This window comes from Lygodium microphyllum, chromosome 2, assembly GCF_053477565.2.
Source record: "Lygodium microphyllum isolate KBCC chromosome 2, Lygodium_microphyllum_v1.1.10, whole genome shotgun sequence".
NCBI classification, from domain to species: Eukaryota; Viridiplantae; Streptophyta; class Polypodiopsida; order Schizaeales; family Lygodiaceae; genus Lygodium; species Lygodium microphyllum.
Window position 1 is genome coordinate 116,834,985 of NC_141136.1, and position 72,089 is coordinate 116,907,073.

The 72,089-nt window shown below is 42.1% G+C and overlaps 2 protein-coding genes and 1 pseudogene across 2 annotated transcripts in view; 1 reads left to right on the plus strand and 2 right to left on the minus strand.

Moving 5' to 3' along the window:
• The window catches only part of LOC148040220 (phytochrome 1-like), a 7,819-nt gene extending 435 nt beyond the window's left edge, over positions 1-7,384 (minus strand). The window contains exons 1-4 of the mRNA XM_087697715.1: positions 4,904-7,384; positions 3,629-4,430; positions 305-598; positions 1-108 (exon numbers count right to left, since the gene is read on the minus strand). The exon at positions 1-108 is cut by the window's left edge and continues 435 nt beyond it. Coding sequence (XP_087553841.1) covers positions 1-108; positions 305-598; positions 3,629-4,430; positions 4,904-6,959 — 3,260 coding nt within the window. The 5' untranslated portion in view covers positions 6,960-7,384. The remainder of the gene's footprint in view (positions 109-304; positions 599-3,628; positions 4,431-4,903) is intronic.
• A 16,338-nt stretch (positions 7,385-23,722) lies between these two features.
• LOC148040221 (uncharacterized) lies at positions 23,723-24,340 on the minus strand (annotated as a pseudogene).
• A 17,869-nt stretch (positions 24,341-42,209) lies between these two features.
• LOC148040222 (pentatricopeptide repeat-containing protein At2g39620-like) lies at positions 42,210-46,985 on the plus strand. Its single transcript, XM_087697729.1, has one exon. It carries the CDS (start codon positions 42,854-42,856, stop codon positions 45,056-45,058), a length of 2,205 nt encoding a protein of 734 aa, XP_087553855.1. The 5' UTR covers positions 42,210-42,853; the 3' UTR covers positions 45,059-46,985.
• Positions 46,986-72,089: the final 25,104 nt, after the last annotated feature.

Below are 72,089 nucleotides of genomic sequence, written 5' to 3' on the forward strand. Positions count from 1 at the left end.
AGGTGGCGGCTGGTCGACAGGGACAAGCCTTCGACAGTCCATGGATGCGCGTCATCGAGCATCTCTTGGATGAGCATCTCTGGAAGGCCGGGTCCCGGGTGAGAGATCCTGGCCAAAGACAATCATGATAACAATACCCTCAATGGATACTCTGAGCTTGCATGCTTTAACAAACAGTGTCCTTAATGTCATGATAACAATACCATCAATGAATACTCTCAGCTTGCATGCTTTAACAGACAGTGTACTTAAGCACTAACCCAACACCAAACTGCAGTACTTAAATTATAATAAACCCACATACCGGAACTGCAACCTCATCATATGCACTTGGTCGTCGAGTTTCCTCCTGTCGGTCCTTAAATCAAGCCTTACCCACCCGCTCGGAGGGTCTGTATGAGAAATTGAGGCGCACAGCAAGCTCACTAAGGCTTGCTGCAGCCTCGTCGGGTCCCCAAACAGTTGCAGGTTTTTCATGTTATTGGGTATCTCGCATATGACAGGGATCTCTCTTTCTTGAGAAGCCCCCATAGCTTGGCTTAGAGCTGCATCTAAAACAGAACGCAGGACAAACTCGGATGTTTCCAGCTCCAAGTATCTGCAACAAAGTTGTGAAATTTAATCCATGTAGCATGAAATAGTGACTCGAGAATCACACATCTTTACACAAACAATACAAGCATACATCCATACATGGATACATATATGTATGCATGTATGTATAATATATATACCCTTCCAAATTCCAAAAGATATAGACCAGAAGTACTTACAAGTGCTACTCCATCAACTTACACTTCAAAATAAGATTCACTAGGGATTTAGACCATGCACCCTCCATATATGTCATTCTTTGTGTACTAGTAGGTTGTGGTATTCGGGTAAACTAGAAGGGACAGATAATCAGGGATTTTCTTGGAGTCTCATAATTATCACCACTAATTCTCTTACTCCCCTCATTCCATTGATATTCATCAAACATGAGGATATTATAGAATTTAAAGTCACTTCTAAGAGTTACCAATAGTGAAGTCTTTGTCCCTGTATGATGCAAAACAAGGACTAGTGTAAAAACCATGGCAAATTTCTAAAATGTGTTCTCTTAATATTTGGGACATGTGGCCTCCCACATTTGATGACACAAAACTTAAAGCACTTGAGGTGCATGTTGGCTACAATCTACTCCAAAGTTGATGTTGAATAAGCCAATAAATATTTATTCATAGCCTACACAAATGGGCTTTATGGTTAACATGTATCATGTGGCCACAAAATATTTCTCATCTAGAATAAACTATGCATTCCTCTTTGTGGGAAGGTTCGTGTTCAATACCATTACCAATATTCACTTAGACAATAGCAGGGACATGGAGGTGTTTGCTTTCTAAATGCTAATTCAAGAACTTGTATTGCTCTAATGAATCATACATAGTTGAACTACCTACTATGTTGTCAACCTCGTGCTTTTCCCTTACATCATGGTTAGCTTTGAGAGGCTATGAGATTATTCCTTCAAATCATCATCAACATAGCACAACCATAATTCATTGCCTCCATCTAGTGAAGTTGTTCCTCCTAGTTGGAAGCCTCTCCTATTTGAGGTCACTACACTTCTTTGAGGTAGATTATAGAAATGAAAGTGGTGCAAAGGTGATAAGAGGATTGCAATAAGCTAATAGGAAAGCTCACACTATAAGATTATGTTTAAAGTATAAGAAAGAAAAGGAATGAGGTAACTGTAGGTGCCCTTGCAATTCAAAGGTATTGCAGTTCTTGAGATAGATTAGAGGAATGAAAGGGAAGGAATGCTAATAACTTGATGGAAAAGCTCACACTAAAAGAATATGTTAAGAATAGAAGAATGAAAAGGAATGAGGTAAAAGGCAGGTGCCTTTGCAATTCAAGGTCACTACAGTTCTTGAGGTAGATTAGAGGAATGCAAGAGAAGAGGAGTGTTAGTAAGGTAATAGGTAGGCTTACACTATAATAATATGTTAAAGTAGAAGAAAGAAAAGAAATGATCAAGTAAAGGTAGGCCAACAAGCTAGGGGGTGCATGCTAATAAGAAACCTCATGTGCAACATGTTCTCAACTGGTATTTAAAACCCCTTATACAAGTGTTGTTCATGACTAACATGATCCTCTTTATTTTAAGATTCAAGTCTTCATTTGAGATTGAACAGACTACTCATCTTAGTAATGTAATATTTTTCAATCTTGGAGACTCCTCCTATCTAAGTCACTTGGTATATTAACATGACTATTAGGTGCATCACCTCTCCCCTTCTCCCATAACTCTTTATTGTTTTAGCAATGATATTGAACCCTCAATGGGTTTCAACATCAACCATTTCTCATCTACCTTCTAGCTTCGAATGGGCCGTCAAGTTTGTGCTGAACTAGATTTCTCCAGTGAGAATTAGGACGGCATATCTCTTGATGAGGTTCTAATTGGCATGTCATTTGGATTGAGTGGATTTTAGATCCAAGGCCAATGTTATGGGTTAGCTGTCCACAATTTCTGGCTTTTCATGAACTCATCCATGTAGAGTTGTGAACTTGGAGTTTTGTTATAACCAAGGGTCTCTAGAGACAACCCAAGTTTGGGTGGACAATAGAGTATCCTAGACTCCTATTGGGCATATGGGATATCCATGTGTTAAGAGAACTAAGTTTGGATGGAGACTAGAGTATCTTAGCCTCCTATTTATGGGCATGGGACATTTCTCTTATAGTCCTAATTTGTGTTCGAGATCTTGTCCCTAGCTCATCCCTAGCTGGTGTCTTCACCCATTAAGTAGGAGTTCTTTGAGATTCGGGCGTCTTCAAGATCCAATTAATGTAGCATGTATAAGGCACTCCATGTCCTCATCTCAAGAGTGCATATGTACCTAGTGTATCAACGAGGGGTAACCTAATTGGTTGAGAGAGTGTGGAAGTTATAAGAGATCCAAGGTTCAAAACCTACAATAAGGCAGCTTCAATATGGTGCTACACCTTTGAGAGAAAGTTGGGTGTTAACCATCAATAAATAAATACTCTCAAGCTCATGCGGGTGCTACATCCTTCTTGTTTGCCGTAGATGGCATACACCTGCAGACAAGCAACACTTATTCTGTTGAGGTGTAGGTGTAGGCAAGAATGACTACAATATCTAGACGTTTGAGGCGGATTGGAAAGCTTGAAATAGGACTCGAACTAATGCACCCATGCTAGGGTATGGGAGCCAGTGGATTGCCACTCAAAGTAGGCCCTGTCACGCAAAGGCTTAGTGACGAGCCATCTCTCTTTTTTCTTTTGCAGTGAGCCTCGCAAGGCATAGGCAAGCTGAGAATTCGCTTTCATCTCAATTGATGGCCTGTTGATGAGGGATTCTTCAGAGAAAAATTATGTGACAGTCGAGGGCGAGGAGGATGACATATTCCACGACATTTTGAACTCTAATATCGGCCGCTGTACCCTACTTGACCCACGCCCGAACCACTACGCCAGAACCGTGTTGGCTACTTACTTTAATGAATATTAAGACCTAATTGGTTTTAAAAACATTATGCAGGTGAAATTGAAAAGTAAGAAAAACCAACGTAGCCTTAATATGTATAATATTATGGGACCGGGCGCCGCGTACCCTTCTTCAATATTAGCGATGTCATCGTCCAATATCAGGCGTAGCTGCTTCTCGCACTGAGCGCATGTCTCAACCAGGTGCCTTTGAGTCACAGAAAGGTTTGTATTGTGCAGAAGGGCTGTGCTAAACATAATTCCCTGCAAGGGCTTTCCCAATTCTTGCCTGAGATAATGCAGCTCTTTATCCACTTTCTCTTTTGCTCTTTGCATCACTAAAGCCTGTAGCAGCTCCGGGCTAGCAGTATGAAGGAAGCAAAACACTCCAGTAATCCTCCCATCAGCGTCGGTCCTTTTGCTTGCAATAAGCAAGGCTTCAACATGTCTCTCTTGTCGATCATGAAAAATGAGAGGGAATTTGTCACACTCCTGGTCATTCATGGCATCATTAAGGACTATCATCAGCTTTGTCACTGCATCCTGTCCATTCAGACGGCAGCAGACCATATCCAGCCCAAATATCTCACCAACAAGCATTTTCCCTAGGACCTCCTCCCTTGCCCAGCTGGACAATTTCTCCATTGCTGGGTTCCATTCTGAGCAAAACCCATATTCATCTGCCCCAAATATTGGTGGAATCAGTGGATTTGGGCTTTGGACTATTGCCTTGTAATCACCTTGTATGCGAATGAACCTGTCTAGTACCATCTTCTGTCTTGTGACATCTTGTCCAATGAAGCAAACTCCAACCACATTGTTGGATACATCTCTGCTGCAACATGCATTGACAATCAGAATGACAGAACCAGTTTCCTGATTATCTTCGTACTTCCTTAAGTGTATCTCAACATCCTGCTCTTCTTCCCCTGGAAAATGCAGAGTCCCGGACAAGTACACAAGCAAGTGGTTAATGATGCTAACTAATTCCTGATCACTTACAAATTCTAGTTAGACAAGTGCAAAAGTAAGCTCAAACCTCTAGAAGTAAATAGGTATTTTGAGAGTAAATATGAGTTTAAAAATACACAAAAATATGTCCTAATCACAATAAGTTTTTGACATTTTCCCTTATTTTTCCCCTAGTGTTCAACATCATGAGCTTCTGTGTGGGAAACACCGCATAACTAGCTAGGCACGATTGGCGGCCCCGAGAATTATAGTGGGAATTCGTCTGAAACTTCTTGTGTAACAGCTAATAGAATGTGCAATTCTATTGCTGATATTACGACTTTGTGAAGAAAGAAAAAAGCATAAGCATTTCATCGTGCACTTCTATTGGTGATATTACGACTTTGTGAAGAAAGGAAAAACCATAAGCATTTCATCGTGCAATATTCACCTTCTAATGCCAGCTGCAAAACTCGTTCTATGGTGTCAACTGAGTCTGCCTGTGCAATCTCTTTAGCTAAAGATCTACCAATGGCAGCTTCAAATCTAAGGCCAGTTAGCTCAGCTACTTTCCCATTCCAGCCATTGATGAAACCACGAGAATCAATTGCCAGAATAGGCACCGTGGCAGTTTCAATGAGCCTCACCATCTCGTTTGCAACAGTGCTTAGTTCATCCAGGCCTTTAAGCTTAAGCTCATTCATGCAAGCATGTATGAGTGTCTTTCTGTCACTGTCATCTATGTCACGGAAGGAGCCACGAAGGATGAGCTGCAGTGAGTGTATGGCATCCATCTCTACATCATCCCAGGGCAAGCTCCTGCGCTTAACTACCTCAAGGAAAGCTTGGAATGAAGAGCGGGGATGCATCCTGCGGCCATCATCCTTGTCACCAGGATCATGCTTGGCTCCTCCCCATTTGATCTGTTTTGCAGTATGTGATCGGAACCAGAATAGATAGTCGCTTGATGTTATCATGGCGGCAGCTAGCCCGCAGACAGCATCCCCTAGGCTGGCTGCACCAGGGTATCCTGCCTCTGCGAGGCTGTCTGTGCTGAGGCCTGTGGAGTCTCTGTGATTGTGCAGGAGCCATTCAGCTATGTCTGCAATCTGACTCTCTGTCGGTGTCACTCCCAGAAGCCAGCACTTCTTCCCATAATAAAGAGCCGCACCATCACATTTCACAAGATCCATTATGTTGGGCGATTCAGACACAATGCCTATCGGAGCATCTCTCAGAAGCATGTCGCATAAGAGCGTCTGAGTCTGAAGAATGTGCTTCTCTTTCACTTGAGCAGCTAATTCCACCTCCATATTCAGTTGCAGACTGAAGACCTGCATCAGAAACTCGCAAGCAGACCTGAGAGGGAAAGGGACATATCTTGCACCAGTGTGGTGGCACACAACCAGACCCCATAACTTGGTCTTATGCCCTCTACCATGGATATCTGGATCACTCTCGTTAACCAAGACAGCCATGACCAAGGATGCAATGGAACCCATGTTAGCCATGTACTGTGTATGGCAGCCATGGGGGGCTCGCAATGTGGAGCCAGCCAGGCTGAGGGGCTGAGAGAGGCTCTTGTCTTGAGTGACTGGCACGGGGGGCAATCTGCAGTCATAGATGAGGCGTACTCTATTCTTCATGAAGAGGAACCGGGCAGCCTGGGGTATGTCAGTGGCCGGGTAATGGAGCCCTAAGTAGGGTTCGAGGTCTGAGCGTCTAATCTCTGCGACCACCTCTCCATGCTCGTCTTCATGGAACTTGTAAGCCATCACTCTGTCAAAGCCTGTGAGCTCCCGGACCTCCTCCACTACAGTGTCACACAGCAAGCCGATATCGCCTCCGGGCAAGGACTGCAGGTGGGAGATGGCCTTAGCGGCGAGCTTGTGAGACTGCAAGGCGCCGCCGGCTATGGTGGCCTGGTCGGTATGTGTAATCGGCTCGAAATCGATCACGAGACCGACGTCGTTCCGATGCAGGATGGCGTAGAATGGCTTCCGCGAGTTCCTGCTCTGCACAGTGATGGGGTTGAACATACAGACGTCGGCAACCCCGACGGCTCGCTCGAGAGCGGCGGCACTGGAGGGCAGGACGAGAGTGCGAGCGTCCGTCCCGATGGACAGGCTGCCATGGCCGCCGTGCTCGTACAGGTCAGTAGCAGCGGTTGGGACGGCCTGAATCTCGAGGCCGAACATCTCAGGCGTGTTGTCGCTGTAGGCAATGACCTTGAAGGTGGGCTCGTCGACGGCGACCATGCAGCCGAAGCGCTGCACGAGGCCGCCGCGCTGCATGCGCAGAAGGTAGGCCGTGACCTCGGAGGTGGAGAGGCCCTCCATGCCGGCTCTGATGGACTGGCTGTAGTCGAATGACTCTCCGGAGGTGTTCGACTTCTCGAAGGCGGCGTACAGCTTGGCGTCGGCGGTGGTTTGGGCGAGGCGCTGGCGGCGCCTCGACTTGTTGGAGCCAGTGGACGACTGAGCCTTCGATCTCATATTGCTAGACATATAGTAACGGCTAACCGTCTGGGCTCAGTATGATAAGAGATACTATGTAATAGTTACCTCCTAGCTACCCCTCCCCAACCCTAATTTGAAAACGAAGCTGCAGCTACGGCCAGTAGCACTGCTGCTGCATCTCCTATAAGCTAGATTCTGATAGTATAACTTCAGACAGTACACTCTATACTACTGCAGCTCGGGTGTTCCCCGGGTTTCCATCCTGCTTCTAATCTGATCTAAATTGTAACTTTGATGATGATGATGATAGTATCAGAGTACGCTACATATTAGTGCAGCTCGACTATGCCCGACGAGGGTTCCATCCTGCTTCTAATCTGATCTAAATTCTAATTCCAATCTAATTCTAATTAGTAAGCCTTGATCTTCTACACAAATCTTTCTTCTCTTTGCTCTGGTGCAGCTTGAGATTGGAAGGCTGGCAGCTGCTCCAAGGGGGATGAATCATGATGGATATATAGTAGCGCTGTATCAGCGGTATCTATCCACGTGAACCATCGCCCACTGATCCACCAACTCAAAACCGGCGTAGAAAGTTGTCATCCTCTCACCGTACGAGCAGGAGGACAGCCAGAGAGAGAAGTGAGATTCTGGGGGCCGGGCTCGACGCAAGAGAAGAGACATGCGGGACGGCGGACCGTGCTTGATATTACCACGTCACGAGGATTTTTCAGAAATTAGCAATATCCCCGGCGCCGCCGCATCAAAAACGCGTTGGCTACGCCTCTGGTCGACACCTGGCTGCCTTCGTTTGGTCAGTTTGGTTGCGCCGCACTTGCATTCACGTGCAAATAGCGTGCCTACTCCTGACCTCCCGAGAAAGCGTTTGTTAATCACATTGACAGAGTCTCTTTTGATATCTTTGTCTGCAGTCCACGTAGCCTAATTGGCAAGTGCATGGGAAAGCTTGGATAATATTTTCCTTTTTGTTAGATAGAAGCCTGAAAATCTATACTATCTCTTAGGCTAAGTCGAACTTTACAAACCCCATGTGGTGCGCATTCCAAGAGTCATCCAATAAAATTTGTACCTTTATCTATAACTATACTATCTCTTATTTTCACATTTGTGGAGGCTAAAGCCAAACTTGACACATACGATCTCTTATTTTTACATTTCTCGAGGCTAAGCCAAACCCAACAAATCCTATGTGGCATCCATTTAAAGAGTCTTTATCCAATTGGCACATGGTTTTCCAAATTCTCTCATTGACATCATAACTACCATCCTTTGCCTTGCATTATGTGCAACCTCTCTAGAATCTACCAAAGGTGGCAGTCTCTCTCTATCCAAAGTTCACTTTGTTATAACTCCCTCATCAATCTCCAACTTTTCCCTGCCTTGTATGTCTTATATTTACTTCTTCCCTCCCTACTCACAAGGTTACACATTTCTTACTCCTCCCCACAACATTGCTCACCCCTTTCCCTCTACTCCCTCTTTCACTCATCTCCTCCTATGAGAGCAAGCAAGCCATGGAGGTCAATGAGGCTGCTAACTACTACAACTAGTTTGTCGCAAGCAGACACAAGGGGGAGAACCAAATAATACTACACTTGGTCAAACACAACGAACACGCACAAGCACTAGAGTGCCTTGTTACTACTATGGGTGGAGCTAGGAATGCTAGGGGAAGAACTCCCAGCCACACACATTGGGGTTAGAACTGGGGCGTGCAACATGGAATGTATTCAACTTATTAAAATAAGGTATTCAACTACTTGCTATTTTAAGCATGACAAGTATGAAATTTGGAGCAACATAGGTGATTCTATATTAGTTCCTAGATTATGGGAATCTAGATTTACTCACCTTTCATTTTGATCCATCTTTACTTCGTTTGGATCAATTTTCAAAGAGAGATACTATTTTTACTGAGATTTAGTCATTGTGGACAGCACTGGGACAACTTGATAGGGTCCAATTTCACCTAATGTTTGTAACCCAACTTTCAAAGCTATAAAATCTACCTTACCCTTATATCATATGCTTCTTTTAAGGCTGTTACCCACATTGGTTGAAGTTCAAATAGGGGAGATATTGTTAGTTTATTAGCAAGTAGCCTAGACATTGTATATTAGTACTCATCATGGCATACAAGGCAACTTGCATAGGGATGAGGGTATTGGATCTTTCGGTCCAAATGGTTGCCGTTAGTTGTCTCATTAACTTCTCATGAATGACACTACTAGCCACAACTATGCATAGCGAGGGAGTAAAAAAATCGGATGTCGCTTAAGCGATGACAGGTGTCGTCGCTTAAGCGACGAAACCGTCCTTCAAGTGATGGCATTTGAATTTTTAAATGTTGCCCTCACTTACACAAAGGAAAACGTCGCTAAGGGTCCTTGCTAAGGTCCTCATTAAAGCAATGCTCAAAAGCGACGAGTTGAGCGATGCTGGCAAATTGCAATTCATCGCTTAAGTGACGAAGTGTCATACAGAGCCCCGGGCCACCCGGGGTTTCTCTTCACAATGCGCACTTTTCATTAATCAAAGGGAGCCCAGGGTTTCTCTTCATAGTGCGTGATTTTCATTAATTGAAGGGAGAACGAGGAAGGGAGATACTCGAAGCGACGAAGATCCATTAGGTAAGCATGATGAGTAAAAGTGTAGATACTCGAAGCAACGAAGTGTTATTTTGATAGAAGCGCAAACCTAGGGTTTCTCTTCATAGTGCATGCTTTTCATTAATCGAGAGCGACGAAGGGAGATACTCAAAGCAACAAAGATCCACTAGGTAAGCATGATGAGCAAAAGGCATAGAGACTACTCTCGATTAGACCAATCACCCCCTCTAGTTTTGGTCTTCAATGTCCTTCGGGCTATTGCCTTCGTTACTCTCTTTTTCTTTTGTTTGCTTTGCCGGATGAAAGGAAAGAGGAGGAAGAAAATAAAAGCTAAAATTTTGTTTTAGATGAAATGGATGAAGAAGAGGCATCAATATCTGAAATTGATTTCAAACTTGGGCATTTGTACAGATGGAGTGTGAGGTGTTTCCGTGGGTGAAAGAGGTATTGGGAAACTTGGATAATTTTCAAACTTGAAATTGGAAGAAATGCTTTAATGTGAATCTTGCAATGGAGACAAATGCTATTGGAGCTATTTTAATGCAAAAAGGGAAGGTTTCTCAATATATCAAGTCGGTCTCTTTTGCAAGCATATATAGTGATGAGAAAGGTAGAGTTTTCAAGATTAGGAAGGTAGAGTTTTCAAGATCAAGTGCATAGTACCTATCAATTGAACCACCAACCTTGCGCTTGTGTTTAAAAACTCATTTAGTGCCAATAGCCTTCTTTCTAGTCAGTAACAACCATCTCAAGACTGTTTTGTTTGCATTTATAACATCCCTTTCTTGCTCAACTACTTAGTCCACTACTGGAGGCAAAACATGATCAACCAAGGGCTGATCTGGGGCATGTGCAGCAGTAACAACTTGCTATAATACATCTATTTATACATTTACAGTAGGCTCGGATCCCAATACAAGTGGCAAAAGACCTCGAAGGCATCAGTAGACTCATAGGTGGCTAGCATCTCAAACTGATCCTAAGAACAAGCAGTAGTTTCAGCAAAAATGCCATCTCCATTGACATAAATATCTCCAGTAGGAGGATCGTACTAACAACAGCATTTGCTCTCCGAACTATATACAATAAATATACAATTAAGTGCTTTATTGATGCCAGGAGGCATATTTCACGGTGGATTCCGTAAACTTTGATGACCGGGGCTCATACACAAAGTGGATTCTTTGTGCGAGAAGTTGATGGGGACACCTGTCCTTTTCGGGCGTTTCATTAATTTAGTGTGTACATGGGTGATTCCATAGTGGGTGATTCCGCAAAATGCATATTAAATTAATAAACATTTATGAGTTTAGAGTGTGCACCCGTAATAAATTAAGGTTAGGATTTATTTCTAACCAGTTGATTTATTTATGTAGCTGAAGACTGCTAGGTATTCACTTTTGTCGGTTTAATTGTATTATTTTACTAACGATTGTGAATGCTTCAGTTGATGTGTAGAGATAGTAGCAGTGGCGGAGGAAAGCATTGGAGTTTAGCGAGTATTCGATCTATGGATTATATTTTGATAGGCGCCACGCCTATATTTTGTCATGTCTATTAAGGCATCGATTATTTATTATTATTTTATATGCGCCTATGTGCACGGATATGTTATTTCTATTTGGACATTGTATTGGGCGTGCCAGACTCTTTGGGCACTGTCCATTAGCTTTATTTCTATTTTTGTAAAAGCAAACTCAAAAGCTAAAAGCTTGATATATTTTTGTAAATTGGGCTATTATTGAGCATGAAGAAGAAATATACATGAAATACATGCTTTGTGAAGTGCTCACAGAAGGCATGGGGGGAGATTGAACCCAATTGGTCTCTTGCTCTTGTCGTTCATGCTTTTTACCTTGTAACTTGTGCAAAAAGTAGAGTTCATTGTTCTTGGGGACCTTCCGGGATTCACTACGTGAGCATACAGCGACCGATCTGCGCACCAGTGGTATCAGAGCGGAGCTGAGATCAAGGGCTTCCAATCGCTACCCATCTCGTGCAAAGGCGGAGCTCCTGGAACGATCGGGCTCCACAGTCAATCTCGTCGCGAACTGTCGATACAGGCAGACTTCTGGCGATTAAGAACCCCTGTTTCTGTCATTAGATCGCGAAGGACTGGGCTGTACAGGCGGAGGACCACTCCTTCATCTCCATCAACAAGTCATGGATAAACAGAGTAATTCCTTTTCATTAAGCTTCAAAGCTTAAGATTAATAGTTAATAAGCTTGATTAGAAGCTTAAGGAAGCTTCAATCATCAAATCGTTGACAAGCGGCTTCATCCCGAAAATCACGGCGGAAAAAACAGCCCCCCCTAACGAATCTGCGCCGTTTTTTCATAAGCCCCCCCACTAAGCTTAAGCAATTAAGCTTAGTCTACTTAACAAAAATCAACTCTGCAAGTCATCTTTGGTCAACAACTCCAGGTCCCACACCAAAGAAATCAAGTTCTGCAAGTAATCTGTGATCAAGTTCTGCAAGTTCATTAAGTCGGCTAAGTTCTGCAAGTTTGCAACTCTGCAACTCTGCAAGTCAGACTAGTCAACTGGAGTCAGAACTGACTTGTGCTCAAAACTCCTAGAAGGACTGTTCCTGCGCAGAAACTCCAAACTGCAAAGTTGTTCATTGGAATGTATTTTACCCATACGCAGGTTTGCTGAAGCAATTTCAACATATGAAGAAGGAAAAATCGTAGAATTTCTGAAGATTGAGAACGAAATATCCAAAAACACATAAGCCTTGTATCCCCGAACTTGAGCTACGCTCATCCCGCTAACCTGATTTTGAGTGAGAAAGGTCTTTTGAGTTTTTCAGGATGACGGAACCACATATGGATGATCTTATGGCTGAAGACGACCTACCTGAGCCTATGATGGAGCAAAAGCTGGACTTAATTATGATGCAATTGGAAGAAGAACGGAGGGCTAGGCAAGCATTGCAAGCGCAATTGGCAAAATTACAAAGAGCGTCTACCGACAAAGAAGAACCTCAAGCTGAAGATTTGATTCGACGTACCATCGACGCCACTCTTGAAGCTCAAACCATTTGCAAGGAATCAAAGATAAGTAAACAAAGTTTCAAATTTCGTACTTTCAATGGCATACGAGAAGGAAAGACTGTTCTAGCATTCATTAGTCAGTTTGATGACTATTTCCATGAGGAAACCTATGCAGAAAAAGATAAAATCAAGTGTGTTACTAATCATTTGGTAGACAGAGCATCACTTTGGTGGACTGTAGTACGCAAGAGCATAGATTGTCCTGCTACTTGGGAAGATTTCAAGAAGAAGTTCATGCAGAATTTCCTTCCACCGCAATTTCATGAGAAAGCTATCAAGCAATGGGATCTACTCTAGCAACGGGATCGTAAACCTATACCTCAGTATACAGAGCATTTTTGGAATGCACTCCTCCAGCTACGCATGCTTGAAGACGTACAGAGGCGACACATAAGCGGAAGTATATGTCTGGACTCCTTGGGCATTACTACGCTGAAGTTAACATGTTCAAGCCTGCTACTCTTGAAGACGCCATTTCACTAGCTCACGACACTGAAGATAAGCTACGCAGTAGAGACATACGACCACAGCAATTCCAAACCAATGGTAATTATGGATCTAAACAATTCAATTTCAATTTTAGAAGATTTAATCCAGGTCGTTTCTCTTCATCATCTTTCCGCAAGAATTGGGCAAAACCACCTGCATTACCATCCAATGTCAATCCAAATCCTAAGTCTATTTCACAGCCAGATCCAAATGTACCTAGACTTCCCGCCATTGCAAATAATGTAACCAAAGCCAAGCCAATAGTATGCTATAAATGCCACCAGCCTGGACATCTAGCAGCAAATTGTCATTCAAAGAAGCCACCAGCTCATATCAACTACCTTGGAGTCATAGATGAAGATGAACATGAGGATATTCCTGATTTCACTGAAGATGAGGACGACACTACTACTACTTCCGATACTTTACCAGGTATGCCTACTCCACATTCTTTATTGACTATGAAATGTTTGGTGCATGGAAAGGAAAAGACTATTTTGCATGATGACGGTAGTACTCATGATTTTATTTCAGCAAAATTGGTAAAGGAATTGAAATTACAGACTGTACCTATGCATTATCGCATCAAAGCTGCATTTTTAGGCACTAGGTATAATGGTACACAGGAAGTGCAAGATTTAGAGATTCAAATTGGTTCATACACTGAAAGAAGAAATTTCTTAGTTGTTCCATTATAGTCGAGTGACATTATTTTAGGTATGCCTTGGCGACACCAGCATAATCTAGATATAGATTATTCCACACACACAATGAATATTAATTTTCAAGGAAAATCTATTATATTATATGGTCTGCATGCATCTAATGTTTTTCCACTGCTTTCACATACTCAAGCTAAATGTGCATTACGCAAGAGTAGTAAATCCTATCTCATTTGGGTGAATGAATTGCAAGTAAAGGAAAATCATATGCACCCTAGGCATAAGGAATTTCTTGCATATTTTAAGGAGTGTTTTGTAGAAGACCTACCACCAGGTTTACCTCCTTCACGTCCAGAAGACCATAAGATAGATTTGATCCCTGGCACACAACCACCTTGCAAAGCACCAGATAGAGCAAAAAGAAATCCAGAGTCAAGTTGAGGAATTACTAAATAGAGGTTTGATTCGACCTAGCAGTTCTCCATTTGGTGCACCTGTATTGTTAGTCAAGAAAAATAATAATACCTATCGTATGTGCATTGACTATTGAGCTTTAAATAAGATCACTGTAAAGAATAGGTATCCTATTCCTAGAGTTGATGACCATATGGACAAACTGCAAGGATCTACTATATTTAGTAAAATTGACCTTAAGTCTGGTTATCATCAGATGAGGCTAGATAAGTTTGACATATTCAAGACTGCATTTAGAACACAGTTTGGTCATTACGAATTTTTGGTCATGCCATTTGGATTGACTAATGCACCTGCTACCTTTAGTAGAATGATGAACCGTATCTTTTTGAAATATCAGTATTGTGTAATTGTTTTCTTTGATGATATTTTGGTGTTTAGTCAAAATGAGAAAGAACATTATGAGCATTTGTCATTGGTTTTTCAGTTATTGAAAGAAAATCAACTGTATGCAAATCTTGAAAAGAGTGAATTCTTTAAAACGGAAATTGAATATTTAGGTCATATTGTATCATCTGATGGAATTAAAGTTGATCCTAAGAAAATTGATGCAATATTGAATTGGCTTGTTCCTAAAAACATGCATGAGTTACGCTCATTCCTTGGTCTTGCTAGTTTCTATAGGAAGTTTGTACGTAATTTTTCATTACTTGCTTTACCATTAACCAAACTTCTAAAGAAAGGAATTGTTTATCAATGGACCGAAAATCAACAGAAATCCTTTGACTTACTGAAACATGCATTAACCAATGCCCCTGTTCTACAGTTGCCTGACTTTAATAGACCATTCTTTCTAGTAGTGACCGATGCTAGTGGATCAGGAATAGGAGCCGTACTTATGCAAGACAATCATCCTATAGCATATTCTAGTTGTAAGTTGAAACCTTCTGAGCTAAAATATTCCACATATGACAAAGAACTATTAGCAGTTGTACAAGCATTAAGACAGTGGAAACACTACTTAATGGGTTCAAAATTTATGATAAAGACCGATCAGCAAAGTATTAGACATTTACTTAGCCAACCTCAAATCTCTGACCGTCATATCAAATGGGCTTCCTTTATTCAAAGTTTTCATCCTATCATTCAATACCAACCCGGAAAAGAAAATGTAGTGGCTGATGCATTGAGTAGAAGACCTGCAATTCATAATATTTCTGTCATATCTTTTGATTCTTTGATTGCTATGAAAGATACATATCACCAGGATATTACTTTTCATTCTGATTGGAATAAATTAGTTCAAAATAATTTCATTCTTGTTGATTCATTGTCATATAATGATGGATTTATGTTTTATGAAAAGAGATTGTGTGTTACAATTCCATTCCGATCTTTTGTATTAAATGAAATTCATTGTCCCCCATATCAAGGTCATAGAGGTATCATATCTACCTTACGTATGTTAACTGAAGATTTTTATTGGCCACATATGGATGCTAATGTATCTAACTTTGTTTCTGAATGTTTGATTTGTCAAAGAGTTAAGAGACATCATGGTAAACAGTATGGATTACTTATGCCTTTGTCTATTCCATCTAAACCTTGGGAACAAATTTCTATGGATTTCATTACTGGTTTACCTAATACTAAATCTAACCATGATATGATTTGGACAGTTGTAGATAGATTTAGTAAACAAGCATATTTCATTCCATGTAAGAAAACTTTAACAGCATCACAAGCAGCACAATTGTTTTTGAAAACTGTTTTTACTAACCATGGATTGCCAAAAGTTATTATTTCAGATCATGATTCTAGATTTTGTAACAACTTTTGGATTACTCTGTTTGCTAACCTAGGCACAAAGATTGATTTTTCATCTGCATTTCATCCAGAAACTAATGGACAAACAGAAGCCACAAACAGCACCATTTTAGATCTTTTATGCGCATATACTATTTCTAAACCTCAGACATGGGACACTCATTTGCATTTATTACAGTTTGCATATAACAATACACCGCACACATCTACAAAGAAAGCACCGTTTGAAGTCATTTATGGATATAGATTATCTACACCTGTTGCATCTTTGTCTAATAGAATTCAGAGTGCTGATGATATTGCTAGTATGCATAACATTATATTTGATGAAGTTAGAGATATGGTTGCTAAAGCCCAGCAATCATATACCAAACAAGCCAACAAGAAAAGACAAGCCATGAATTTCAAAGTTGATGATTATGTTTGGCTGAGAATAGAAAAACGTAGACTGCAAAGTGTAGATAGACATCCAGTTGTCAAACTAGCTCCTAGATTCTATGGACCATTTAGAATCATTCATAAAATTAATGACAATGCATTCAAGTTAGAATTACCTCCTCATTGGAAAATTCACAACACATTTCACATTAGTTTATTGAGACCATTTAGAGGCCAATTACCGGTACACCCTGTTTATGAAAACCCATCTTTATTAGAGGAAGAGACTAAAATACTTGAACCAGAAGCTATTATAGACACTGACTTTATGACCACTAGAACTGGCCGAAGATATTCTAGATATCTAGTTAAATTTAAGAACCATCCTGTAGAAGAAGCACAATGGATGCACGCTAGAGACTTAAATGCTTTCCCCACTCTGTTAGCTCCACATTGAGCTAATAGCAATTGAGGTCAATTGCTATCCCACCCCGGGGGTATGATGCCAGGAGGCATATTTCACGGTGGATTCCGTGCCATGGTGGATTCCGTGAGGTTTTACGGTGGATTCTGTAAACTTTGATGACCGGGGCTCATACACAAAGTGGATTCTTTGTGCGAGAAGTTGATGGGGATGCCTGTCCTTTTCGGGCGTTTCATTAATTTAGTGTGTACATGGGTGATTCCATAGTGGGTGATTCCGCAAAATGCATATTAAATTAATAAACGTTTATGAGTTTAGAGTGCGCACTCGTAATAAATTAAGGTTAGGATTTATTTCTAACCAGTTGATTTATTTATGTAGCTGAAGACTGCTAGGTATTCACTTTTGTCGGTTTAATTGTATTATTTTACTAACGATTGTGAATGCTTCAGTTGATGTGTAGAGATAGCAGCAGTGGCGGAGGAAAGCATTGGAGTTTAGCGAGTATTCGATCTATGGATTATATTTTGATAGGCGCCACACCTATATTTTGTCATGTCTATTGAGGCATCGATTATTTATTATTATTTTGTATGCGCCTATGCGCACGGATATGTTATTTCTATTTGGACATTGTATTGGGCGTGCCAGACTCTTTGGGCACCGTCCATTAGCTTTATTTCTATTTTTGTAAAAGCAAACTCAAAAGGTAAAAGCTTGATATATTTTTGTAAATTGGGCTATTATTGAGCATGAAGAAGAAATATACATGAAATACATGCTTTGTGAAGCGATCACAGAAGGCATGGGGGGAGATTGAACCCAATTGGTCTCTTGCTCTTGTCGTTCATGCTTTTTACCTTGTAACTTGTGCAAAAAGTAGAGTTCATTGTTCTTGGGGACCTTCCGGGATTCACTACGTGAGCATACAACGACCGATCTGCGCACCATTTATACATTAAATACCAATGTAGCATCCAAACTAGTTGAGAAGCATCAAGTAGCCATAGGCATATACTTGAGTGGATAAATAAGTGAGCAACATAACTTAGAAAGCAATTCCAAGCAAGGACCAAACAGTTATCAATATGTTAGCATCAAATCAATATCAGATAAGCATATCAGATGAGTAATAAGCACTCAATACAAGTGTTTCCCTATAGTATCCAGCATGCTATCACATAGTATATTATTAATTTTAATGGAAGAGAGCAATGTATTTTATTTTTTATTAATGGTTGGTTTAATATGCAAGCACTATGAGTGATCGTGGCCGTAGAGCGAGGCTAGTGCTGGTGACCATAAAGACCATGCTACGAGCTGGTGGACTGTCACGTGATGATCTGCACGTGGCCATTCGGACTACGAGGAGTTGTCCGATGGAGTGTTGGACACTGCAATTGAGTTACTAGGGAGGACATTGCAGCCCGTGCGGCCTGGGGAGGGCACATCATCTCAGCCACCTACTATGGGAGGAGGCACCTCTTCAGCTAGAAAGGCATCACCAAAGTGTATTGGTAAGCATCTCAAATAATAAAAATAGTAATCTAAAAATCTTAATGTCTCCTTGATGTCTGTGTATACATTAGGTCTCCTATACCTTTTCCAGGACCATCAAGCTAGCTCCTGATGCACCTCCTATTACTCAGGAGACACACATGTATATCCTTTACAACGACAACACATCAAATTAAGTGCGTTATTTAATAATTAGGAATTCACTATCTTATTTTTCTATTGCATGTAGGCGTCGACAGAGCAGCACACTGCATGATCGCTTGATAGGCAACGACGAAGCTTGGTAGTCTCAACCATCACTATCTGTAGCTAGAGTCCTGTTGCGCCCTTGTATCGGCACCCTAAGTGTTACTTGCTAAATTGTGCCCGATGGTTCCATTGAATACTCAAGAGCAGGCATTGCCTTTCGACCTCAAATGGGAGAGCTATGCTACTCCTATATGCCACACGTCCACATTTCGTGGGGGTGAGTATTAATTAACATAAAAATGATAAATTGTGTTTATTTAAAACTACTAATGGGCCTTGTTTTTCAATGTAGTGATTAGTGGGAGGATGACAAGAAATATGTCATCAGCGTACTAGAGAAGGAGTATGGGATAGGATGGAGCCATAAGTGGCTTTGTGGGGCAATGTCTATTCTTATGGGCCATCGACATGACCGTGCATGGTGAGAAGCTTTGATATGAATGTGTGAGAGAGAGAGAAAGAAAGAAAGAACAAAGAAAGTTATATTAACATCTACAAAAGGCCAAGTTGGCCTATGAGATCAAAAAGCTACATATAAAATGTATGGAAAGTTACATATAGAACAAAAAGTTACATATAGAATAAAATGCACCGAACCGTGGTGGTAACTGGGATAGCAATGTTATCACCATGTTTTCAGAAGTGATCACCTTCCTCGCATTCTTCACTTGCATCTTGAGCTGCGTCAACTTGTTGACGTGCTCCTGCATTGAAGATGACTTGTTCGGACTCAAAGTCCGCATCTGAACCTCCAACAAAACCCTCTTCATGATGGTCATCTGGTTGTACATTTGATCCAACTCCAACCATATCTCCCTAGCCACTGTCAAGTGCTCTATGTGGGCAATCACAGCTGTAGTACATGATCGAAAGAGAAAGGAACGGATACGGGCACTAAGCTTATCCCATATGAGAGTCTGAGGGGAATTGAACCCCAACGGTAGCCATATGTGGCTATCACCACTAGACTCCCTGCCCACCCTCCCTTGTTAGTAAGAATACAATGGAAAAAAAAACAATGACCACATAATGAAATATTAAGAGCTCAATACATTACCAAGTGTTGGAAATAATAAGCATCCCTTGAAACTGGTTGATTTGTAGGTTTTTTGGCTAATGCTAGTAATCCTTGTTGTCATCTCCAAGTTTTATTGTCAATAAAATCTCATCTTCATTATCCTCGTTGACTTCTTCAATCTCCTCTGTTGTTAAACCTGTATTGATGTTCATTTCCACCATAGGCTCGGCGTCCATTGTTTCCTCCTCTTTGGTGTCTGTAGTGTTGGAGTGTGGATCATTGTCATTCTGAACGTCAATAAGGTCATCGTGACCGGAAAAAAGAACTCTATGATTGTCCAATGTTGATGCATTTTGATCGGAAGGAGAAATCGATTCATCCCGATCATTAGCCACTATGTCAGCGCTATCAAACAACCATCGACCTCTACGTTGGGCATGCACAACTTGCCACCATTGATGAGCATCTGCATTCTTGTAGAAGAATGCCTCTTCAACATGAGCTAGCAAAATATATGGCTCCTTTGAAGCCAATATTAACTTGGAGGAATTGACAGACCAAAATCCGGATGGCTCTTGTCTCATTCTAACATTACTTCCTTTGTACTCTACTTGAAACCAATCCACCTTCAAAACCACCTATTAAAATGCGTGAATTGAAGCTTTAGAATTATGTATAAATTCAAGAAGTATAGATGTCACGATTACACAATTCAAGAGAGTTTTTTTATTTATCTACTTGAAGACACGATACGATACTTCATAAATGCCTACTATGGTTCCCACGTAGACAAGTTCACTATCGACAAGATTTGTGTCTCTTGAACTTGCACATGGTACTTGCTTGAAAGAGGCAACAATGTAGGAATCTTGAGTGAGACGTAAGTCGTCAATATTCTTCACCCTTAGATGTTGTCCATAAGCCCACATGTTTGTATACATGCATCCCTAAACAAACAAATAAACCATAAAAAAGTAACTGATATAAAATCCACTTGTTTAGTTTAGAGTTGTCAAAACTTTTTAAAAAAAAGGTTACCTATCTTTCACACCCAATCATAAACTCTCTCTGTTCATATGAGATAGGCTCATGATTTCTAATTACTCGTTGCATATGGGTGTATATCCAATCCTCGAAAGAAGGCATGTCCTAGTCTTCATTTACATCGGCTTGACATCCTGATCTCCTCTTTCTACATCTGCCAACTCATCTGCTTGCAAGTTCTACATCATACTCATCAACGAACTATTGCATGCATTTGCTATTGTAGCCTATGAAAGCAGATATCTCCAATTTGTCTTGGACCTTGAGGCGGAAAGGGACTCCCTGACCAAACAATACCTTGTCTAACATGGTAGAAGAAGACTTAGTTGTCCATGCACGTGGAGCCTCCTCATCAGTTGACTCTAGGTTTTCAGAGTCGCAATACATGCATTCCTTGAGTGCCCATTCCTTAGCCATGGAACCCTTTGGTTTTGCCCTCTGGCGTACATAATTTCTTAAAACTCCCATAAACCTCTTGACCCAGAACATCCATTGAGTCCTCACAACACCGACGATCTCTATCTCATCCACTACATGGATCAAGACATGAACCTGGATATCAAAAAAGGATGTTGGAAGCTCCTTTTCCATTAAAACGAGAAGCTCTATGCATTCGTGCTTCTTTTGTGGAATGGACCCTTTGTCAATTTCTTTATATGTAATCCATCTGTAGAGGAAAAAAAATATATTAGACATATTTTTTTATTTTTTTGTAATACAAATTAATGAGCAAATGAATACCTTGCAAGTGACCCAAGATGGAAAACAATATCTCAGATGCCTCTTGTAGTGCATCCATCAATAACAAGGTCGATGAACAAAATAAGGAAGGTATTCAAAATTACTTTCAAAGATCAGGAGAGATTTGCCTTCAAATAATTATGCCAATCATGTGTTTTTAGGCCAGACAAGCTCCTGTCATCTACTATGAACATGTTTTGACAAGACACGCCATACCCTATAGGCGTACGAATAGATTGAATTCATTGGTTGAGAGTTTGCATCTCTTTCTTATGTGAGCACCCATGGGGCGGGCTCATAAGTTTTCTTGCCTGTAGTTTCATCAAATTGTGGCCATAGATTGGGGTTCGAGTTTTGGTTAATTAAGTCATTTTTTGCTGCAATTGTGTCTTTCAAACCAATGAGGTGTTGCCATAAGGAATGACCAATGTTCTTGATTATATGCATAGGATCAAGAAGATGACAAATCTTCAAATCCTTCCAATATTCTAAAGCATACCATATCGAGGGACTTAACACCAAAGAATGTTTTCCTCTAGCTTACATCTAGAGGTCATTGTTCTCATCACCACTTATGATTTCAGACTCCAGTTCGATAGCGGGTCCAGTAGTCCACTTTTGATACCAATCCATTGGTGTCATTCACATGGGACATCTCCCATTCTCCACCTTTCCATTAAAATGCTTGGCTTGTCACCTGCTTCGTAAATGATGATTTGCAGGCAAAAATAGTCTATGCCAAAGATAGATATTTTTGTTGAGACTTTCGATCTCAACCAATCACCATCCAGAGGATAAGCTTTATAACCCTTGGTAGATATCCTTGCAACTTTTTTAAAAAAATTGAACGACATGCTCTTGAATAATATCATAAAAACGCACGAGACAATGTGTATATGTTGAACCGCATACTTGAGCAAAAACCATATCCTGGAAAGTCGTGGATAGTCCATTGCAAACAATGAATTTTCATTGACCACTACTTTTGGACATATCCATGACATCAATCCCTCTCCATAGATCTTGAAGATCATCAATGAGAGGGGCCAAATAAACATTAAGGTCTTTAACTTCATGTTTTCCCAGAATTAAGAGGGAGAGCATTAAATGCCCCTTCTTAATACTGAGATAGGGGGTAGATTATAGTTAATAAATACCACCGGCCAAGTAAACCATTTACTTGATCTCATGGAGAATGGATTCACACCATCCAATCCTATGCCCATCTTAATATTGCGTGGTTGTTTTGCAAAATTTGGCAAGTGTAAATCAATGTGCTTAAATGTAGGACTATCGGATGGAATTCACATTACTCCATCTTTGCTCTTATGCTCCGCTCCCCCAGACATAAGCTTAGCTAGTTTTGGACTTTGAAACATATGTTTTATACGTGGAGCCAAGGGAAAATGCCTTAATACCTTTCTAGGAACCTTACCCTCACCTTTATAATGAGACGTTCAACATTTTGGGCACGTCACATCATCCTTTTATTGACCTCTATACAAGATACAGTCGTTGGGGCATGCATGTATAGGTTTATAGTCAAGTCCAATACTATTTATCATTTTTTTTTACCACATCATGCAATGCAAGGAGGGCATTGCTTGAAGGTAGGAACTTCTCAGAGAGTAGCCTGTAAGTCAAATACACAAGCTATCAAGCATAGGAAATAATAAAAAGCATAATCACACAACAATGAAATGGAATTTGCTAAAAAAAAGTATGTCACATACTTCAATAGCATCGTAATAGATACATTGCTCCATCCAAATCGATTTTGAAGATTGAGAATAAGTAATCTTGCACTTAGACGTGTCAATTGGCTTCCTGTATAGATATACTTTAGAGCTTCTTCTCAAAGATATTTCTCATTGTCGGGAATATCACTCACACCATCATTTTGATACCAATCATCAACAAAATCAGTCATGCCGTCATCATCATCAAAGATGCTATCACATGGATCAAACTCCTTGGAATATTATTCTTTTAGTCTTGCATACATGTTAGGATCACTCCTACGTAGGATCCTCATGCACTCTACTGATATACGTGATGTGCCATGTGAAGGTTGATTTATGATATCATCAATGCCATGATCCGGATGCTACATATTTGAAGGCAACGAAGCCATACATCAATGACATGCTTTGGCCATAAAAGGAGAGAGAGACACACACGCAAGCACACATAGTTCAATGGCTGCAACTTTAGGAAAATTATAACCACACTTTATTGTACATATACACAGCTTTCAAAGATTGCCCAAAAATATTATAGCATTATGAGACTGTAGTACAAAAGTCTAAAATTGTAGTACAAGGTTCTAGAAAAATATTAATATGTATACACTAGAGCTCCTAATCCTCATCTATAAAGGGTGCTCGTGGAGGCCTATGCCAACCATAGTTAACTAACAATTCATCGCCAGCACGCAATGATGTAATAGCATTCACAAGTATGTATCTCAGTGCATCTCTACTCATATGTTCTAGTTCATGACTATTTTCAATCTCTACAAATGTGCAATTGGTTCTTGTGCTTCTTCCTTGGTTGCTATTGATCAAACCTGCTATGTTTTCTTGAGAGTAAGGTCTCCCATCAATATAGAGTCTTTGCCCCTCTACATGTGTGATGCCTCTCTCAAAAAGAGAGGCTACATTGAGACACGGCCCATAAGTATTCATGCTCTGAATGTAGCGAGCAAGATGATGCCATGGTCCCCACCCATATATAGGTCCACAAAAATACATAAGAGTGACCTCTGAATGAGGGGGCACATGTAAATCTTGTGCAATAAATAGGCCTCGTCTTGCTCCATTGATAGTGGATGGAGCAATCATGTACCAATTGCCCTAGAAGCTGAAAACCTCTCCATCTAATGGAAGTGATCCCCTTTGCCATCCTTTGTATGCTCTATGATTGTATGCTTGTACTAGAGTATGCAAACGAGTAGGCAATGGATGATCTCCGGCCATCTCAACCTCCAGACCAAGGGCAAGAAGTCCCTGAGAAACCTCAAACTGCAACTGACAAATGGCATGTCCATGTTGTGTGCGAGGGACATATGCCCCACCAATATTGTAGTCATCCTCCTCGTCAAGCATGGGTCCCTACATATATAACGTAGTTCGCATCACATATATTAAGTTAGTGCTCATTACAAAAAATAATAATGAAAGTAAGAAAGATCAGTCACATACCATAGGTTCATGTTGCTCCTCAAGTGCTGGTGCTCGATCATAAATACCATAACTACATTTGATGTGAATGGCACTCTCGTCGTGGCCTCCGATACATGCCTCAACAATGATCACACCAACATATCACACACTCATAGTAAAAATCATCATATGTAGGTCCATGTGCAGCACTCGAACTCTATCCACCCCAGCCATCAATGATAGGAGGTGGCATTGTACCCTCTGAACCTGTCCAAATCTGCTTATCAAGAATCACAAAAATATGAGACATTTTTTGAAGGATCAATTATAGTAAAGAAACATAACACTAGTATAACAATGAAATCTAACATGTTTTGTGATATCTTATAGTGCTTATTCTATGAAGAACATCAAGCTACAAGGAACCCACTCCATACCAAACAACTAGTTCGAATCTCATATGCACCCAAGAAGGATCACATAAATATCCAATCCTTTGGAAAAAACCTCATGGTTCTGCACTATTCTTAACATGTTATTGCTTCTTCTTCGTTAAGCACCAATATACTCTCCATAAAAATGCTTGAAGAACTACTAGATGCAACAACAGTCTTTACATGCAACAATAGGTTGAGAAAAATAGCACAAGCATCATGAGTCCTACCTCTCAAATTCACTTGTGAATGTATACAACAACTTAATGAATCTTAAAGTAATTCAAGACTTAGAAAAATAAAATCTTTTCAAGGTAATTCAAGACTTCATGGCAAGCCCCCTCTCTCTCTTTATATACATATACACATATTAAGACTTGTGATAATTAAAACAAGTACAAAAATCTATTTTTTATCTTATTCAATTATGGCATTTTTAAAATTATCAATAAAACAAGCACAAAAACTCATTATCCATGTTCATGATCAGCCCAAAAATCTTGAAAAGAATCACCTATGCATAGACCGGACCGAAGTACACAATGTCCAAAGCGAGTGCAAGGAAGGAATTGCCAAAAAACATAGGGAGAGAGAGTGTGTGTGTGAGTGAGTGAGTGAGCGTGTGTGTTTGTGTGTAAGCACAAGAGGGATTGAGAGAGAGATGCATGACAAAGAAAGGGGGGTGTAGCAAAAAATGACCGGGGAGAAACAAAGGAGATGAAAATGGATAGCTCAGGTTCATCCGCAGGGTATCCTCACTTAAGTGATGAATTCTTTAAAAATTTCCTCCATCGCTTAAACAATGACAAACGAATTTCATCTCGCTTAAGCAACTAAAGCCATGTTAAAATTTTTAAGCCGCTTATGCGACACTTTCTGGTCGCTAATATCCTTGCTATACACATCGCATAAACGATGTACAATAGTGACATGGCTTTTATATCACTCATTCAATGACAATTCATCGCTCTATGCCTCACTATAGGGGGGTCATTGTAGTAGTGTGAGGGGATTCACCAACTCAATATGAGCATGGACACCAAGCTTGACAAGTTAATAGTTGTGTGTACCATGTTTAGTGACAAATTTACTCCCATGGCAGCCCCAACAATGCCTACAAATGATTCAAGGTTTCATGAAGATTATGAAGCACATCTATCATGTATGCAACATGGCTACAGTTATGGTTATGTGTAGCAGCATGATATATATGCTCAACATTCCTATGGGCAGCATGAAGCATATGTTCATTATGTATATGATGGAGATGGACATCCTTGTTATTTTGATCCATATTTCAATGAGATGGTCACTACTTTTATGATGATTCACTATTTCATGGCAATAATATTATAATGAGTGTCATGCATGTATCTTAAAAGATGCACAAGGACATGTCCCTACACTTAAAACATTCACAGACCAAGATAGGGCAATCAACATGGGCCTACACACTAACGCACGACCCAACCCCTTGCATCCATAGTTATGCAATGACATATACACATACATGCAAGAATAGGTTTAGAAACACTTGGCCCAAGTCATGGCTGAAAGTTGTTGGGGCATGAGCTGTCGAAGGCACTTGCAAGAGGCACCCAGGGAGGTACTAGTATAGATGAAGACCACTAGTTTGTTGTTGTTGAAGCATGGTGCACTCGAGCTCACCAATCACTCAAGTTGAATCATCACTATTGAGGAGATTGAAATGGGCAATGTGGAAGAGTTTCTTGAAGAGCATGTGGAAGACTATGACTTCAATGAGAAAGCTTGTTCTTGAGTTTCAATTTGATTAGGGATATTATGGCTTTAAGGATCCACATGCATATAGATTTCATTTTTAGAAATGATGAGACTTTTGGAGTAGTAGACATGTTTTCTTTTGATTTGAGGTATTGATGTGATGTATTCTTTTATGTGTGACACTTGCAAATGTGATGATTATGATGCTAGGAGGCATATTTCATGGTGGATTCCATAAAACTATTTATTTGCCATGGCTCGTACACAAGGTGGATTCCTTATGCGAGAAGCTGACAGGGACACTTTCCCTTTTCGAGCGTCATATTAATATAATGTGCATGTGGGTGATTTCATAAAATACATATTAAATTAATGGATGTTTATGAGTTTAGAGTGTGCACTCGAATTAAATTAAGGTGAGGACAGAGTTCCAACCTATTTTGTAGCTGAAAACTGCTAGGTATTCACTTTTGTTGGGTCTTATTTAATTATTTTCTAAAAGTTTTAAATGCTTGAGTTGATGTGTAGAGCAAGTGGTGGTGGCATTGGGTAGCACTGGGCAATGCCGTGAATCCAACTGCCTAGAAGAATTACTATTTTTTTGGGTGTGCCTTATCACTAAAGGTGTGGTGCCGATACTTATTTAAGCGCACTTATTGATCAAAGCACTTGACAAAAAAATTATTATCTTGTATACGCATAGGTGCTTGATTAAATATTTCATTATTTGATATTTGTATTTGGGCATAACACGCAACTTTTGGATGCCCAAACACTTTACTTTATATTTGGGCAAACTCACAAATCAGAGCGTGGGTGGCTAAAAGTCGAGTCTCTGTGAGACACTCTAGCTCCACTAAGCGGTTAGTCCAAGCCTCTCTTCCCTCCCAATGCTCATGTGCTACTATTCTTAAGCTAGGGACAAAGAACTCTAAAGGTAGAATGGCCTCCGTTCCATAGGTCAGCCTAAAGGGCGTTTGTCTGACAGCTGTCTTATAAGTTGTCCGATAGGCCCACAAGGCTGCCATCAGTTTATTATCCCCGTCTCTTCGTGATGTGGATACTACCTTAGTAAGCACGTTGACTAGGATTTTATTTGTGGACTCCGCTTGGCCATTTGCTTGAGGGTAGTAGGGAGAGGACCTTCTATGAATGATTAGGAAGGTTGAGAGTAGGTGGGATATTACTTCATTAACGAAGTGCGTGCCTTGATCACTCACGCGTTCGATTGGACAACCAAATCGTGAAAAGACCTGTTCCCACAGGAACTTTGCAATGGTCCTAGCGTCGTTCTTTCTAGTGGCTCTTGCCTCCGCCCACTTTGTCAGGTAATCCATTGCTACAATGATGTAGCGTGCCTGGGAGTATTGTGCCGCAGGACTGATAGGTCCGATGAAGTCGATGCCCCATTTTTTGAAGGGTTGTCGCACTATTACAAGGGTCAAATCCGTCTTATCTTTGTGCATTGGGCACCTTAGTCCTCTGGCACTCATCGTAGTATTTGACGAACTTAGCGACATCACGGAATAGGGTGGGTCACCATAGTTGGGATTGTAGTACCTTATGGGCGGCGGTTGTATCCCCACTAAAGTGCCCGCCAACTATCCCGCCATGCGCCTCTCTCAATACATCATGCATCTCGTGCTCACATACACATTTACGCAACAACCCGTCCTGTCACCTATAGAGTTGGCCAGCGATTAGTTGGTATGGCTGGATTTTTAAGATAAGTCTCCTTAGCCTGGCTTTCTCAATAGGCCTTATAGGTAGACCATTTTCAGGAGAAGTAACCATCTCGCTATGCGACCTATAGCGCATGGCTTGTTTACAAGATACAGCAAGGCTTGATGATCAACGAAAAAGACGAAGTGTATGGCCAACAAGTAATGCTTAAATTTCTTTACAGCAAACACCATGGCTAGCCCTTCCCTTTCTGTAGTGGAATAGTTCATCTCCGTTTCGGTGAGCTGCCTACTGGCAAAGCTCACAGGGTAATCAAGACTATATTCACCAGGTTGGCATAGAACGGCTCCAATAGCAAACTTGGAGGCATCTATGTGTACATGGAATGTTACACTCCAGTCTGGGGCTCGCAAGATTGGTGCAGTGGTGAGAGCCTTCTTTAACTATTCATACACGTGTTGGCACTCCTCAGTCCACTCAAATACAATCAGCAGCTTGTACAATGGTCTAGCGATCAACGCGTAGTTCAATACAAAGCGTCGGTAGTATCCCGTGTGGCCTAAGAAACACTGGACACCCTTGTAGTTGATGGGTGGTGGGAGGTCGACAATGGCCCTGACTTTTGAGAAGTCAGTGGCAATGCCATTCCTTGATACTACGTGGCCTAGAATGCATCCGTGCTTTACCTAGAACTGGCACTTCAAGGGGTTCAGTGAGAGTTTGTATAACCGACATCGTTCAAAGACAGCTCTCAACCTCTCTAAGTGTTCGGTCCAATTAGAGTGTATGCACAAGCCGTCTACGAACACCTCTAGCTCGCGTCGTAGCATATCCTTGAAGATCGTGCACATTAATCGTTGGAAGGTTGTAGGTGCATTCATTAGGCCAAAGGGCATAACGATGTAGGCGAACACACCCCACTCCATGGCGAACGCGGTCTTGTGCCTGTCGTCAAGGTGCACTTGCACTTGATTATAGCTAGAGAAACCATCCAGCAAGCTGTAAGCTTCTTTGCCTGCCACCCTCTCCAGCATGTGCTCAGTATATGGCAAGGGGTAGTTATCCCTCTTCGTAGCGGCATTCACCTTCTTGTAATTCACGTACACCCAAATCTTAGCGTTCTTTTTCATAACGATCACTATGGGCGATACCTAATCCGTGTGCTCGATCTCATATATAAATCCCACCTTCATGAGCTTATCGATTTCTTCCTTCACTGCATGGGTGTGTTTGGGATTCATAGGGTAAGGTCACTGCTTCGTTGGCACCACTTCTGGAACCATTGGAATATTATGGGTCACAACCCTAGGATCAACTCCTTTCAGTTCCTCCAAGGACCAGGCAAACACATTGACATACTCTCACAGGAGAGCAACCAGTCTAGCCTCCTCCTCCTTGGTTAGATCGTCAGCAATGAACACAGGCTGAGGCTTCTTGCCTTCCCCTGCCAGGTCGACTTCCTTGACCCTGGCGGGTCCCTCAATTGGTTCATTGGCTTGCCCTTGTCTCTTTGCTCCTAGCAAAACCACCAATCTATCACCCTTTTTAAACTTCGTGAAGTGTTTGGGGAGGTCCTGTGGCTTCTTTTGCCTCTCTGCTTCTAAGTCTTTAGTTTGCTTCCTGGCCTCCTCCTTTATCCATCTGCGCCTTAAGTGGACTGGCAAGTCCCCTTTGGTGCGTCTGACCTTAGAGGGTTGGGGTATTTCGATATCACTCTCTGTACTGGCTTCAAACTCCGAGTTGAACTCACATCCCTCGCTTGAGGAAGGAGTTTTGCCAGGGGATCGTAGTTCAGTAGGTGAATCCGTCTTCAGTATTGGGGTTACCAGCGATTGCGCCACCCCTGCCTGCTCATAATCCATGGCTCCCATGTGCTTTAGCCAGGTCCTATCGCACTCCATCCACATGACTCCTTTTTCATTCCTGCCTACCCTTTCCCTTTTACGCCTAGATTCTACCTCGATTTGTTCGATTTCTCTCCCTTCAGTGTCATATTCTATTGTGTTTAACTCCTCTTTGCTCTCATCCATCTCAAAGCAACAGTGCTCGTACCCCTCATCATCAGAATCTTGCCCCTCCGACTGCTCGTCATCCCCCAGGTTTTCTTCTCCAATCTCCTCTTCGTTGGTGATTAAGCCCAATTGTATAATAGGTTAAGATCGTGAATTTTGGTTCATTTCCATTTAGGCCGAGCCAAGAGATCACTTAGGGGTTTTAGATTAGCCGCCTTGTTGCCTTTCAGTTTATTGGTCAGGCACTCTACGATTTCTTGAAGCTCGAGCTTGTTGGTGGGGATGTGGAACAAGACCGGTCTCCCTGGGTCCCGTGAGCTTCCTACCATCATGCAGAGTGGCACCGTGGGATCCTTTGCTGGCATGCTTGGCGATTTAGCAACTTGCTTATACAGCTCTTTCTCATCTGGGAATGGTAGGTCAAAGGTTGCCAAGATATGCATCCAATCCCTCTCATCCTCAGGGCAAGGGATGTACTTGGTCAGTGTCCCATAGGGCTTGCTTTCCTGGGCATCACCTTTTAGCATGGTCGAGATAGCATCGAGGTTGGCTGGGGTGGTCTTCCAAGTGTCCATCTCAGCCCTTACCGCTTCCGTCCTATTCCCCAAGAATATGAGGTTGTTTCCCCAATCTTCAACCACTCGCGTGTTCCTCATCCAAGGCCGGCCTAGCAGTATGTCATAGTCCACACCCTTCATGACAATGAAGTTCACGGAAAACTGCACTCCAGCGACCTTCACTGGCCAGTTTTTTAAGACCCCGAATGGTCTGACCTTCATTCCGTTGGCCAATGTAACATTAAACCTAGTTGCTTCCACAGGTGGGTTTCCCCAGGCCTGTAGAACTATGTGGCTCAAGACACTGACCGCGATGCCAGTGTCTACAATTCCTTTCCGTGTTGCGTCCCCCAAGGCTAAGATAGGTAGGACTGCATGCATCTCCGTGCCTTCCCAGAAAGCGTTGACGTGCAGTGACCTTGGAGCTGAGTGCAATGTTAGGCTTGGAATTTGCGTGACTGCGTCCTGCTCTTGGAACTTAGTGGCATCATGCTCCCCCTTTTCCTCCACCCAGTGCCTTAATTCTTGCCATAATGGAGGGTGCTGCCTAAGCAAATCTCCTACACTCACGGTCACTGAGGTGGTTACTAAGGTGGTGAGGAGGTTGCTGGGTAGTTGGCTTCCTCCTTGGTCGCCATTATTTGGCCATGTGTCATGGTTAGCTTGTTGACAAGCTTCTCCCCTGGTCTTGCCTCTGTGGCACCTCTCGTGGTGTGGGCGCATTCCCCGATTGAGGTCACGATAGGAAAGCGGGTGTGCTCACACTAGAAAGGTCTTCCTTTGGATCCTCTAGTATGGGTTCTACATCTTTAAGGTATTCTTGGGCGTCCTTGACCCACTCCTTAACTTTGGCTATAGCCTTGAGTTGCCATCTGGGATGAGGGTATTCCCCTACCTTGGGAGTCCCTAGTTCTGCCGTCTTGGGGGCTGAGGTCTCTGCCTCGGCATCAGTGACCCCCTTTCCTGCCACTAAGGTTGTAGCTTCCTTAGTCTTAAGGGTGATCCTTGCATCTATTCTCTTTCTCCTTCTCCTCTGGCTTTTCTTTCCCAACGAAGTTGCATCCAGATTACTTGACCCAAGCAATGAGATGCCTGTTTGTTTTGTTTTCGCTCGCGTCATGACATGCAGTGGGATGGGCATGTCCTCCCCGCCAAAGGTCTCCACACCAAATAGTCCCAAGGGCACGAAGGGCACGTTGGCAGAAATGGATGATGGTTTCTGTCTAGGGAAGTCAGGAAACATGTGTGTGATCCCACACTCGGCGCATCGAAGCTTAGCCTTGTCTTGGTTTGCCTATTCCCTTTTCGAGCAGCGTGATGAGATATGGCCTGGATGACCGCAAGTCCAACATGAGATTGGATCCTGGCTTGGTCCTCCAAAGCCTCTACCTCTTCCTCTGCCCAATGCCATCACCGGTACCGGTCGATAGTCCATCAGGACTGGATTGCCTTCCTCGTCATAGGAGATGTATGGGTTCACGTAGCTTTCTTCTTCAGTAGATTCTTCCACATAGTGAACAGGAGTGTCACCCGGTGATTAGGCTACGTAGGGTCCTCGTGGTCTGGGTATGCCTGTTGGGTTCATCTCTAGCCTAGGGATGGTTGGTCTCGAGTCATTTGGTGCTAGAAGCACCAGCTGGGCTCCCCTGCCAAGGAAGTTAGATGGCCTGTTGCCTAGGTATGGAGGGTTGTATTGCTGCGCATATGGGAACCTCCTAGGCAATCTGCAGTGCAACGCGTCATGACCGAACCTACCACACTTCGAACACGGCCTAGATCTAGGATCTTAACACTCAGCTAGGAGGTGGTTTCCATCACAGTGTACACACTGCACGTGAGTCCGTGTAGGCTTTCTTATTTGTTCTTACAATCGTGCAAGCTCCATTCTCACCTCAGCCAGGTCTTGGCCTTGGTCAACACCCTTTTCGTTTTCCCGTATGCTAGAGTTCTCTCTCTCTCCCGACGTCGTTGCCCGCTCTGAAGCTCTCTGGCTTGTACCGTCCTGATGACTAGAGTTCCTCATGCTTCGCTCTCTAAGCTGATCGTCCACCCTTATTGCTTCTTCAAAAACCCTAGCTAGCACATCTGTGTGTAGGGTGCAGTTACTAGCTAAGGCCTTGTAGAGTTCCTTCCTTTGTTTGGATTCCATTTATAAACACTATAGACACAGCCTTCTCGCTAGGTCGCTCATTGGCCAGGATTCTCTTGAAGAGGCTACGTCTATGAGTGACGTAGTCTCTTACGTCCTCCTTTTCCCTCTGACTGACATTCATCAACTGAACGATGAGGTTGTCAGAGTATCTGCCTCAGAGAACCTCTTGATAAAATGATCTTTAAGATGGGCAAAGTTCATCCACTTGGCTGCATCTAGACTAGTGTACTGAACCCTCCTCTTATCACCTAAGCACAGCCCAAAAGCTTGGGAGCATTGTGCAGGGTTTGTGAGGCCGTTTGCTTCACAAACTTGTTCGAATTGCTCCACAAACCTATATGGGTCGTTGCTAGGTTCATACTTGTCTAGTTGTTTTGCCACTATAGGGATCCTAGATTGCCCCTTGTGTGACCCCTAATCCCGAGAGTAATGCTGTGGCTAAGGTTGCTGTGCTCTGCTCAGCGGACGTGTTGTCCATGAGCCGCCTGGCTACAAGTTCACTTAATGATAAATCAGCCTCCACTGCCTGCTCTCTCTTTGCATTTGGTTCTGCTTTGGGTGTTCCAGCCAGGGCTAGCACACGCCGAGCCTCATACATATCCACGTCTTGTTGAAGTTTCCTAGCCATTTGCTCGTGGTTATAGGTGATCATGCTCTCTAGTGCCCTTCTGATTGCCTTTCTTTCCTCTTCTAGAGTTGCTACCACTTCCTCTACTGGCCTACCCTGAACTACCATCCTAGCCAACAAGTCATACTCATTGACTAACTCTTGCACCATGACTAGGAATTCTCCCAAGTCGAGTCGGCGGCCTCTCCTTGTCCGCCTTGTGATCCCGACATTGCTCCCACTTTCAGCTCCACAAGGTCGTCAATCAACTTGAGTAACTCCGGCAGCGTCTGATCCTCTATGTTGTTGCCTTCTGGACCTTCATATCCTCTTAGGTCTTGCTAATGGGGTTCTCTAGTAGCTAGCTATGTTTTGGGATCTTCTCCTAGGGTTCCTTGATGTTATTATGTTTCCTGATGAGCGTCCGATCCTCTATGTTGTTGCCTTCTGGACCTTCGTATCCTCTTAGGTCTTGCTGATGGGGTTCTCTAGTAGCTAGCTATGTTTTGGGATCTTCTCCTAGTAGTGGGTTCCTTGATGTTATTATGTTTCCTGATGAGCTCCTTGTTATTGGAAATCATCGTCAATCTTACACAAAATGCCCAATGCAGACTCCACCCTACCCCTTACGTTCGTAGCCTGATGTGTCTCTAAGTGCAGGTTCTGGCCGATCTAAAGTTTTACTGAAAGACCCTACTGCATTCTCTATTTTGCTTCAGGGTTGGTTAGTTGGTTGGCTGGTCGCCGAATGTCACGTCCAATTCCAATTTTGGTCTGCCCAGTGTCAAGCTGTTCAGGGTGAATCTTTGGTCACCCTGTCTGGCCTCTAGCTTCCAAGGTTAAACTGGGTCCCCTAGGGGATCAGAGATGTGACCAAGGTGCCTAGGACTGTGGGGCAGGTTTAAAAACCTTCTATTCAAACTCTAGTGAGTTGGTCCGATTCTGGGAATCGGACGAGATGGTCCGATTCTAGGAATTGGACGAGATGGTCTGATTATGGGAATCGGATGGGATGGTCTGATTATGGCGATCGGACGGGCGGGTCCAATTTTACTCAGGTCGACTATTGCAATGGGTCGAGTGGTCCAAGTCTGGGACTAGGACACGTGGCTTGACTTTGATGGGTTGGTCTGATTATAAGAATCAAATCGGACCAACGGTCCGATTTTCGGCTGGTCCGATTATAAGAATCGGATCGGACCAACGGTCCGTTTTTCAGCTGGTCTGATTATGGGAATCAAATAGCCCTATTCTGGGACTCGGACGCACTGGTCCGACGGTGTGGACGACAGCCTGCAAGTTGCGCGCGGTGCCTCTAGGTCAACATCTACTCTATCGAATCATGATGTGCCTTCTAAATAGATGCAAGCAACAGAGGGAACCGTCTTGCATACCTCGAAGCGATGGGGCGCTCGAATCGATCAGCACTTCACGATTTCCCGCAGCTCTCTCCCTCTCGCTCTCTCCCTGGCTCTCATGCTCACAGTCTTCTCAGAAGGAAAAATATCAAATGTGGCATCCCTTGGTTCCCTAGGCCCCTTATTACCTAATCTCAGCCTGCTGTAGACTCAGAGATTAATCTCACACACTCTTCCAGCCAGATGTCTGAATCTGTGCCCCAACTTCCCTGTCTCCAGTAGCAGCAAAACCCTTCTGTTCCCTCCTTTTTCCTATCCTACATTTAACCTAATGCAACAGAAATAAAAAACAGAGATAGAGATAGATGGTCCTACTCTAACATTCAACACCAAATCAAAATACTTACTTGCTCCAGGGATTGAAACCTCCTAAATCTCCTAACTATCTCGAGCACCAGTTCAGGCTGCAAACCCTACTGCTATGCTCGATCCGATGCGCGTGGCGATCAAGCCTCGATTCCATTAGTCCCGACAATGGAACCAAAATGTAGGGGAGCTACGGAGCTCTACCCCGAGACCTTTGGACTACTTATTGATCAAGTGATTCAAGCCGAGCGGCCATGGCTACCTCTCACATAGCTGACGTACAATGCCTACCTTGCAGGTGTAGTGAGCTTACCTTGATGCTCGATTGAGTTCCCTCCTCTCTCTTGCACTTGATAGCTCCATGATCCTTATGGAAAGCTCAAGCAACCTCAAGCCCCCTCCGTTAAGCTCCATTCTCCATAGCCGCGCAAGACAAGAGAAGAGAGGAAGGGAAGGGAAGATGAAGAGAGAAGATGGGGAGCTTCTTCTCCATGATCCCTCACTCTCATACACTTACTCCCTCAATCCCTCACTCAAGCACAAGCATGAAGGTAAGAGACAAGAGAAGAAGAAGAAGAAGCTTTAGCCACACCCAAGAATGAGCTTCTCATTCACTTTTGAACTTTATATACATGGCCCTACCTTTTGGGCGGTCATCCCCACTTTTTACATGGCCGGCCATTAGCCTAGGCCCTTTTCTCCTATTCCCCACCGTTCTAACTTATCCCGTTCCCACTAATGCATACAATTTGCACAGGAGCGAGCCCAACGCTCTTTTTACAAGGGTTCAGGAGTGCCTTCATATTTAATGGCGCGCTTTTACTCTTTTCTTTCCTCGAGGCGACACCGTCATTTGAATCATTCAAATTTTCAGGGTCCGCCGGCCTCCATCCAGGACACCTTTTCCTTCCTTTGTCCTGTGCCTTCTTGGTTGTCTCCTTCTTCGAAATTTCCCGCACTTCTACTCCATTTTCTGTTCCTTTGTGCTACGGGCACTTCTGCTCCATTTTCCATTCCGCTGTGCTGCGCTAATCACCACCTTACAGATTATCTAAGTGTGAATGAGAGGAACTAGCCAAGTAGATCAAGGAACTTCTTGAGATGGGATTCATTGAACCAAGTTCTTCACCTTATGGATCTCCAGTTCTGTTAGTAAAAAAGAAAGATGGATCTTTCATAATGTGCACTAACTACAGGGATCTTAATAAGATCACAGTGAAGAACATGTATTCGATACCCAGGATTGATGATTTGCTTGATGAGCTCAAGGGGGCTCGATTCTTTATGAAGATTGATTTGAGGTCAGGGTATCATCAGATTTGCATGCGAGAGGGTGATGAAGTCAAGACTACTTTCAAGACTGATCGAGGGCTCTATCATTTCTTAGTGATGCCATTTGGGCTTACAAATGCTCCAACTACCTTCCAGAGCTTGATGAATAAGATTTTACAGCCTTTCCTCTTTCAGTTTGTATTGGTGTTCTTTGATGACATTCTGATCTACAATAAGACTTTATAGGATCACTTGGCACATATGAGGAGGGTTTTTGATATATTGAGACATCACATGCTTTTTGCTAAGGAGAAGAAATGTTCTATCATGCAGACTGAACTGGAATACTTGGGACATATTGTCAGTGAAAAAGGAATACATGCTAATCCTAAGAAGGTGCAGTGTATAAAAGATTGGCCAACACCCATTACTACTATCTCTCTTAGAGGATTCCTTGGTTTATCTTCATTCTATCATCGATTCATCAAGCATTATGTGGCTATTGCAGCTCCTTTGACTGATAGGTTGAAGAAGGAGGCTTTCTTTTGGGATGCTCTTGCAGATAGTAGCTTCAACTAGTTAAAGGGACTCCTCACCTCTACTCCTATCTTAGTATGCCCGGACTTCTCCAAAGAATTTACCATACAGTGTGATGCTAGTGGCCGTGGCATTGGGGCTGTTTTGTTATAGGAGCATGGAGTGATTGCCTTTGAGAGCCGTAAGCTTATAGATAAAGAAATGGCCATGAATGTTTATGACCAGGATATGTTGACTATCTTGCATGCAATTAAGAAGTGGCACCATTACTTGTATGGTAGTCGATTTAGAGTACACACTGATCATAGGGTTCTTTAGTATTTCCTTACTTAATCTAATCATACTCTTAAGCAGCGTCGGTGGGTAGCTACATTACAGAATTATGATTTTGACATCACTCATACGAGGGGCAAAGACAATGTAGTGGTTGATTCTCTTTCTTGTATGTGGGCCTGCAAAGTTTCAGCCTATGATTGAATTGCATAATGATTGGATTGAAGAACTACAGGAGGCTTATCTTTTGGATGAAGAATTCAACCATATTTTTCAGAAATTACAACAAGGTCTTATGAAAGAAAACTCGCATTATCAGCTCAAAAATGGCCTTATTTGGTTAAAAGGCAAGATTGTCATTCCTTCTACCTCTTCTTTTACAAGGAAAATTATGGAGGAACTACATTCTTCGCCTTTAGATGGACATTTAGGAGTTTTCAAGACCTATGACAGGATCAACAAAAGTTTCTATTGGAAAGGATTGTGGAAAGATGTCAAGGACTTTGTCATGAAGTGTACGCCTTGTCAGCAGAATAAGGACAACGGCCATAAGCTAGGAGGTTTGTTACAGCCATTACCTATTCCTACAGGTAAATGGACTCATATTACTATGGTTTTCATTACTGGCTTGCCTACTACCAAGAAGGGATGGAATAGTATATATGTGGTGGTAGATAGACTCACCAAGGCAACCCATTTTATTCCAACCAAGATCCAGTTTACTGCCTCTCAAGTGGCCAGTCAGTTTATGGAGTAGATCTTCATAAAAATCAGTTTATGTGCCCATATCTTTAATGAAAGGATCAATCCTCATGAAAGTAGGTGATTGTTCATGATAGAGACTCAAAGTTTATGAGTAACTTTTGGCAGGCAGTATTTATATCTATGGGCACTAAACTGGCTCCATTTGCGGCCTATCATCCACAAACCGATGGACAGACAGAAAGAGTTAATAAATGGTTGGAAACTTATCTTTGCCATTTCTGCTATGATGTCCAAACTTCATGGGATTCTTGGTTACACTTGGCTGAGTTTGTTTATAACAACTCTACCCACACTAGTATTAGAGTTTCACCCTTTGAGGCTCTGTATGGTTACAAGGTGCCCTTACCCACAGTCATCTTTAATGAAAGGATCAATCCTAATGGGAAGAAAGAGTTAGAAAGAATGCAAACCCTTCTTCAGCAATGCAAGATGAATCTTAGGAAAGCTCAAGACCAAATGAAGATGTATGCTGATGAGAAGAGCTGGCCTTTAGAGTTCCAAGAAGGAGAGTTGGTCTTACTGAAGGTGCCCAAGTCTAGGTACTCTACATTAAAAGATGGATCTAGTAATAAACTTGCTCACAGGTTTTATGGCCCTTATTGGATCCTTAAGCGTATTGGAGACTTGGCATATAGATTAGAGCATCCCTCTTCCACAAAGATTCACAATGTCTTCCGTGTTATTCAACTCAAGCCTTTTTAAGGTGATCCAGTGGATATAATTGATGAGCTGCCACCTATTGATGAAGAAGGTCTTATTCAGTACATCCTATAGGATGTTATAGGTCAACGTGAGAAGAAGCTTCAATCTCGTTCTATCATGGAATATTTGATCAAATGGAGAGGTTTACCACATGAGGAAGCTTCTTGGAGGCCTGATTCTATATTGGATGAGTTTTCTTTCTTAAGGGATACATTAGTGGGCTGAAGCCTATTGATTATAGAGCTAGTTATGGCCATTTTAGAACAGTTCTTATCGTGCCTAATTTTTAGAATTAAGCTGTCTACATGGGCTTAAAGTACTCTTCAATAGCTCCGTTTTGATATGTAGCACACCTCATTTGGACACTTCTACTAAAAGTTATGGTAGATTTGGTCTAGTAGGGTCTGTTTGCATAACAAGCTGTCTACTTTATTTTGAGATTATCTGTTGAAGATTTTATGGCTCCATATAGTTTTGAAGTATTCTAGATCATGTATATAGCTGAGGCCTACTCTTGTTCTTCAATTTTAGTCCATATGTTGGTTATTCTTCATTCATTTTCCCATTTGTAAAGTTGTAAAAATAGAGTAGTACTCTGTTCTATCTATCCTTTTCTAGTCTTTCATGTTTGTTTTTGAGGATAAAACTTTTGGGAAGGGATGGATTGTAAGAAGCTGGGAATAAGGATTTAGTTTAAAAAATAATATTGATATTATGTAATGTCACATTGACATTGGTATAAAAGGAGAGAACATGTAAATTTTCACATCTTTTGACACATTAATACAATTACTGTCCTTCTCTGCCATCTTGCTCACAGCTTCCATGGCTTCTCTCTCTTTCTTGTCTTTCTCTCTCCAAATCTAGTCTTTCTCTCTCCTCATCTCTCTCTTTCTGCAGTCTTTCTCTCTCTTCTGCAGTCTTCTCTCTCTCTGACAAGATGGATGTGCAGCGTCACGACAACGTGCAAGGGACCCATCAAATAATATGTATTGAATATGAAATATAGATAAAAGTCATGTACACATTCCTTCTAGATAATTTCCTAGCAAAGGGAACCCTTTGTAAATAGATTAAAATACAAAACGATTTTCACATTCCTAGTTTATAATATTTGAAAAAACACTCTTATCGAAAGCATAGCTCGAGTAGCCCGCATCCATCGGTATCTGGGTCCAACATGCTTGGCATGACCTCTATGACCACGTTAAGTATGGAGATGCAACCTAGAAAATTGAAATGACCATGACATTTTAGATGCTTTGTAAGAAATAAAGCATATCTCATTCAAGACTCACAAGGAATGAGTAAGATTACATTAACGTTTGTGTGAGTGCTGGAGGTGTCCAATACAAGATGCGTCTGTGATGACCTACTATGTGTACATGGAGCCATGCTACCAATGGATATACTACTACAACAACATTTGAAAACAATCAATATTAACATCTATGTACCAAGTACCAACCCACAATATGCGCAACCTACGTATGGATTCTCTCATAATATAAGGACTCAACTTAATGCAAAAGAGACTATCCACAGGAAAAAACCTACTTTCAAGGAGGAAAAATAAATAAGAGAAAATGACATCCTATAATTGGAGTGACCCTTTGTACTACAACCAACACTTTGATGTGGCAATATCATTGTATTGCTTGAAGTGTTTAATTGCTCCTTTGGTTGGGATGGAAAGGGGCTCAACAAATTTTAACTATGTATTTGCATTGGAGCTCAACATGGGACAATAAGAATGGAATTTAGAGCTCACACTAGAAACTTTACCATTAAAACCAAAATTGTTCTCCTACTCATTGAAACTTTCCATAAGTGTAATTAACTCTTATCTAGCTCCAAACAAATGTACAAAGGCCATATGACTCCCCCAAGCATAATATTTATTTAAGAAATTTTTTCATGTGTTTGTTGGATTTGACACAAAAATCATGCACAATCTCCATCTTTAAAGTTTTCTCCAATCCACATAACCAAGTATTTGAAAACCTAGTAGGGTCTCATATATCAAGAAGGGGAAGAAAAGGTTGATTAGCTAGTTAGGAACTGCATGTTTGAGAGGGTCCTTATCTAGATGGTCGTATAGATATGAGGGTCCAAAGTACTCATTCATCTCATAACAAGGTTATGATCATTATTATTATAAGATTAAATGTGAGTTTAATTATCTAAGGACTCATCTAATTGCATACTTGAAAGCCCCAAATATCTTCCAAATGCCATGATGCTCTTCTTGAATGCCTTGTGGCCTAAGTTATTCTAATATCTATGTTTGAGGAGGCTGAACTGCATAAAATCCACGAAGGCCTAAAGCAAAGGGAAACAACAATCATGGATGGACAATAATGATATTAAGAGTCTTCCATTTCTTGCACTTGCAATGCTAAATTCACCTACTCTTGGAGAAATGCCTATTCTTCATTAGGGGAGGATTCTTCTAGTGATGCATTTTACTATAGTTGCTCCAAATTAACCATACCCAATAGCCCTTTAACTCTAGGGAAATGCATAATTTCCAAGTAAATTTAGGAGGACACTAACATGACAACAAGTAGATGATTTCAATGATCTACATTTTTAACACCATGGAATGCCAAATCCCTTGAAAATCACTAAACTTTTTGTGCTAGCTTTCTTAGGATGAACCATCAAATTAGAGGCATGATAAAAATAGACAATACAATTCCAAAATGACTCATTAGCAAATTGATTCTCATCAACAATACAATGATTCTTATTGAGAAATTGATTGAACACCATGTCTTTTATGGACTGAAGGAGAAACACATTTTACAGCCCCAATACCTTGATAGAGGGGCCTCTGCCTATAGAGGGGACTCTGCATACGTGGAGATGATTGGAGCATGCAGAGCCAGGGGCTGCACACAAAGATGGTGGAGGTGCCATTCAACACATTAGGTGGAGGGGCTATGCTGATGCACATGTGGGGTGATGTTTAGCACGTTGGGTGGAGGAGGTGTCAGGCTGATGCACTTATGTTGGGCGACGATGGGTGGGAGCCAAGTTATGAGTGTCCAAGGGGCTGGGTGTTAGGTGTCGAAGGTGCCTAGTGGAGGAGGTGTTCGCACAAGGGGCATGGGGACACAAGATTGCTTGGTGGAGGGTGTATGAATGGCAAGGAGCCTAATAAGGGGTGCAGTAATTGGGTTTGATTTACTTCTGCACTAATCGATAGTCACAATAGGCTCCTGCAATTGCAAACTCCCCGGAGTCTTAAAGACTTCATTAGTGCCGATTCCTCCGCCACCACCCCGAGAGGAAGACCCCTGGCATTGAACAAAAGCATCCTTGCCTTCTTGCAGTGCGCTCTACCCGGAGGCTTCACCATTCGCGCTGAAGAGGCGGAAGTCTGGTCAGATTTGCATTGCTGCCCCTGTCTGAACCAGCCTAAGTTGAGACCCAAGTCCTTCTGCGGGGTCTCCACTCACCCTCAAAAATCCCTCAACTGCCTAAGAAATTTTCAAAATTGACAATGAGCGTTACAATGAATATGTGCCTGTTTTGGGCGAAGAGCAATACAAATGTCTGTTCAGTTGGTCTGGCTCATCAGAACCCGGACTAGTAAGGGCGCATGCGATGCATCGACTTCGCTATACGATGTGTTCCCATGTCTGTAGTGACTTAGTGGAGCAATCGGACGGAGTTAGGCGCTCTTTCTGATGGGAATTAAAGTTTGTATGACGATTGCACACCAGCGCAAAATCTCCAGACATTAAGAAGAAAAAAATCACTCAGGAATCCTTGTCGATTAATGGCTTGCACAACCCACATTAGATCCATGAAGAGCTTGTTTACAAAGGACTCTTGTGAGATAATCAGCACTAAAAGGGATGGTGAAGATGACCCATGGCAAGGGAATTGCCAACATTGTGTCCTTACTTAAGGCCTGTGTCAGACAAAAGGATCTGTGTACAGGTGCTAGGTTACATGGTGATGTTCTGAAAAGTGGGCTGCTTGGAAAGAGCCCTTATATAGCCAGTGCTTTAGTCAGTATGTATGCAAAATGTGGTGCACTTTCTCAAGCACATCAAGTGCTTGATGAACTTCCCCTTCGGGACGCAGTGACTTGGTCAGCTCTAATTGCTGGATATGTCCAACACGGATGTGGTGAAGAAGCACTAAACTGTTTTGAGCAGATGCAGTGTGAGGGCTTTTGTCCAGATGCACTCACCTTTGTTTGTATCTTGAAAGCCTGTGCCATTGTGGGAGCAGCTGCCAAAAGTAGAGGAATTCATGATCAGATTGTTACACAGGGTTTGCTGGCGACGAACATTGTCCTTGCCACAGCTTTGATTGATATGTATGCAAAATGTGGTGAACTTCAAAAAGCACAACAAATCCTTGAAGAGCTTCCGGTTCATGATGTAGTGACTTGGTCTGCACTAATTGTTGGATACGTCCAACATGGATATGGTGAGGAAGCGCTCCAGTGCTTTGAACAGATGCAGCACGAGGGCATTTGTCCAGATGCAGTCACCTTTACTTGCATTCTGAGAGCCTGCACTACTGCGGGAGCAGCTGGCAAGGGCAAACAGATTCATGTTCAGATAGTCAGATTTGGTTTTCTGCACGTGAATATTGTGGTTGCCAATGCTTTGGTGGATATGTATGCAAAATGTGGTGAACTTCCAAAAGCACAACAAGTGCTTGAAGAACTTCCGGTTCGGGATGCAGTGACTTGGTCTGCACTAATTGCTGGATACACCCAACATGGTTATGGTCACAAAGCACTCCATTGCTTTGAACAGATGCAGCATGAGGGCCTTTGCCCGGATGTCGTTACATTTGTTTGCATCCTGAAAGCCTGCGCCAATGTAGGAGCAGCTACCAAAGGCAAAGAAATTCATGATCAAATTCTTCAACATGGCTTTCTGGGAACGAATGTTGTGCTTGGCAATGCTTTGGTGGGTATGTATGCAAAATGTGGTGAGCTACCTAAAGCACAACAAGTTCTCGATGAGCTCCCAGTTCGTGATGTAGTGTCATGGAATGCACTAATATCTGGGTATACCCAACATGGGCATGGCAAAGAGGCACTCGTTTGCTTTGAACGCATGCAATGTGAGGGCCTTTTTCCAGATGCAGTTACCTTTGTTTGCATCATGAAAGCCTGTGCCATCATGGGTGCAGCTACTGAAGGCAAACAAATTCATGATCAGATTGTCAGAAATGGGTTGCTGAGAACAAATGTTGTGGTTGGTACAGCTTTGGTGGACATGTATGCAAAATGTGGTGCACTTCCTAGAGCACAGCAAGTGCTTGATGAGCTAGTGGTTCGTGACCTGGCATCTTGGAATGCTTTAATTGCTGGATATACCCAGCATGGACAAGGTGAAGAAGCACTCACTTGCTTTGAACGGATGCAATGTGATGGCCTTTGTCCGACAGCAGTCACCTATGTTTGCATCTTGAAAGCCTGTGCCATGGTGGGAGCAGCTACCAAAGGCAAAGAAATTCATGATCTGATTATTAGACAGGGGCTGCTGGGAACAAATACTGTGCTTGCTACTGCTTTGGTGGATATGTATGCAAAATGTGGTGCACTTGCAAAAGCAGCACAAGTGCTTGATGAGCTTCGGGTTCGGAATGTAGTCCCTTGGAATGCACTTATTGCAGGATATGCTGATCTGGGGCATGCTAAGGAAGCACTCAACTGCTTTGAGCGAATGCAACTTGAGGGCCTGTGTCCAGATGCAGTAACCATTATCTGTGTGCTTAAGGCTTGTAGTCACTCAGGCCTACTCAATGAGGCCCTGAAGTATTTTGAGAAAATGAAAACAAATTATGGACTTACCCCAGATTTAGAACACTACACTTGCATGGTTGATCTTTTTGGGCATGCAGGGCACTTTGACAAGGCAATACAAGTGATTGAAGAGATGCCATCTCCTGATCATCTGCCAGTCTGGACTGCTTTGTTGGGGGCATGCCAAAAATGGGGAAATGTGAAGCTTGGGAGACTGGCATTTGAACATGCTGTACAACTAGACAAAACTGATGCTTCAGTGTCTGGCATGCAAGAGTATGCAGCATAGAGAGTGAAAAAGAAACACTTGAATCAGGAAGGGGTTCTTCCTTCATCTTGCTGGAGAGACAAAGCAACTACGTCTATGCAAATTGACAAGCTAACATTCATAGAACTCCCAGTGATGCAAAGATGTACCTTGTGGACATAGTGTTTTTGCATGCACTTTCATTTAAGCCCTCAAAAGGGAAATATACATGATGTTCTGCTGTCACATAAACAGAGGGGAGTGCTAAATTGTGGTTGAAAGATGCAAGCTGCCCTTGCATTTTTGAAGACAGGAAATATTCCTGTGGGGACCATGACTTGATCAAGTGGACATATTCAGGGTTGGAAGCATGCTGCAGCAGATACTGGGCAGAACATAGCATCGTGGACCCATTCTGACATATTTTCTGCTAAGTATGGGATAGCTAGTGGGTGAGGATGCCCTCGTACTCCCTATGGCTAGTAGCACATGGGGGTCTAACAACTGGCGGCTGCCAGCATCACCCCTCAGCAATGTCTAGAGACCTTGAAGCAGTGTCTATGGTCTTACCCCTCAGCAATGTCTAGAGACCTTGAAGCATTGTCCATGGTCTTGTGAGGTAGCACAGCTGGTTTGGAGAGTAGCCTGTGGGATACTCCGTCAAGTAGAGCCCAGTCTTGGATGTGTCATTGGGGTGCTTTCCACTGGTAGGCAGTCAGTCAGGGATGTCACCTACTCTATGAGGTGGAGATACTTGACATGGTCTCCACCATCGAGGCCGGCTCATGTGCAATTGTGGGCTTGGCGGCTCTGCCAAGCCACTGGGTTACTGGAGCCTACCATGTTGCAATTCGAGTGTGGTAGGTTATTTGTAGCCTCACAGGGTGGCATATCTAAAAGGCTCAATGCTGGTTGGTATTCAGGGGTGAGAGCCTCTTGATGTATGCCATTTTGGCAGGGATTTGGTCATTCATCATTCAGTCCCTCAGAGGCCACTGGAGAAGCTTCAGGGCGAATCTTGCCATTGATGGGAGATTTGGCAGCAGTTCCTTTACACTTGGCTTGCCATAGCCTGTTTTTCACTCTGCAGGATGGCAAACCCCAGTGGTGTGATGCTCCTTCAGGTTGCGGTTGCCCATTCTCCCTAGCCATCTTTGCCATTCTCAGCTGCTTTGTTGGGGGCATGCCACAATGGGGAAATATGATGCATGGGAGCTTGGTCTTTGCCCAATGCTGTACAACTAGCTTTAGTTGGATTGGAAGGGTCACTTTCATGTTGTGCTTGAGGTACAAAGAATGTACAAAGCAAGTGTGTGCAAGCAAAGCCACAAGATGTTGCTCATAGAATAGTGAGGCATACCATTTAAGGGGCTACAAAAAATGAGTGGTCACAAACTCGAGCAATTTTGTGAGGCATTTCCTAATAAACATAGAAAGGAAAACTAATCTCATTCCACAATACTTTTGTACATGCAAACACTTGACAGTTTACCAAGAAGACTAAGTATTGGCTAGAAAGGGATCTTTCAATGTGCCTTAATGAGTGGCTCGGCTACCTCACCAACGAGCAAAGATTTATTAGAAAGCTTAGCTTTTGTACTTCAAAAGCAATGTGAGCACATGCCAATGGTGTGCTTGAAAGCCTTTTTCACTCACCAAAAGCCTTTGGGAGTACTCATTTCAACAACACAAAATGTTTCTCCATTTGCACCACAAACTGGCCATGGATTTTGGGTGAATTTTTCCTTGCTCTTGTGCTTGTAGTTACTCGGGTTAGGCTGCCAACTGCTGGATAATGAAGAAAAGGCATCATTTTTAGGTGCTGTCTGACCAGCTATAAAAAGGTAAAGACAGTGACATTTGCTACCCAAGTGGGAGCCTTTAAACCTCTCCCTCATGCTTCACTAGTTTTTGTCATTGTGGTGGGTACATTCATTAGAGATTGTTTTTTAATTTTTTAATTTTTGGGTAATACACAGTTTTAACGCTCCATTTTTGCTAGTGACTTGGGTAGCCCATGGCCCAAGGTCGCGGTCCATCACCCTTAAGTTGAATCCTTGCAGCCTCAACTCTATCCTCCTCTTTCATAAATTGTTGAGCCGTCATGAGAGCAGCTTGGGCTCATGAGGCCAAGACCTGATCTTTCCTTTTGGTAGAAGCAATTGACTTCCCATGCTTCTTGGTCGTCTTAGCCACAGTGCACAAACACTACTCCCACCTATACTCGGCATGTGTTGAATTTGACGGGTGGGGAGCCATTGCAAGTTCCCCCTGAGAGCACCATTCTGAAGGACAGTAGGACTGGGAGATGATCAGAGGAAGTTTCCTATATTAGTGTCCTTACCTTGGCTCCAATATTGTCAAGCTTAATTTTCTGGAGGGCTATTATGCCCGGTTTATGCTTCCCAATCAAGTTGCAACAAACATGCTTCCCCATGTGGGAACTCAGGCCTCGAACATTCTATGAGACCAGGCTTGTTCTACGGATTGTTTGTGTCTATCAATAGTGTTCATCAACACCATCAAAGAAATCTTCCCCACTTCAATAACAGCATAGAAATTACTGTCCACTAGTGGGGCATGCTCCACTAGTGGGGCAGGAGCAAGCTTCATGAGAGAAATCCTAGTTTGGACTTACAGGATTTTCACCTTTCTTTTCCCAGCTATCCTAAGGAGGAACATTTTCCCTCTGAGAGCTATTGATTTTAGCAGCCGCATCGGTCTTGTTACTATGCTACCAGATGCTTCCTTATTAGCAGAAGCTTTGGTTGTACCGGTAATAAGGCTGGTTACACACCAAATGACGGATATTCACTTTGTAAGCTTTAACCAATCAAAACATTTATTTAAGGGTTGGGCGTCTGCAGCCCTTTACACACTAGAGAGGACATGACCTGTTGTTTATTTGCTAAACAGGTGAACTCCCCGCCCACTTTTGGACAGGGAGTCTTCCCTGCCCACTTTGTAAAGTGGCACACAAGGGTGCACTTTTTGCATTTGCAACCAATCAAAAAATTTATACGTTAATTACATTTTATTTTTTCCAAATTGTGTCCATTTGGTGCGCGAAGGTATGACGCCCATATCCATGCCCAATTTCAAAAAGTGCATGCCCACACTTTGGACAGGGGTTGGCTATCTATCACTTGGTGTGTAACCAGCCTAAGGTGGGGGACTTTTGGTTTGCTCTCCCTTATTAGCCACTGGATGCGCTTGCTTTTCCTTGTCAGGTTCTTTATCCTTAGATGTGGGCGGCCGGCGGCGGCGGCCTTCTAAATCTTGTGGGCCTCTTCAGCTAATTTAAGCTGACTAGATTTCTTGGACAGGCTCTAACGAATTGACAGATCTCATGGCAATGGTAGTAGGCGTCCAGAAGGGGAAGAAACGGACTCCAACCACCACTTTGATACCTTGTGGGTACACCGACTTTTCTTTCAACCTTAAGCTCTGCGGAGAGAGTCGTGGTTGTGGGGACATAGATTACATAGCAACATACTTGTGTATGTCAAAGATCTTTGTTCTAAAAAATAAGAGACTTAGGCCCGATTGAGGCGGTGGTAATGTAAATTTGACCAGCCTTCCACTGCTTTAGTGTGAATGGCGAAGCGAGGTAGTGTGATGTGGGAAGGCAAGAGATTTTTCTTTGAATGCTAGGGTTTCTGGGGAGGTTTGGTAGACAAACGGTAGGTCCGAAGGAAAGAGGGAAGTCACAGTCACTAGGGGTATTCCATGTCGGAAGCACACCCATATTGTACATCATTACTGCCTCTTGTTTGAACCCAGTCTTAATTTACAAATGGCTCCAAACAATAGATATGACATAATACTATATTTCAAAATCTAAAAATCTTGGGGAATCTTAAGGAAATAGATTAGATTTGAAGTTGAGGATGGAATTGTTGAGATAGCAAGCTCAACGTGTAGACATTGATGATGGACTGCTTGGCTAGATGGGTCCGCACGTCTACACTTAGCATGTTGGTGGTCATTATGATCCTCACATGGCCATTGACTTATCACTCATTATATTTAGTTTGTTGCACCTACTACCTATAATTGGCATAGTTATAGTGCCACTCGATTAGTAAAGTCGGTTATGTACTGCTTGACTTAGTGGGTCACTTTCCTTTATGTTATATCTTATTTTTACTTTATGTACATTGTATTGTGTGTGGAAGAAGAAAAAAACACTAGCAAGAAAACGTTTTGGTCTCCATCTCTCTTATTGCATTTTTGAGTGAGCTTTCTCTTGTGTGTACGGTGTGTGTTTAGTGTAGTAGCTTAAGCAAGTCTTGCCAACGTAATTCTTGATATGGTATCAGAGTGGTGCCATTGAGAGAGGCTGGTTTTGAAGATTAAAGTGAAGGAGAAACAAGGATTCGAGCAAGCAAGCAATGGATAAGAAGCTCTTCTATTATTCCACTCTTTCTCTTGGATAGTGCTTGTGGAGGCATCGGAAGCAGGGTAGAGTGAAATCACAGATTGTTGTGAGATTTGGTGTGCAAGTAGAGCATTGCATATTTTGCAACTCAAACCTTTCCGGCTAACCGTTGCTTTTTTGTACATCTAAGGCCATTTTGGGTCCCATTTTAGAACCGCAAGGTTACAAACAATAATTTTAGGATATACTACGATTTCAATTGTATCGATCGAAAGTGGATGCACATGTTGCAGATTTTGAATATGTAATTTTTAAGTTGTTTGCCAAGAAGCAAACATAAGTTTTATTTGTAAACAGGTTGTAGATTATATGTACTATTGAGCAATCAATGAAAAATATTACTTGGTATATTGTTGTATACTTGTGAAATGTTGCAGAAGACTTGTTCTGTATCATTTTTGTGATAATGGTAGAGAACAATGGAAATCCCATTATTGAGAAGTTAGACAAGGATAACTATCCTTCATGGAAGGTCCATGTGATGAACTTCCTAATTAGAAAGGGCCTTTATGAGTTCATTTTAAGTGAAGAAAAGGAGTCAGAGCTGAGTATCTCTGTGATTGCAGATGAATTAAATGTGTGGAAAGAATGGAATGTAAAAGACAAAAAGGTGATGTAATGGCTATTTGCAGTTGATAATACTATGCTGGGACATATCAAAAATGCAAAAACTTCACATACAACAAATTGCAGCAAGAAAACTATGTATCTTCTTCATAATAAAATAAAGACAAAAATGAGCGTCTATTTGTTATGCAGCATATGATGAATGCTGCTACAACAAAGGGGACACATGATGATGTATGGTATGTGAATTTAGGTGTATCTAATCATATGACCAGTCATGTTGAATAGTTTGGAGAGATACATGACTTATAAAATCTAGGTCATGTGTAGACTAGTGATGATTCATGCCACCCAATTTTACACATTGAAAATATTCCCTTGTCCTTGCATGATGACTAGACAAAGAGTCTATTGTATGTGTTATATGTGCCATCAATCACAAAGAATTTAGTGTCTATTGGCCAAATGGTAGAGCAAGGGTTACGTGTTTGTTTTAATGTAAAAGGTTTTTTTGTAGAAGACTTTAATGATAAGTACAGGTTGGTCGCAAAAGGAAGTAGAGTTGGATGTATGTTCACTTTAGATACTGAAGTTCTTGCAATGAATGCTGTTATGTATGCTAAAGGAAAATGAGTGGTTGTAAAAATTAAAATATGGCATAAATGTACTGGATATGTAAATGTGCAAAGGCTAAAATTAATGCAATCCAAAAGATTGGTTATAGGGTTGCTTGCTTTTAGAGTTGCAAAATTTCATAAAGTATGTGGAGCATGCCAATTTGTTAAACAAACAAGATAATCTTTTTCACATGATAGAGGTGTGATAAAAAATATACTTGATGTTGTGCATATAGATGTTTGGAAGTCTACATAGAATGTATCTCTTGGTGGTAGCAAATACTTTGTCATGTTTATTGATGATTGTTTAATGAAGCTATGGATATATTTTATGAAGGAAAAGAGTGATGTATTTGAGTAGTTCAAATCTTTCAAGGCAGCTATTGAAACAAAAACATGCCTAAAAGTTAAGTGCTTAAGATCAGATGGAGGAAAATTGTACCTCTCTAATGAGTTTAGTGGCTTCTTGTGGGTTAAAGAGACAGTTTACTTGCAGGTATATTCCACAGCAAAATGAGATTGTAGAAAGAAAAAATATGCATATTGTAGAAGTTGCACGAGAATTAATGGTTGAAAAGAATATGCCAAAATATTTTTAGTTTAAAGTTGTTCATACTACTCTCTATATTATGAACATAACTTCCACAACTGCAGTTCATGAAATGATCCTCAAAGAATGCTTTATATGCAAAAAGCCTGATGTATCACACTTGAAAATATTTGGTTGTATTGCAAATGTTCATGTACCAGATGAGTTGCAAAAGAAGCTTGATCTAAAGGCTAAAAAATATATTTTGATTAGATACTCTTTAGAGCAGAAAGGGTATCGTTGTTATAACCCTATCATACAAGTGAGTTTAGAGTGAGCAGAGATGTTATTTTTGATGAGATGAGCAGTTGGTATACATCTATTGGTGATGTATTAGATTATGATAATGATCATGATAGCTATATGTAGGAAAAAAAGCGAGAATCATAGAGTCTTAGTGGACCAGAAATATCATTTGGTACTACACCTATAGTTAGCCCTTAGTTTGCCCTTAGTTTGAAAGACTAAGATGTAGCTCCATATCTTCAGGTGGATCTACAAGTGTTGCAGGTAAAGACAAAGGAAAGAAAAAAGTGTTTAATGGTAATGATGCATCTACTAGTCATTTTGGATTTGATGGAAATTCTAGTGGTTTAGAGAGTTGAGATGTTGAGCTTGGTATTCCTTTAGTCAGGACACTCGTGTGGGAGCTTTCGCTCAACCGCCAAGACCCACGGACCGCTTATTGTTCAAGCGTTCCAAGCCGAGCACTAATGGCTACCTCTCACATAACCAACGCGCCATCCATATCTACGGGTATAGTGATCTTACCTCCGTGCCGTTCGAGTTACCTCCTCTCCCACGCACTCCGATAGCTCCACGATCCAAGTGCAAGATTCAAGCAAGCTCAATCCTCCCGCTCCAAGCTTCAAGCTCCATTGCCGGGAGCAAGAGAAGAGAAGAGAAGACAAGAGAAGAATAGAGGAGAAAATTGAGAGCTTCTCCACCCCTCCGTCCCTCACCCTCACACACTCCCTCTCTCACACTCTCACACTCCCTCTCTCAAGCACAAGCTCAAGAGAGCAAGAACAAGAAGAAGAAGAAGAACATGAGAGCTACTTTTGGCCGCACACAAGAATGAGCTTCTCATTCACTTTTCAACTTTATATACAAAACCCTAAATCCCTTTTGGGCGGTCATCCCCTTTTCCCCTTTTTTACATGGCCGGCCGTAGCCTAGGCCCCTTTTTCCCATTGTCCTACTATCTTCCTAGCTTTCTTTCCACTGCCTGTCTACATTTACAAATTGCACGGTGAGAGCCCAACACTCCTTGAATTAAACCATGATGCGCTTGCGCTCTTTTACAATAGTTTAACTTGCACTTTTCCTCGTGCGCCTTTGTCTTCCGTTTCTCTTTGCCTTGGCCTTTGTCTTTATCTTCTGTTTTGGCTATCCGGATTTTCCACCGCCTGGCACTTTTTTACAAGATCTCAGGGAGCGCCTTTGTATTTTAAAATGCACCTTTCTCCTTTTGCATTTGCCTTAGACTTTTAAGGTTTCCCTTGCGCTTGTGGCCTTTTCTCCTCTTCTTTCTTTAGTCGAGCTACCTTTTTTTCCGCCTTTGCCCTGCGTCTTTTTTATTTCCTTTTGCTTTCTTCGTGTTGGGGTTAACATTACCCCCTCCTAGATGAGTGCCAGTCCCATGGCACTCACCGTCGTAGGTAGCAAGCGTTTAGCATGCACCGAAGACGTGGGTGGCAAGGACGTCTGTGGTTGCCATGGCAGAGTGTTGGTAGTGGTGGGGAGGAAGGTCATTGGAGGCACATTGGTGGTTGAGTGGTAGGTGGTAGGGCAATGGGAGTTGGTGGTGGGGCTGTTCTTTGGGGGGGTGGCACTAATGGAGTACAAGTGGCAGTTTGTTGGGGATTCTGTACATGCTGATTCTTGGCAGGCTTACAGGGTGATAAGGATAGGAATTCAAAGTTGAGTTTTGATGAAGAGCGAACGACTCTTTGTTGGAGTCTTCAATACCTGCAATTGAAAACCTCTCATGTGGTCTCTCCCTAAGGGGTAGTACTAGTCTTTTTATCGTGCACAAGATATATTTTGATGAGTTTGGGAGACAGGTTGAACTCTAAGCAAGTTGAGAGTATTATCCTGCACTTGAGGACCCAAACTATGTATATACTTCGGTGCAGATATTATGTGAGTGCTCGTGCATACTTAGATATTACATAGTTAGAAGACCGCGGGCTAATTTCTCGTAACAATGTGTTGATGTAGCAAAGTTGTCCATATTGAGAAGACGTATATGTGAAGGTATATGAGACATCCTTTGCATTGTGACTGCACAACGGAGCATAATTGAATACAAGGACACCGCACTTTCGGTAGTAGTTGGAAGCTATTGGACTTGCTTGATGAGGACGGTGTACATTTCATGGCCAATCGTACGGTGCTTACCACAATTGATTGCAATGGTATTAAGGCAGAGTGCAAGAGGGAATCGTGCAAGTGGGTCAGGGTGACAAGTCTAACCATAGGCAAGACAAGCTCCCTAGGTATGTCCTGCCCTTGATGTGCCCTGAACAATTATGGGTGATGCTAAAGGGCTAGGGGACTAGGGACGGAGCCAGTCGATCAAGGTCACTGGACGTACCTAATTTGAGGACCCCTAGGTGCTGTGCTGTGATTGTGAGTGGTTTTTTTCGTTCGTTTCTTTTCTTTGTTTTTTCTTTTTAATTTTTTTTTTGTTGCTTTTTCTTGTGCTTTTTTCTTTCTTTCTTTCTTTCTTTCTTCTCTTTTTTTTTTCTTTTTTTTTTTTTTGACTTGCATGAGTACAACCATTGCAATATGTTGAGGGTATCAGCCTTTCAATGGGTTGGAAAATGTCAAGCTCAAAGGCTCAAGAAATGGATCTTACAATGATGATTGTGCCCTAGCCTCATTGTTAGAGAAGTAGTTGTTGAGATGGGGAGATACACTTGAGATATTGCAAACCTCCTTGTGACACACGCGATATTGGTACAATTGAGGTAACGACTGCCGTGAGCCAACTATAGAGCTTCACCCAGAAAGGGAGCGTGGCCCATGAATGTGCGTTGGGCCATGCGATGTGGGTGGTCGGCAAGGGTGATTTTTGCTTTCGGCAGCGTGGCTTCGTCGCGGCTCTTTGTGGGGTCAATGGTCTTGCGGTGATCGGGCATTGAACACTTTCGCACAAGGACCTGTATTATCCTGTATCCACTTGTCACTTCGTGAGAGTATATGCTCGCTTGTGTTAAGTGCATCGAACAAATGTAAACATGATAAGACATAATTTTTCAGAATTCTATGATGTCTATTGGGATGCCTATTTCATTGCTTGTTAAGGTTGCATACATTGACGAGAAGTAACGGGAATGTGTACAAGTGGGGATCTTACCCCTTTACTCATCAAAAAACAAAATGTTCTGGTATGCTGACTTGTCGAGCTACTTGTACATCATAAGGATTTAGTTGATAGGTACGAGGCGGGGTGAGTCCGGTTGGCTAGGCGATCGGGGCTGTGCTAGTGCAGGGCTCCCGTGAGGCTGGGCAGGGAACATGTCGGCCGGGACATGAAGGGTGTAGTCCCGGGCCGCTACCATTTCCAGAATGTCTTTAAGCAATTCATTAAATTCTGCCCTATCCCTAGCCGCCTTGTCACTTCATGAACACCTGGTGCTTGAGCGTGTGTTGGGGGTCTGTGCAACTGGCGTTGCCACATTTTGTGTGCCTCCCTAAGCATCCGCTCCCTTGGCCCGCGGATTCTTCGACCTTCGTCCGGGGCAGTGTCGCTTGGGGCCGCGTTTCTTGGTGTACTTTTTAAGAGTGGGCACGTAGCACACTGGCGGAGGGGCGTGTGCCGTATGCTCCCGTCGGCTGTTGCGGAGAGCGTTTTTGCAAGCTAGCTACCCTTGGTTCTCCATGTTTTCCTCGCGGGGGGCCTGTAAGATGCGAATCAAGGATGAGGATTTGTCACATGATAAGACCATTCATATATAACAAGCAATTTTCTTCTCATAAGTATTACATTGTTTCTTTCATAAGTCATTTGTATTGGTCTCATTCACATCCGTAAAATACATAGATTTTTTTTTGTGTAACCTAATATTGGATTTGCCTAATGTATCAAATTGACCAATCATATTTAGACATGTCTCTTGGTTTTCCATCTACATCTCTTATGGGCCTCAACTACTTATTTTGAATAAGAAAACTTGGATCTGCTCCTTCCATAGACTAAACTTGGTACTATCAAACTTCTTGATATTATACAATTTAATGTTGATGAAGCCACTTTTGTAATATAGCAACTAGTTATCAAATGATAGCAACCAAAAAAGCAATAAATTGCACCATGAAACAAGTAGACTTTCTGCAATACATGCTCAATATAAGCAAAACAAAGAGAAGATAAAAAATAAACTACAACTTACTAATAATATATATGTCACTATTTAGAGACTATAAAAATCACTCCATATAGTTAAAACACAATATTATAATATCAACGCTTTCTCACAGATATGACAGTATAACAAGATCCAACTATTTCGAAGTACATCAAAAGATTGATCTCCCTAAAACCATTATAATAAGTCAAAGAACAATATTCTTGCTTATGTACAAGTAAATATGCATGGGCAATATGACAATATATATAGCTTAAGAATTGCTACAATGTATGCATCAAAGCCTCTACTCTAGTAACACTTGCTACATACAATAGCAACCAACAATAAACTCCAAAAATTATGAAATCTATAATTTGTATCACATGTTATCATTGCAGGATAAGCTACATATAATGTGAGTATAATGGATACTGTAATTCTTGAATTATTTTGTAGGTTATGAACAACCTATGCAAAATTGCAAAAAAATATGAAACAACTTGTGTAGCACTTACAAGTTAAAAAATCGAGTCTAAAACAACCTTGGATTGAAAAATAGAGTAGATTGAACATTGATGGGCTCATCCCAAGATTTTTTGCAAGATAACACACACACACACACACACACACACATAGAGAATGCAATGTTTGTGGTTCTTTCAATAGCTCCCTTGTGAGGATCATCTTATTTTCTTATCCCTTAAAGAATAATAAATGAGTGTGTACATATATAGTTAGGGTTAGTAAGTAAGATCGAAGATCGGCCACATTGGCTTTACCCCAACAAGTTGAGATGTCCCAGAAAACGCCATCCAGGATTTTAATGAAAACCCTCGGAGTTTGTTAACTAGGCTTACTTGAGTCTACCCCACAGTGGAAGTTCCAACCGTTCCCACGAGGATCGACGTGAGTCTTTTTGGTCAAATCAACTACTAACAATTGATTAGTGTCAGTGGTTCAAGTTTCCATCCCTTATAAAAATTACTAACTAAAACGGGCTTGCATTGTGCTAGGTTCAAAGAGAATGGGAGACAAAGGGGAGTGTGGCACTTTGATCCCTTTTGCCCATGGTTCTAAAGTGATGCAAGTCGGGCTTTCTAATCTCTAATGGTCCATTAAAAATGTGATTTTTATTCCTTCTTAGGAAAATTATTGACTTACCGAGACCACCCAACCATAGGTTTGGATCCATCGGGGGTCCATCCTTCCACAATTCCTGAGAGAGTACTTTTAATTACCTAATTACCTACAACCTTAGGTTCAACATATAAAAATAGCTTTTTTGAATTATCTCCTGATACAAATTCATTACACGCCTTTCAATCATGACAAAAAAATAGAGCAAAGCAATCCCTTCTGAATAGTTCCTTTTAAAAAGTCAACCCAAAGGTATTATTCTTTCCAAGTTCAATTCCTAAACTAGTATTGGAACTTCCAAGTTACTATCTAGAATTCGAAGAGTAGTTGGAAGTCCGTAAGAGTATAAGGAGTTTATGACCAGAACCCCCTAATATCCTCACCTCCTCCTACCGACTAGAGTTCCCTAAACGACAAGACCTTTCGTGTCATGATTGGTCTATACTCACTAACGCGAAACAAAAAAGAAAACCCCTTAGTGTAGGTTCTATTCATACTGGCCTTGGGGAGGTCTAGTGCCATCAAGAACACTACCTCAATCAGCATTCTATGCTCATTGGGATACTGCCTCAGTCGGCAATCTATACCCAATCATCCATCTTTTAGCCTGATGATTTTAGGAAATATTAGTACCTAACTCACAATCATGAACATCTTATTTCGAATGCATTATGCATAAAATTTTAACAATTTATTTCAAGACAAATCCTTTCTTTCCAAAAATAATAATATCAAATGCAAAACTTAGTGTAAGTGGCAATACCTTCCAATAGTCTTCTCGGATTTTCCCTTCCTCGGGATCTAGTTTGGACTGAATTTAAACAAGAATTCTATTTTTGATATTTTTCGTAGGTCCTTGCCCGCGATTTCAAAAAAAGATCTTCATTAGTTTTATTACGAAAAGTATTCTTTTGACAATTCCATAGCCCTCTCTCAAGAATAAGAATCACCTTTGTGCATAGCCTCCTCATACATAAGTGGCTCAATAAAGTTTGTTACCATGACATAATCCATAAAGGGATCATAGCAATCAGGAGGACGTGAAGCTCTAATGGAACATCTAAAACTTGACTACAGGACCTGTATACGAACAATCCTCTTTATCCAACATCATGATCTTATATAATAGGTGGATCTTGGGCTACTACATCATTAGCAGCTATAACATGCTATCTCATCGGGACTGTTGTATTGTAACATGAGACTCATAAAATATCACCTTGCTTGTCTCAATCACTTGCTTTGGTCTCATATATATCTTTTCCGCATTGAAAATAATATCATGGCGATAATCTTTTGAGTATGCGGATCCCAAAGATGAAGCCCATCTCATGTGTATCACTAGTTGATTGTCTTTGGGAATATGGTAGAAAGCCTCACATCCAAAGACTTGCAAGTGTGCATACAAGGGAGGTTTACCAGACCATACCTCCTTTGCAACTCTACCACTAAGAGCAATGCATGGGGATTTATTAATGGTGAACAGCATGACAATATAACACAATATTAGTGAGTTTGGGAATCTCCCAATTTCCATTTTTTGAATACTAGAAAGGTGGCACATGGATAACATGCCCACAAGTTTCTCAAAACCATATGATGTGATCTATCATTGGAAAGTGCTTGAAAAATGGAATCTATTAAGTTATAAAGCGCTCGATTTGGCAAGGAAGTGCTGAAACATAGTTAAAACATTAAACTTTTTGCTTAATAGGATTAGCCCAAACCTTATACGAATAATTATCTATGAATGTAACAAAGTACTTCACACTACCCACCAATGGCTGTTAGGGCATGGGACCACAAACATTTGAATGCAAAAGAACCAAAGGATCACCCACATGTGTAGAGTCAAACTTCTTATTCCGTTTACAAATCTACCTGCCATAAAGACAATGATCACATGAATCAAAACATGAATAATCAATAGATAAAATATACTATAAGGGAAAAAGTACTTTTCATTCCTTTCAAAGATATGTAGCCAAGGTAATGATGTAACGTGTCCACCTGTTCACTCGTAGGACACGTCTTAGCAGCCCATTGGGAAGAGAGTCTAGAAAGCGCCGCCCGGCACTCCCACGGAATGTCACGGGGTTTGCGATCTAGGTCTTCCCGAGTCTGCCATGAAGCGGAAGCATTCCGGCCGTTCCCACTTAGGACCAACCTGAATCAGGGGTTTCCTAGTGGTCGAATTCCTAGAACGGTAGCTAGTGTCGAACCCCGTGCGAACTACTTTATGTAGAAACGTCAGGGTCGAAGCGGATTCATGCTGTACTTGGTTCAAGGAGAATGGGAAACGAGAGGGATGCGAAGCTCGACCTCTCTACCCGTAAGGCATAGTCCCATTCCGTTCCCCTAAAACAGCATAAATCGGGTTTCTAGCTTATTAGATACTAGGTCATCGTTCCTTGCTGCCAAATTCCTTCGAGAAAAGTTCCTGGCCAACCGGGACCACCCTTTCGTAGGACGAACCCATGGTCACATCCACCGCACTTTTCTTGGGGTTGCTTTATTTGACTAATTACCTACCACATTTAGTTTGACATGCAAAGACAGCTTCCTTAATTAGCCAATTAGACACTAGTTCCTTCACATAACTTAAGCACTGACATAGAAAAACAATGTCAAACAAGTTCCTTTTCAACAATTGATCTTATTTATCAGTCTTTGGAATACATCATATAATCCAGCCCGAAGGCTATTCCATAATCCGCCCAAAGGCTAATCCATAATCCGCCCGAAGGCTAATCCAGCAATCCTCAGGGATTACTAATCCAAGTTTTCGCCTGTAGACTAGTATGTGGGCCTCGAGATCCAATCCCAAGTCACGTTGGCCTCTTGTGCAGGGCCCGGAGGCAAGGGATTTATGGCCAGAGCCCCGCCTGGCACCCAAGCATCCTCCTGCTTCAAGTAGCACCCATAGAGAGATCTCTCGTGATGGGTTTGGTCCACGTACTCGGCACGGCCAATCACCCCCTTGGATAGGTTCAGGTAGACAGTCGGGGGTAACTAATGCTGCCTCTCCCTCCAGGCCTTCAACCTGAAGCATTAATTATTTTTCCATCTTTAGTTCCTTTGAGCAAAGAAGTACAAATAGTGCTCCTAACTGTACAAACACAATCAATCCAGTGGTCGTTGTTTGGCCAACTGCCAAGGTGTGAATCCTTCTCTTCGAACATTCGATCCGGGATCAATTGCGACTTGGCAAGATCCCTAAGGGCTATGTTGTTTGTTTACCCTTTTATCCTTGGGTTAGGGTTTATACCTTGTTACCCAAATTAACAAACACCTTAGGTTTCTTAAACTAAGACAGTAAATCTTGGGCAACCTTGTCGCCCCAACTTGATTGGCCAATTGCTTGCTAGGCAATACATAACTTCGCTAACTTGGCAAATCGGTCCAAAGAAGTGTGATGTAGTAGGATGTCTACTCATCCTCTTACAAATGGGACTTGTACTAGAACCTGCCAACCTTGTTCCAAAGAGTGGCAAATCTATCTTGTGATTTAAACACAAAGTCATGCGACGTTGCAACTTGTTGCATAGGAGTTGCATCTGACTTGCGGGATCATTTCTCCCATTAAGCGGCGTTCATTGGTCAATAAATACATTTAGTCAAGATGTAGGGTTTGGGATGTCCTCTTGACTCAACCCAACCCTAATCTTACTAGGCTGACAATGTTTGGCCCTAGGGTTTCTAAACTCAATCGGAAGTCTAGTATTAGGCCAATTTGCCCCAGGGTAAAAAACCTAGATCGTTATTGTATGGGCGTCTAACTAACCCTAACATTCCGTGAATGTGGGTAGGACCTTTGGCGTCAGAATTATCAAGTCGGTTTTTCCTAGTGCGATACTAAGCAGAATTTTAATGCGGTTTAGCTCTACCTAGCGCATTGAAGTGGTCATCATTTGAGTTACACCCTTACAACGAATTACCTAACTAATCCAATTGTCTTGCGACAAGAGGTGATATTTCCTTAGAAGAGATGCAAATCCTTTTTCTAAGAGATGTAAATAATTGAAAAACATAACATTCCATGCAAATATGCGATTCATAGACTTTTCCTTCTATGCAGCTAAAAGATTTCAATGATCATTTCTTTTCCCTTGCGTTAAAACTATAATGATGCAATGGAACCAAGCTTTAATGATTGACAAATTAGGACTAACTCGCATAGAAACCTACGTTGAGTTTCAACAAGAACTATACCTATAAACCCTTTGTCCAATGCATTGAATTCATGATTTAATATGAAATGTATCTTTTTCTAAAACAACTTCGATAAAGAAGTTCATGAATATCACGAGACCATTAATGATTTTAATTCGTCCTTCGACACTTAACCCAATCCTAGGATGTAATTTTCACCATATGCAATTTGCAAGATACATAAATCCCTTTCATGCAATGCAACTACTTGGACAACATCTAATGGATGTTAACGATTATCTCATGTGAATCACAACTAGGAAGTTATTACCTAAATGCATTATGTGTTGTTCTCATTCGCGAGGCAATCAAGGATGAATCACGGCAAATCCACCTTTTACTTAAGCTATATTCTTTCAGGATTGCGACTTGGACGTGCAAGCAATGTGCAACATGCAACTAAATCTTGTAAGACGAATGAATAATTGCATTCATAACTTCCCCATGAAAATTAAACGTGCCTAATGCATTCCTTTTATGTGGAATTAAACTTCTAAGAACTTGGGCATTGGGGTTCGAGGTATTGTCCACACGTGTGCTTGGGGTAGAAACTCCTGCGTGAGCATCTCTCACCATTTTCTTGGGAGCCATTGACGAGTCAAAATCCGGTTCAACAACTCCCCTTGGGTTCTTTACGCGTTGTGAATCCCTTTCTGCCCGATATCTTCACCTTCGCATAGGACACGGCCTTACAGTCGCGGTTTTGAAGGCACTCGAGAACACGCGGGGGAATAGGGGCTATGGAAACTCTTATGGGAGCTTCCAAAGAAGCTTCTAATGCTTCTCTGTCAGAACGATCGTGGAGAGAGAAGATGAGAGATGGGGGGTGATGATGATGAGGCTAATGATTGTGATGATGGCGATGATGATGGTGGAAGTAGAGGCGGCTTGGTGCATCAGCAGCATGGTGTGGCGGCTGATGGCGACGGCTTGGGCAGCACGGCGAGCTTCACGGCAGCAATAGTCGTCCCTCCCTCCCTTCTCCAAGCTTCAAGGGGGGAGTCTTATAGGCTAAGGGGGGGGGGGGGGAGATAGCCACACACGTGGCTCTTCATGCCTCCTCCCTCCCTCATGCACTCCACCACTCTTGCTTCTCTCCCTCTCACACTCCCTCTCCCCCTGCCATGCATCGGCTGAAGGGGGGGGGGGGGGGGGAGATAATAATAATAAAATTTGCACAAAATTAGACCATTATCCATTTTCCCTTCCCGTAAAGGGTGTTCTCGTGTGGCCTTGCGGTCTTCAAGCCGCGGCCTCTTATGCACCATGCGGGTGGAGTTTATTAACGCATGCGGGGTAAGGACTTAGCCACTAACATTATTCCGTTGCGGGAGATGTCTTAGCACTGCTTTTGCGTGGGGCGTGTAGTGGTAAAAATTCATTAATATTTCATGCGAAAATATTACATTCTCTCCCCCTTAGAGGAAACGAGATGTCCTCAGCTCGAGAAGAGCTGGGGATGTTGTTGGTTGAGAGTACTTTCATCCATCCAAGTGGCATCCTCTTCGGGTTAATCTTTCCACTGGACGAGGTATTCTCTCAAGGTTCTGGATCTCAAATGCCTCTCCCTAACATCTAAGATCTTATTAGGCCATAGCTCACAGACTCCTTGGCTAGGCATTACAACTTGTTGATCATCAAGCACATGACTAGGGTTAGGTACATACTTTTTTAGTAGACTGACATGGAATACATTATGAACTTTTGGGTTTTCAGGGAGTTGTAGTCTATAAGCATTTGGCCCTAGGCACTTGAGGATCTTATAGGGTCCAAAATACCTTGGACTTAGCTTTTTGCATTCACCCAAGGATAGGGAACTCTTCTTTGGGCGTACATGAATGAAGACCATATCTCCTTCAGCGAAGGATCTGTCTTGACATTTTAGATCCGCGTAAGCCTTTTGTCTATCCTTGGCAGCTTGGATGTCCTATCTTATTGACTTGATTTGGTCATCCATATCTTCCAACATTTGCTTTGAGGCTTCAACCCTCAAGGTTGGATCCGAGAAGTTTAAAGGACTTCGACAATTGTGCCCATACAATGCTTGGAAAGGGGTCATCTGAATACTTTGTTGATAAGAAGCATTGTAGGCAAACTCTACCAGTGGCAAATATTGAATCCACTTTTTGGGCTCGTGGCAGCAATATGCCCTTAGCATATCCTCAATAACTTGGTTGACTCGCTTCGTTTGACCATCGGTTTGGGGATGGTAAGCTGTACTGAAATAGAGTTGAGTCCCAATGGCTTCGAAGATAGCCCTCCAGAAATGTGATGTGAAGAGAGAATCACGATCACTAATGATTCTTCTGGGTAATCTATGCAGTTTTAATATCTCCTTGATAAATAACCTTGCAATGTCTGAGGCTTTATAGTTTTTCTTAACAGGAATAAGATGTGCAACCTTGGTAAGCATATCAATCACAACCATAATGGAGTTGTATCCTCCAGGGACTTTGTTGGCCTACCCCAAATGAAATGGGAATCCATTAGTATGGATATACAACTCCATTATGGTTGTGATTGATATGCTTGCCAAGGTTGCACATCTTATTCCTGTTAAGACAAACTATAAAGCCTCAAACATTGCAAGGTTATTTATCAAGGAGATATTCAAACTGCATAGATTACCCAGAAGAATCATTAGTGATCGTGGCTCTCTCTTCACATCACATTTCTGGAGGGATATCTTCGAAGCCATTGCGACTCAACTCTATTTCAGTACAGCTTACCATCCCCAAAACGATGGTCAAACGAAGCGGGTCAACCAAGTTATTGAGGATATGCTAAGGGCATATTGCTGCTGCGAGCCCAAAAAGTGGATTCAATATTTGCCACCACTGATAGAGTTTTCCTACAATGCTTCTTACCAACAAAGTATTCAGATGACCCCTTTCCAAGCATTGTATGGGCACAATTGTCGAAGTCCTTTAAACTTCTCGGATCCAACCTTGAGGGTTGAAGCCTCAAAGCAGATGCTGGAAGATATGGATGACCAAATCAAGTTAATAAGATAGGACATCCAAGCTGCCAAGGATAGACAAAAGGCTTACGCAGATCTAAAATGTCAAGACAGATCCTTCGCTGAAGGAGATATGGTCTTCATTCACGTATGACCAAAGAAAAGTTCCTTATCCTTGGGTGAATGCAAAAAGCTAAGTCCAAGGTATTGTGGACCCTATAAGATCCTCAAGTGCCTAGGGCCAAATGCTTATAGACTGCAACTCCCTGAAAACCTAAAAGTTCATAATGTATTCCATGTCAGTCTACTAAAAAAGTATGTACCTAACCCTAGTCATGTGCTTGATGATCAACAAGTTGTAATGCCTAGCCAAGGAGTCCTTGAGCTACGGCCTAATAAGATCTTAGATGTTAGGGAGAGGCATTTGAGATCCAGAACCTTGAGAGAATACCTCGTCTAGTGGAAAGATTATCCCGAAGAGGATGCCACTTGGATGGATGAAAGTACTCTCAACCAACAACATCCCTAGCTCTTCTCGAGCTGAGGACATCTCGTTTCCTCTAAGGGGGAGAGAATGTAATATTTTTGCATGAAATATTAATGAATTTTGACCACTACACGCCCCGTGCAAAAGCAGTGCTAAGACATCTCCCGCAACGGAATAATGTTAGTGGCTAAGTCCTTACCCTGCATGCGTTAATAAACTCCACCCGCATGGTGCATAAGAGGCCGCGGCTTGAAGACCGCAAGGCCACACGAGAACACCCTTTACGGGAATGAAAAATGGATAATGGTCTAATTTTGTGAAATTTTTATTATTATTATCTCCCCCCCCTCAGCCGATGCATGGCAGGGGGAGAGGGAGTGTGAGAGGGAGAGAAGCAAGAGTGGTGGAGTGCATGAGGGAGGGAGGAGGCATGAAGAGCCATGTGTGTGGCTATCCGCCCCCCCCCCCCCCCCCCCCCCTTAGCCTATAAGACTCCCCCCTTGAAGCTTGGAGAAGGGAGGGAGGGACGACTGTTGCTGCCGTGAAGCCCGCCGTGCTGCCCAAGCCGTCGCCATCAGCCGCCACGCCATGCTGCTAATGCGCCAGGCCACTATAAAGCCTCAGACATTGCAAGGTTATTTATCAAGGAGATATTCAAACTGCATAGATTACCCAAAAGAATCATTAGTGATCATGACTCTCTCTTCACATCACATTTCTGGAGGGCTATCTTCGAAGCCATTGGGACTCAACTCTATTTCAGTACAACTTACCATCCCCAAACCGATGGTCAAACGAAGCGAGTCAACCAAGTTATTGAGGATATGCTAAGATGTGCAACCTTGGTAAGCATATCAATCACAACCATAATGGAGTTGTATCCTCCGGGAACTTGGGGTAGGCCAACAACAAAATCCATACTAATGGATTCCCATTTCATTTGGGGAATGTCAAGTGGTTGCAATTTCCCTGGCATTTTGACATGTTCGGCCTTAATACATTGACAAGACAAACATTCAGTGACATATTTGAGAACGTCACCTTTGAGCCTTTCCCAATAATAGCTCTTTCTGACTGCATTGAGGGTCTTGGCATAGCTAGGATGTCCTGAAAAAGGGGAGTCATGGGCCTCCCAAAGTATCTTCTGCTTGAGTGACTGGATTGCCGGTATACATAATCTTGTTCTATAGTAGACAAGTCCACTATTGATAGAGAATTCTTAATACCATGCCTGTAGCTTCGGGTCTTGATCCTTGATGGGGATCTCCCTTAGCATCTTCTAATAGGTTGGATCATGGCATGTCTCTTCTCTAGCTAGCTCAAGAATTGGGTTGTTTGGCATGGATACCTTTGTGGCTAGAGATCTAGCTATTGATGGATTTTGCAAGATTAGAGAATTTAGAAATGCCTTGCGACTGAGTGCATCAGCAACTACATTCTCCTTTCTAGGTCGGTATTTGATTTCAAAATCATATTCCTCCAGCACTTCAATCCATCGACGTTGCCTCATGTTGAGTTCATTCTGGGTAAAGATCCATTTGAGACTCTTATGATCCGTCACTAAAGTAAACTTGCTTCCTAGCAAATAGTGTCTCCAAAGCTTGAGAGCATGGACGATAGCTAATAGCTCCAGATCGTGGGTAGCATAATTCCTCTCATGGCTCTTCAGTTTCCTTGAAGAGTATGCTACAGGATGACCTTCGTGCATAAGCACACATCCTAAGGCCAGTGTGCTAGCATCAGTTATCACTTCAAACTCCTTACTAAGGTCCGGAAGTTTCAGAATAGGCGCCGATGCCAAGCTTTGCTTTAGTTTATCAAAGCTATATTGTTCAGTAGTTGACCATATAATTGATGTCTGCTTCTTCAGTAGATCTGTCAGAGGCGCTACAATCAAAGCATAGTTTTTGATAAAGACCCTGTACCATCCTGTCAAACCAAGAAAAATGTGTATTTCTTTGACAGTTGTTGGAGTTGGCCACTCTAGAACGTCTCTGACCTTGGCCAGATCCACTGAGATTCCTTCCGCTGATACAATGAATCCCAAATATTCAATCTATCGCTTGAAGAATGCACACTTCTTCTTTTTGGCATAAAGCTTGTGCGACCTCATTGTTTCAAGGACAATGCGAAGCTAGGGTTCATGATCTTCTTCCTGTTTGGAGTAGACTAAGGTATCGTCGAAGAAAATGAGTACGAAGTCATCAAGATATGGCCTAAAGATATCCTGCATTAGCTTGTTGAAGATAGCAGGAGCATTTGTCAGCCCGAATGACATGACTAGGAACTCAAAGTGTCCATATCTTGTGCTGAATGCCGTCTTTGGGATATCTTCTTCCTTAATTCTTATCTAATAATATCCAGACCTGAGATCAGTCTTGGAAAATATCTTTGCACCTTGAAGACGGTCAAGAAGTTCATCTATTCTTGGAATAGGATATTCGTTCTTAATGGTTGATTGATTCAACCCTCTGTAGTCAATGTATAACTGAAGCATTCCATCTTTCTTCTTCTGGAACAACATTGGAGCTCCCCATGGTGAATTTCTAGGACAAATGTAGCCTTGGTCTAACAGTTGCTTGAGTTGCTCCTTCAGCTCAATCACTTCCGGGATGGACATTCTATATGGTCTCTTTACAATTGGCGCAGCTCCTGGTGCTAGCTTGATTTTATGATCAACTTCCCTTCTTTGAGGCGGAAGTTCTGTAAGCTCTTCAGGAAATACGTCTGCGTACTCCTTTAGCCATAAAGGTTCTTCACTAGACTCTTGATTCTGATCTAGCTTATTTAGCTTAATCAAATAAACAGGTAGTCCCTTTCTAACTCCCTTTATTCCAAGATGCTTTGGCCAGTTGAATTTTTGGCTTTCCAGCCTCTCCTTGAGTTGCGACTAATTCCCCTTCAGAGATTTGAAAGAAAACTTGGCCCTTTCCACAGTGAATGTGTCCATCATTAGGTTTAAGCCAATCCATTCCGAGCAAACACCCATGGATACCTAGGTTCATAACCCTGAATCTGACCAAAGTTGACTTTCCTCCCAATAGGAATTCCACCTTAGTAGTTTACCTGGTACAAGTGATTTCACGACCATTTGCTAATTCCATAAGCAAGGTGGGTGCATCTTTTGTGGCTATTCCTAATCTTCTTGCACAAACTGGTGAAATGAAGGAATGTGTACTGCCACAATCAATCAAGGTTTTGAAGCTTTTACCTTGATAATCCGATGGGGTTTGAATCACCGAGAATTGGCGATTCAGGCCTTTCTTGTGGAGAGCAGCATGGATCATTGCCCTCTCAAAGTCTACTTCCATGGTCGGGTCTTCTTCATCACACAGCTCCTTGTTGGCAACACTAGAAGTTCTCCCTCTGGCCATGACGGCAGCTCCTTGGCCACGAACGGTTCCTTGGAATGGTACTTGATGTTATCCTCCATTAAGATTGGGACATTGCCTTTTGAAATGACCAGGCTCGTTGCAATGGAAGCAACAGAGATTGCGGCCATTTCCTTGGGTAGGAACATAATTATTGACATTATTGGTCCTAGCTTTCTTCCTTTGTCCCTGGCTTTGTCCCTGCGTTCTCTTGGCCTGGGACCTATACACTCCTTTGTTCTGATTCTTGTAAGACCAAGTCTTGTTATTTCGTGGCTTGGTCTGCACCTCCTATATTATGGGTGCAGCTCGAATGAGCACATCCTGAAGGTCTGTTGGGTGCATTGATTCGAGGCAGGTGTTTATAGGTGGGTTTAATCCGGCACAAAAATTCGACACCTGTTGTGTCATATCGATTTGTGGCGCATACTTCAAAAGAGACACGAACTTTAAATAGTATACATTAAGAGATAGACCAAGCTGTTTTAGCTCATAGAACTCGTTCATCTTCTGCGTGTGGTAGGCACGTGGTAGATATCTTCCTTGCACAACTCTTTTTAGCTTCTCCCAAGTAACGGACCCTTCCAAGATCCCTTGGTCTCTGCACCATTGCTTCCACCAAAGTCTAGCTTTGTCGATAAGCTTCAGCTTGGCGAGCATCGCTTGGTTAGTGGGTGCAGTACCTGCTGCTTCGAAATAATCCTCCATGGATTCGATCCAGATCTCGGCATCAGTTTGGATGGTCCTTCCTTTGCCGTTAAATTCTGGTGGCTTGATTTGCTTGAGAAGAAACTTCTTCTCCTGAATCACGGCTGTACTTGGTGTAGGGATTGGACTAGGGATCTGCACTTGAGGTTGTGCCTGGGCATTAAAATTCTTTGCGTTAAAAACTTGCTAAACGTTTCTCACACTACTTTACATGCCTGGTTCAGCTTTCAGCCAAGTGACCTAATCACTTAACTTCTTTATCAATACTCACAGTCAAGACAATTATTGATAAAAAAAAGTCTATTTCATTCATATGGGCATAACCCTTTCGAGTACAATTATTCTTTGGAAAATGGAACAAGCTGATACATTAATTCGGGGAGAATAATATTGTGTTACATTCAGCTATGGGAGCTAAGTAATAGTATGGATTGGGGTCATGGATTTTCAGGAATCGATAGGTCATTGGAAGATTAGGGTATCCTTTCCTTTGATACCCATTCTTTTTATAACATCCCAACACCTTGATTCTATCGGCAGGGATTATTCGAGTCACTTCCTCGTACACATACTTGTTCTGCTTGACCTTTCTATCGCCGACATGTAGGGTTGCGTTTGCGTGAGCCTCAACAAAGATGAACAGCTTCACAATCTTTAAGTCCTCCAACCACTTGATTCTCTTTAAGTTGGTTCAAAGGTACGCAAATTGGTGGGCAGCTATGTAATAAATTCCTGAATCACCCATCCATCTCTGTTCCACGTACAGGGGTGAAGGATTGTAGATGGGGTCTAGGATATTCATCATATCAATCCTCCGTCGATAATCTAAAGCATGTATCGCAATCAAACATAACCTAGAACACCAAGAATTTGTTCCATGCTTCGCGACTCTGCAAGTCAGCATCGATAAGTAAGTAAGGAAATGCTCTTAACAGCAACATTTGCTCTACTTCTCCTCATTAAGTTTCCTTGAAATTGTTAGATCCTCGTTGGTTGGCTTTGATACCAACTGTAACGTGTCCACCTGTTCACTCATAGGACACGTCTTAGCAGCCCATCGGGAAGAGAGTCCAGAAAGTGCCACCCGACACTCCCACAGAATGTCACGGGGTTTGTGATCTAGGTCTTCCCAATTCTGCCATGAAGCGGAAGCATTCTGACCGTTCCCACTTAGGACCAACTTGAATCAGGGATTTCCTAGTGGTCAAATTCCTACAACGGTAGCTAGCGTCGAACCCCAGGAGAACTACTTTACGCAGAAATGTCAGGGTCGAAGCAGATTCATGCTGCACTTGATTCAAGGAGAATGGGAAACGAGAGGGATGCGAAGCTCACCCTCTCTGCTCGTAAGGCATAGTCCCATTCCGTTCCCCTAAACAGCATAAAACGGGTTTCTAGCTTCCTAGATACTAGGTCATCGTTCCTTACTACCAAATTCCTTTGAGAAAAGTTCCTGGCCAATCGGGACCACCCTTCCGTAGGACAGACCCATGGTCGCATCCACCGCACTTTCCTCGGGGTTGCTTTAGTTGACTAATTACCTACCACATTTAGTTTGACATGTAAAGACAGCTTCCTTAATTAGCAAATTAGACACTGGTTCCTTCACATAACTTAAGCACTGACATAGAAAAACAATGTCAAACAAGTTCCTTTTCAACAATTGATCTTATTTATCAGTCTTTGGAATACATCATATAATCTAGCCCAAAGGCTATTCCATAATCTGCCAGAAGGCGAATCCATAATCCGCCCGAAGGCTAATCCAGCAATCCTCAGGGATTACTAATCCAAGTTTCTGCCCGTAGACTAGTATGCGGGCCTTGAGATCCAATCTTGAGTTACGTTGCCTCTTGTGCAGGACCCGGAGGGAAGGGATTTACGGCCAGAGCGCCCTTGGCACCCAAGCATCCTCCTACTCCAAGTAGCACCCACGGAGAGACCTCTTGCGACGGGTTCAGTCCACGTACCCGGTGGCTAACAACCCCCTTGGTACTATCCAAAAGCTATATAAGCATGTACTTGGACACTCATTTCAATGCAAGAGTACTATCATTCTGTCTCACTCAAGATTGTGTTTATGAGTCCAAGTTAATCTATCTTGGAACCTAATTCACTTGAGTTACAATTCTTTATCTCAATCATGTTTTATGTGTATAACCTCCGTCTGCCATAGCTAGCATAGCTCAAGATCCGTGTTTCTCAATAGTAAGGATGAAGGGTGGGCTACTATAAAAGCTTGAAGTGAAGCTCTTTTTCCCCAGCTGAAGCAATTGATAATGAAGCTCCATGAATGCCCACTTTGATACTAGTTGAAAGGTGAAGTAGAAGTGGAAATACGAGTGGAAGCAAGAAGGGAGCAATAGCTATGGAGGTTCAAGAAAAGAATAGAGAGATTGGTGTGTGGAAACTCCAATGGCTACAATATGTGACTTGCCTTCCCTTATTCTATTGCTGCTAAAAGAATAAATAATAAAGTGACAATGATGGGTACCCACCACTTGTAGTGTACATGTATGTCGATATAACATATAAGAAAATGTAGATGGCTAGGCGATCTTTAACCCTTAACATGAACCACATAATTTTTAGACAAGCATAGATGGACTTTTGAGCATATTTGGATGTTGATCTCTTCATATCCATTAGCCACTTGTACCTTAATTGGTTGCTATGAATAAGTGGGAAAATATCTCAATCTATCCATTGGCTGTTTGTTGATGAAGTAATGCATGCTACCACTATCAATTAAAATATAAACAACCTTACCATATGGATGGTTCATTGAATCCTAAGCATGCTTAGGCTCCTTCAACTTATCCAAGCATCCATGGAGGTAATATGTTGCAATAGTAACCCTCAACATCTTGCTATGATTATATTCAAATGAATCAAGGGGTATTTGACTAGTCGGGTCAAAAACAAAATCCTTTCAAAGGTTTGTAGAATTGATATTGGCCATTTTTAGCTTGAGAGTTTTCATTTTCAACATGATTTATTATGATTGGGACTTCATCTTCATCTCCAGGTTTCTCAAGTGATAAACATACTATAGACCTTAGAATTCTTGTAGATACATTTCCTACATGATAAGACATATTTCTCCCCAAATTTGAAGCATAAGCCCTTTTTCCCATTCCTTGAAGAGATATATTGGGATGAATTTTTTACCACCTTGAGTTGAAGGATTTATTGGTCTATTCTTAGCTTATTATTTGTTTTTGAGTTGAATGCTATCTTAAAAATTTCTTATTTCTTGGATTCATTAAATGGTAAATATGTTAGTGCTTTAATATTGCTACTTGAGATATTATTTCCACTATCCTTGTTTTTTGATAGGTATAGGCTATCCTAAAGATGGCTGAATTGTGGGTTCCCTCTTGTATTTTCTTACATACCACACAATAAGTTCAATGGCCTTGAAAATATTGGCTAGAGATCGATCCATGACATTAGTGGATAAACTAGGATAACAAACCATACATGTACTTATGAAGGTTATCATATCGCTTATGTTTTCCATGCACATTGTAAGGTTGAGGGATTGGTTTGCATACTCACGTATCATGAGTGCCCGTTGCTTTAGATGATATCATATTTGAGCAAGCATTTCCTTTTCCATCGAAG

What these genes read in the sequence shown, in the direction of transcription:
- LOC148040222 (XM_087697729.1), top strand. Translation starts at nt 42,854, where the DNA reads ATGGTGAAGATGACCCATGGCAAGGGAATTGCCAACATTGTGTCCTTA.